This window comes from Bolinopsis microptera, chromosome 10, assembly GCF_026151205.1.
Source record: "Bolinopsis microptera isolate Bmic1 chromosome 10, MBARI_Bmic_1.0, whole genome shotgun sequence".
Classification (NCBI taxonomy): Eukaryota; Metazoa; Ctenophora; class Tentaculata; order Lobata; family Bolinopsidae; genus Bolinopsis; species Bolinopsis microptera.
This window is the reverse complement of record NC_087081.1, coordinates 12842904-12914212: the sequence shown is the minus strand read 5'-3', so window position 1 is coordinate 12914212 and position 71309 is coordinate 12842904. Positions and strand designations below refer to the sequence as shown.

General features: G+C 37.7%; 6 protein-coding genes across 18 annotated transcripts in view; 3 read left to right on the top strand and 3 right to left on the bottom strand.

Moving 5' to 3' along the window:
• The window catches only part of LOC134821793 (innexin inx2-like), a 14935-nt gene extending 2302 nt beyond the window's left edge, over positions 1-12633 (bottom strand). The window contains exons 1-11 of the mRNA XM_063832568.1: positions 12408-12633; positions 11993-12063; positions 11010-11101; positions 10729-10807; positions 10463-10556; positions 8026-8164; positions 7518-7593; positions 7262-7334; positions 6369-6458; positions 5903-6034; positions 90-164 (exon numbers count right to left, since the gene is read on the bottom strand). Of these exons, the coding sequence (XP_063688638.1) occupies positions 90-164; positions 5903-6034; positions 6369-6458; positions 7262-7334; positions 7518-7593; positions 8026-8164; positions 10463-10556; positions 10729-10807; positions 11010-11101; positions 11993-12063; positions 12408-12564 (1078 nt within the window). The 5' untranslated portion in view covers positions 12565-12633. The remainder of the gene's footprint in view (positions 1-89; positions 165-5902; positions 6035-6368; positions 6459-7261; positions 7335-7517; positions 7594-8025; positions 8165-10462; positions 10557-10728; positions 10808-11009; positions 11102-11992; positions 12064-12407) is intronic.
• A 4195-nt stretch (positions 12634-16828) lies between these two features.
• LOC134821992 (uncharacterized) lies at positions 16829-21161 on the bottom strand. The gene is made up of 8 exons (XM_063832823.1): positions 21089-21161; positions 20495-20920; positions 20055-20257; positions 19745-19869; positions 19358-19530; positions 19055-19192; positions 17318-17626; positions 16829-17166 (listed from the first exon to the last, which is right to left on the bottom strand). Exons 1-8 carry the CDS (start codon positions 21159-21161, stop codon positions 16904-16906), a joined length of 1710 nt encoding a protein of 569 aa, XP_063688893.1. The 3' UTR covers positions 16829-16903.
• A 5639-nt stretch (positions 21162-26800) lies between these two features.
• LOC134821723 (serine/threonine-protein kinase 32A-like) lies at positions 26801-35191 on the top strand. Of its 12 annotated transcripts, XM_063832461.1 has the most exons (18): positions 27611-27771; positions 27992-28123; positions 28264-28366; positions 28947-29078; positions 29314-29501; positions 29680-29808; positions 29955-30121; positions 30556-30677; positions 30921-31045; positions 31229-31356; positions 31585-31632; positions 31753-31860; positions 32033-32136; positions 32293-32422; positions 32552-32621; positions 32788-32881; positions 33333-33507; positions 34417-34541. In XM_063832461.1, exons 1-18 carry the CDS (start codon positions 27623-27625, stop codon positions 34437-34439), a joined length of 2127 nt encoding a protein of 708 aa, XP_063688531.1. In that variant the 5' UTR covers positions 27611-27622; the 3' UTR covers positions 34440-34541. The 12 variants fall into 12 exon arrangements, with proteins under 12 accessions (XP_063688533.1, XP_063688534.1, XP_063688531.1 ...); XM_063832463.1 differs by lacking the exon at positions 33333-33507 and having other exon boundaries at positions 26801-27771; positions 28935-29078; positions 34417-35191; XM_063832464.1 differs by lacking the exon at positions 33333-33507 and having other exon boundaries at positions 27604-27771; positions 34417-35191.
• A 2193-nt stretch (positions 35192-37384) lies between these two features.
• LOC134821725 (uncharacterized) lies at positions 37385-57332 on the bottom strand. 2 transcript variants are annotated; one of them, XM_063832467.1, is made up of 17 exons: positions 57141-57332; positions 56531-56680; positions 48980-49102; positions 47135-47222; positions 46669-46795; positions 44556-44712; positions 44182-44251; positions 43689-43805; positions 43344-43444; positions 43104-43155; positions 42824-42953; positions 41966-42088; positions 40353-40487; positions 38894-38989; positions 38502-38619; positions 38241-38388; positions 37385-38122 (listed from the first exon to the last, which is right to left on the bottom strand). In XM_063832467.1, the coding sequence occupies exons 1-17, from the start codon at positions 57305-57307 to the stop codon at positions 37640-37642; spliced, it is 2385 nt and encodes a 794-aa protein (XP_063688537.1). In that variant the 5' UTR covers positions 57308-57332; the 3' UTR covers positions 37385-37639. The 2 variants fall into 2 exon arrangements, with proteins under 2 accessions (XP_063688537.1, XP_063688538.1); XM_063832468.1 differs by lacking the exon at positions 48980-49102.
• On the top strand, positions 45382-46379 carry LOC134821726 (serine/threonine-protein kinase pim-2-like). The gene has a single exon (XM_063832469.1). The coding sequence runs from the start codon at positions 45453-45455 to the stop codon at positions 46281-46283; it is 831 nt and encodes a 276-aa protein (XP_063688539.1). The 5' UTR covers positions 45382-45452; the 3' UTR covers positions 46284-46379.
• A 4747-nt stretch (positions 57333-62079) lies between the features above and the next one.
• Positions 62080-70304, top strand: LOC134821938 (uncharacterized). Its single transcript, XM_063832768.1, has 10 exons — positions 62080-63470; positions 63623-63771; positions 63986-64055; positions 64182-65173; positions 65372-65453; positions 65627-65758; positions 67421-67516; positions 68718-68797; positions 69003-69107; positions 69272-70304. The coding sequence occupies exons 2-7, from the start codon at positions 63763-63765 to the stop codon at positions 67435-67437; spliced, it is 1302 nt and encodes a 433-aa protein (XP_063688838.1). The 5' UTR covers positions 62080-63470; positions 63623-63762; the 3' UTR covers positions 67438-67516; positions 68718-68797; positions 69003-69107; positions 69272-70304.
• The last annotated feature ends 1005 nt before the right edge of the window (positions 70305-71309 follow it).

Below are 71309 nucleotides of genomic sequence, written 5' to 3'. Positions count from 1 at the left end.
TTGACCGTGTAATGAATTGGTGATAAATAATAAAATTGTCTTTTCTCAACAAAAATTGTCTTTTCTCAAGTAAAATTAAAATAAAATACCTGAGTTCATGAAGAGCCATTTCCCCTCATTAGTTGTGACCATAAACGTTGAGGTTACAAATGCTCTCCATCGTGCTGGGGAGCGATAAGACGTATTATTACTCGAGTACTCGAGATTGATTGAATGATAATCAGTGGCACGATTTCTTATTTCTAATTTCTTAATTTGAAGTATTAGTTTTGCCATCGTGGCTTCCAGATATAGAAAACCGAGTTTCTGGTATTTAGTGTATGCTAGTCAAAGCTCTAGTCACGTAACACGACTCGCTCAGGGCTGCTTTACGCCTTTAGTGACGGAAACTTAGAAACTTTCGTATTTAGTTTGACTTCTTTGGTTGCTTGTCAAGGGCGATTTAGAGATTCAAATACATCTCTATCTAATGATGAAGACTCAAAACCAAAGACTTTTCAACTTGGTGCGAAAAGGAAGTATTGGAAAGTTTTGAAAGATTTGTGGAAGTCAATTTTAGTTTTAATTCATAATTTTAGTATTTTGAGGATTTAAATTTAATGCACAGGGTTAGGGCCGTGTATTATATTTTGTCTTTGAGGCTTGACTATTTTTAAGTTTTGGACTTTTGATGCGTGGAAGCATTGAAATTTAAATTTTGAAAAGGGCGATTATTTTATTGTTTTAAAATATTCGAAAAATTTTTGGGTAGAGATGTTGTAATATGGTATTTAGAGATATCTTTTAGGATATCTTAGTTTACTATAACTATAACGTGCACACCGAGATAGGGAAAAAATTTTAACATTTTTGTTTTTCAACTCAATCTGATAGTCAAGCGAATATATTAACTTCCGCAAAATTTAGGGACACACAAGTTAGGGTGTCGTCCTCTAAATTGGCCACCAAAATTAGGGTCGCTCGAGAGATGCAGCGTACTATCACTCTCTCTCTTTACTCTCCTCTCACTATTACGTTGTTTACATTTGCAATGCCACGTTTGTCTCTTACACGCAATCATGACACATTCGTTTTAACCGGTAATACTGAGCACTAGTAGTTTGTTATTGTTAACACGATTAGTTATTTAACTTTGCCATCTCTTATCACTAGTTACAAGTTATAATATCACGAGTTATTTTAGTGTTCTTAGTCACATTCTTCAATACATTCTTCAATACTCGAACGATGTTACAGAAATAAAGTAGCTGAATGGCTGAACAACCACCTTCGAAGAAGCGGAAACCAGGAGGATCATTTTGTGCTGTGGGTGCTTGCTCGAATCGTAGTAGCCGAAAGAAAGTAAGTGATCACAGTGGAAGAGGATTTCTAAGATACATCAGACTACCCACAAATCAAGCTTTAAAGCAAAAATGGGTTGTGAGGATGAATAGAGATTCACGATCATGGCAACCCAGCCTTAGTACAAGAGTTTGTACTGATCACTTTTTCCTGGATGACTTTCAAGAGGGTGATTTGGAACGATATCATGCTCGAGCCAATCCTGAAACTCGCACATTGATTCGCTTGAAAGTCGATAGTGTACCAAATACAGATCGAAGAACTGGTAGTTTCGCCAACCCCCTAGTCAAAACAATGTCAAAACGACCACCCCCTAAAGAAAGATTAGTTGAAATGCAACCGGCAGGGTCAACTGATGGCATAGATATTGCGCAGGATACAACCAACGAATCCTGTTCTAACATTGAACCTGATTCTTTTTGGGAGATCGACGAGCTTTACTTCTCAGAAACTGACAGTGAAGATAGCCAACCTACTGATGAAGATGATGATGATGACTTTGACACGGGTTTACATAATGAAGATATCAACTCTTCATTTTCCGAAGAAGGTGACTTTATAGAGCTGGATGATCTTGAACTGGATGACCTCACGGACGATGATGAGCCAGTTATTGATGAAAGCGTAGAATCATTCACAACAAACGCTTGTTGGGCCATTATAAGCGTGCCCTAACTACTATCCCTATTTAAATTCTGTCCCGAATGCGGAGCCCGGTCAGTCATCAAGAGGATAAACTGTGCTGGATTTGGCATAGTGGTCAATTACAGGTGTTATGGTATTCTGCCTCACGAAGGAGTCTGGAGAAGCTCACGCCTGAGACAGAAAAAGTATGAGTGCAACCTTGTAGTTTCTGCTGCAGCTTTTTTGTGCGGGATGAGTTATAGTGTTTTAGAATCGTTCATGACTTGTTTATCTGTTCCATACATAACATGCTCAAGTTTCTATAAAAACAACACGACCAATCTATACCCTATAATCGTCGACCAATGGACGTCTATGAGGACAGCTTTGCTAGAGAGTCGCAGTGGGTTGGAACACGTTGACATCGCAGGAGATGGGCACTTCGACTCGCCCGGTTGGTGTGCGAAGTTTTGCACTTATAGCATTCTAGATATCAAGACAGGTGCAATTCTTGACCTTTTCGTCGCCCAAAAGGGAATGTACAGAGGCGACCTGGAAACGTTTGCGTGCAAGGAAGTCCTACTCAACCTTGTTAGCCAAGGGCTGAAAGTCCGACACTTCGTGACCGATGAGAATACGAGGATTGCAAAGCTGATGAGGACCTTCTTTACCAGTATTACTCACAACTATGATATTTGGCACAAAGCGAGGCTGGTGAAAAGAAAGCTCATGGAAATGTCTAAAAAACTACCGAAGCTGTCGGAGTTTGTTGCCCCTATCGTCAATCATTTCTGGTATAGCTGTAAGAAATGTGCAGGGGACCCGAAAGAGTTAGTGGAAAGGGTTCATTCGACTTTACTGCACATAACCATCACGCCTGGACAGCCGATCCCTTCGAGCCTCTAAAACTACAACTGCAGAAAGAACGGAATGAAAAAAGAAAGAAGCAAATTGTTTTGACCTCTGAAAAGCTATATCCTTACTTTCATAAAGTGAAGCACTGCGATCACTCTTCAAGGGTAAAACACAGGACGCTAAAGGGGCTAAAGTGGTTTGAAATAGAAAGTGAAGGATTCACCTCTTTATTCAAGTACTTCACCAGCACCCGCTTCATAAGTTCCATCCAGTTGTGTTGTAACTTTCTACACACAGGGGCTTTGGAAGTTTATCACAATGTGAGACTAAAGCTCTTGCCTAAACGGACTCCCTATTCCCTAAACAGAATAGTAGTGGGCTCTATGGTTATTGCTATAGAAATCAATAAGAACTTAACCAGCAACAGAAAAGAATTTTGGTCCTATTCTAAGAGCCAAAAGAAATATGTAAGCAAAAGCAGAGTCATCAACAAGGACTACTCTTACAGAAAGGATATCTTGCAAGGAATGTGGGACTATGTTGGAGAGGGAAAAGAGCCCCGCAGTATAGCCACCATGCTCAAGGAAAGTCAGTACGTGAAAAGAACAATTCCTAAGAATATCACGGGACTAAAAATTCCAAAAAAGTCAACCTTGCTTGACCGATCTAGATTTTGATTGGAATAGTTTTGTTTTATTTGTTAGAGTGACCTCTAGTGGAAAATACGCTGGATTTAGTAATTCAATGGATAATATATAATGATTTTACAGTCAGGGTAGTTTTGCACATAAAACGCGTAGAATTTGTGTACAAATTTATTCCATCTATTAAAATATCGAAGAAACACAGCCTTTGTTTTGGCCGATAAGATCGGAAACCAGCAGGTCACAAAACAATTCAGAAAATTAGCAATGTTCAAGCCACAATCCACACTGTTTACATTCCTTGATTTCCTAAGACGCTGCATCTCTCTAGGAAGCGAAAACTTTGATCGCTAATTTGAGGGTGATGTAATTAGACCAACGCTGCGAAACAAATCACAATGTTTCTGTTTCACGCCCTATTACTATTTTAGCCAAAGTTGCAAAATTCGCGGTGTGCACCTTTAGTCCTTTAAGGGACATAGAATTTAGTATGTGTTTCCGACGAGAGTTACAATCTTTTATTCTCAGTTACAATCTTTTATTCTAGCTATTGCAACACTTTAATTGCTCTGTTATCGGTAGTGTTATCTCAACTTGCTGTTACACCGACACGTCGTGCTGTACGCCTTACCTTTTGTAAAATGGATTTTTCCGTCGAACATCTGAACAGATTTGAAAATGAGTTATCGTCAGCGATGAATGAGATTTTGAAGATGTCAAAAGCACAAAGCGTTACAGAACTGAACCATTCGAGATTAATGGCCGTAAATAAAGATCCGTTGGCTACTGCAGTTGAGAATCTTTCTAAGCTGATGATTAGTAATCTTGAATTATGTAAAAGTACGGCCAGTACGATAGACAAACTTAAATCAGATCAGCTTAACTATTAGAAAGACCAGATCAAACAGCAACAGGAGCAACTCGACTCTTTTAAAACAACTGTTCATACCGAGATGAAAACAGCGTGGAGCGACATCGTGAAGAAGAACTGCGAGACATCTACAAGTACTCCGTCGATCAACAGTATAAAGACAGCTGTAAGATGTCATCCGTAGTAAGAATTTCATTATCTACGGTGTATAACCGGAGAATTACTCCCCTGATACACACTTAGTGGCAGAAGAAGTGATTGAATTGATTTGGGAATTATCAGGATGTGATCCTAAAGTTGTGGCAGCAAATTCGATCGGGACTAAAAAAACTTCAGGCAGTGGTAAACCGAGACCGATAAAAGTGACATTGGCTTGTGCGGAATCAGTAAAAATGGTTCTTGGTCGAGCAAGAAATCTGAAGAAATCTAAATGTACAGCGTACCACACATGGTACATCACACCTGACAGAAACAAGGAGGAGAGAGCAGCTCATCAGAAACTTGTTGTCAAAGTAAAGGAAATGATCATTGCTCAGCCAACAAAGTATCATTATATTAGAGACGGCAAGATTTTCAGTGCAGATAAGATTAAGGTGTAACATCCAGTGTTTTTTATATCTATATAATTACTTTGATTTAAATGTGTGTATGGATCATATTTATAGCTGATGCGTGTATTTGTTGATTTCGGCCGATAACGAGGAAATTTTAATTGTGAGTTATAAAACTGCAACCGTGATTGTAACTCAGGTATGTGTTGACTTGTGGAGCACACATCGCTGAATAGCAATCGCGAAGCAGGCCTCATCAAGGCTAGGTAAATATAGGGTTTTCTTTTTCTGAGGACGCTTTACCAGTAGTTTTACTTTTTGTGTTGTGTGCTACGGTACAGCGTTTCAATTTTTGGAAATAGTGGTATGTTCTATTACAGATATCTATAGCCAAGCCTGTGGTTGGTCCTCGCGGCCGCAGGGTGACTGCTAGTGGAGTGCACATTGGCGAGACAGCGTGTCACGTGGTGCAAGCAGATGCGTTGTGCCGTCACGCAGTATGGCGTGAGGAGTTTTGAGAGTATACCCGGAGAGCCGGAAGTGGAGAGCTCACTTCTATGTTGCCCCTTAATCATTTTAAGGGATTCGAATTGACGATAGCCAGTCTGACTGAGCACTATCTTTTGTGATTAGACACGTCGAGTGATCTATATTCACGTCAATCGTTTGGATTAGAAGCTTTATATGTTGACGTTCACTTTGTATTACTTATCTTTTTAATTATTTCTCCATTTCAATTTATTCGTTTCATTTCTACCATACGGTACGCCCTGCCGTTCGTGTTACCTGACTAGAGCTTGACTAGCATACACTAAATACCAGAAACTCGGTTTTCTATATCTGGAGACCACGGTGACAATCATATCGTTACCGGGGTGCAGATAGATTACAGTTTTGGGGAAAATATTATCGGCGAATTCGTTCAACAAAGAAATTGTTTGGACAAACCAATAGATCATCACCAAACATTTGCTTTGTGACCATAACAATTAAAAATATAGCTGATTTTCACAGACCGGCAGTAAAGAAGTAAGTGGAGGTAGAGAAAAAGAGGGATACAGCGTTTCCAATGAGGGAGATGTAGAGGAGGAACCAGAATATCAGAAAGAAGTAGGAGATTATTACATTCGGGGCCAGCACACACATCCCTGGTATAGTGAGTATGTTTAAACACAAGGATATATTTTGTATTGAGTAATGATTGATTTTTCTCTGCCTAAATACATACAATCAGGACTCGATTTCATGTATTGTCTCCGCTTACTACTAAAAGTAAACCTGATTCGTATTCTTGTGTAAATTTGTATTGATACCGTTTGATTCGACAAGGAAAAATGCTCTTATCAGGAAAGGAATTACTCAACGTTTCCTGATAAGAGCATTTTTCCTTACCGCATCAAACGGGATCAATACAAATTTACACAAGAATATATTGTAACCATGCGACTCATAAACAATATTCCAATCCGGATTTACGTAAACCTGCTTCGTTGACAATGCCAGTAGTTCCCCAGACCTCCACCTCGCAGGACGCCATTTTAGGAAACAGCTTATCTTGCGGACTATCCACACCTGTGTTATATATATTATATGGATAAACTAGTTTTAAAGCTTTGATTCAGAAAGATTTGAGCAACTTTGGGTTAAGTTTTGAACCACCCTATAAGTTGTTTATTTAAATTAACTTTAGAAGTATTACCATACGAAGTGCAATTATGCATTATTTCTCATTGCTGCCATATCTCTGGTCGCATCGTGGTGACATTGTCTATCATTATATTATTTATTTTGACAATTCTATTTTTGTGTGTTCTAGATTAATTTTGTGTGTTTAGATGGAGGTGGTGTTAGTGAGTCTGGGGGTAGAAATATTACCTGTAATACGTATATCCCCAGAACTTGTACCACTTACCCATGCTTTTAGTATTTCTACAATATGGTCTACGACTTTTACACAGCATAATACCCCATGACGTCGTTTATTTTAAATTCTCTTTGCTGTATTGTATATGTACTATTTGTAAAAGTTTTAAATCAAATCAAAATCAAGTAGATCAAATTATGAACACCTTATTGGACTTTATTTGAACGGACATTAATTGGACGCTGGAGGCCCTAGCGTTCATTTTAATGTCCGTTCAAATAAAGTCCGACAAGGCAGTTAAATTAAATATATTAAATGAATGCCTTTGAGTGTTCATTATAATGTCCGTTCAAAATTATGTCCGTTCACAAAATGTCCGGTCAAATAACGTCCGATAAGGTTTATAGTAGATCGAAGCTCTTACGGGCATTTTCAGGATAGCCTGGCACCCAAAATGCAAGGATAATAAGGTGAAAATAGGTTTAAAAAGATACCAATAATATATCCTGACCTGTGTTATCAGTTGATGACATGTACCTTATCCAGTCAACCCCGTATGAAGCAAAGGAGGACACCTGGAATATCTGAGAGAGAAATAGATTTTATATAATTATAGGTGTGTTTGCGTGCATGTGTGAGGAAACAATATAAAATGAGGTAAAGATAATAATATAAAGATATGATTACTTAATTATGATAATCACGATCGACGAAATGTGATGATTAATTGATATATATCAACTTAGAAATTATTATTTTCTGAAAACCTTGTTTGTTCCGTACAGGACCAGAATGACTACCACCAAGTTTAAGACTTTGTTAAACACCACCTCAGCAAACATCCTGGACATTTTAACTGCTGTTAGATTGAATGAATCAATTTGTTATCGATCTTCAACATACCTTATCGGACGTTATTTTACCGGACATTGCGTGAACGGAAATGGTTTTGAGCGGATATTTGAATAATCGCTCGAAGGCATTCTATTCATTCAATATGTTTAATTTAACTACCTTGTCAGACTTTATTTAAACGGACATTACAATGCCAGCGTCCAATTAATCATAATGTCCGTTCAAATAAAGTCCGATAAGGTATAGGTAGTCTCCGATCATTATACATGTCATCCAATCATCCAGTTTCCATACTGAAATTTTTTCGGCCACCTTATCTTTTTATTGTTTCAATACCACGTCTGCTGGAATTCGGGAGAGGAAAAACATCAAAGGAAACATTATATTCGGCGATCTTGAAAGTGTGAGGGCGATTTATACCTGTGTTTCACGAATAAAAACTCTATAGGACCTTTAGCTTTGATATATCCCGTCATCCTCTTTGAAAGCCACAAACTAGCTCTGTCAATTTTTATCTTCTCTTCCTCATCATCATCCATGGAGCTTGCTAATAATTTACCTGAATTATTATAATTAATTATTATAATAATTAATATCTCGTAATACATAAATCGATTAGTTCAAGGGGGCTATATTTATGAGTCGCATTTGAACTTGATTTCTCTTGGAGAATTTCTCTTTAGACTCTTAACTTGCGAACAAATTGAAGCAGCAAACTTTAGGCTAGAAACTTTATTGAATTGAAATAATCATTAATCATTCCACGTAACAACGTCTTCTTCAGTTCTGTAATAAAATTGTTAAACATGTGTAAAAATTAACGACGGAAAGAAATTTAAAATAACATTAAAACAAAAACAGAGAAATAAAATTTACGAAATATGACCCAAAAATGTAATTGCAAAAAATGTCAAAACAACAAAAAATACGACAAGAAGGCTACCAGAGAGTGAACTTAAAGGTTTACAGTTCTTTACAGCGGATGTATCAGCTTTGTATACGAATTTGAATATCAATGAGTGTATTGAGACAGTTATTGAATTTGCAGAAGAACATTGGAGTAAGTTAAGTACGTATTGTTTAAGTTTATCAGAAATTAGAGGTATCTTTACAGTAGTTTTGACGAATTCTTATTTTACATTTAATGGGAGACTTTATAAACAACTTTTAGGTTTATTCATGGGTTGTAGACCATCCCCTCCTGTAGCGATTATTAGAATGTGGAAATTCGAGCGTAATAGTATATATTTAGACAGTTATTACATCAGTAACCCTGTTCGGTTCTTATACAAACGGTATGTAGATGATGCTGGTTCCTTAGCCAAATCCAGAGAAGAAGCACTGGATATGTTACAACGCATAGCCGACCAGGATCCCGATAACAGAATCAAGTGGGAGATCGAGTTCCCGTCTACCCCTGCGGATTTTGTCCCGTTCCTGAGTACGGAAATCCGGATCGATGAGGAAGGAAAAGTGCACCACAGATTCTACAGGAAAACCCAGAACAAGGGGATAACATTACACCAGAAGTCACACCACCCGGACTCAGTGAAGGAGGAGTGTAAGAAGAACTTCTACCGTAATGCCACCATTGCTTCCTCAGGACCCCAGGAACTCGATCATTCAGTTAAGATCATCGATGATCTCTTAAAGAAACATGGACACCAACCTCTGAGTCATAACGCAAGGAACAGGAGGACTAGGAGAAGACGTCAAACCACACCTGACTCTGTCCCACTCACCTTACCATTCATCTCTGGAACAGTTTGTAATAAGATTCGCAACTACATCAAATCTAACAAACTCCCCATCAGAGTTATTTTTACACCTGGTAAGAAGTTACAGGACATCTTCTGCCGCTCTCGTCCACTGGATAAGAAGACTTGTGACCTTGGTAACCCTAACAATTGTGAGATCTGCCCTAGACTCACAGGAACAACATGCTCAACAAAAGGAGCTATTTACTTAGTTACTTGCGAGTTATGTGGTAAGAGACACTGTGGGGAAACTGAGAGAAGCCTCCATGCTCGTCTGATGGAGCACAGACAGGCTGCTAGGAATCCTAGAGCACATCCAGAGAATGGGGTTGGACAGCACTACGCATCTCTACATCCTAACCGAACCCCAGTTTTATCTTTTAAGTTACTTGATTTACAGAGTAAAACTGTTCGTAGAAAGATTGTAGAAGCGATGTATATATTGAGATTAAGTCCTGAAATGAATGATCGTTCTGAGTTGAGTTATTTGTACAAATATTTAGTCGATGTTTAACTAGTAAATAATGTATTGATAGGATCTTGGATAGTAACCATGACAACCGAGTTATCGTTGCTTAAGTGCTGATTTTATCATTAGTTTTTACACATGAACTGTGAATTCTGAACAACCAGTTTTACGTTTACTAATTAGTTTAGTAACATGAGTAGTACAGTATTTAGTTATATTAGCTTACATTTCTTCTTGTCGTATTTTTTGTTGTTTTGACATTTTTTGCAATTACATTTTTGGGTCATATTTCGTAAATTTTATTTCTCTGTTTTTGTTTTAATGTTATTTTAAATTTCTTTCCGTCGTTAATTTTTACACATGTTTAACAATTTTGTTACAGAACTGAAGAAGACGTTGTTACGTGGAATGATTATTTCAATTCAATAAAGTTTCTAGCCTGAAGTTTGCTGCTTCAATTTGTTCGCAAGTTAAGAGTCTAAAGAGAAATTCTCCAAGAGAAATCACATAAATCGATTGTTTGCTACAATCACCTGCTCACCTGTACTCCATCAATTTGAATTAAAAATGCAGAGTTTACGTTAAATTTTGAAACTATAACTCGATAAATGTAATACAATAGGTTGCTCACATATCGGTTTGATGGCTCCTATTTCAGATTGTTGGTAGATGATGTAAGGTAGAACAAACACGGCTGCGCACAAGAAGAAGTAGAGGGGGATCCACTGAAAGATTATGGTAAGGTAAAAATATGGGGCAGCATCAGGAAAATAATAAACCGATTATTTCATATTGTAGTATTGTTTTACAGAAAAACAGACAAATCAACAAACAAACAAGTAGACAACGAAAATGACAAAGATACAAGCAAACAAACAAACAAACAAACTCACAAACCTGGTACCAGAGCAACTTAACCTTGGTTAAAGGTTTAGATCCCCCCTCTGGACATTTGTACGCAGTATTGTCCGTTCTTCTGGGGGAGTGATGATTTTATTGGAGGATAACTTGGTTACTTAGTGGTGTACTGTTACTCAGTCTTCTTTACTGTTATTTAGTCTCATTTGATAATTCTTTCAAGAACATTTTATTCTGAATACACTTAATCCAAACGTGAACTCATGAATTATCAAACAACAAATCACGCATATGGACATTTTAAACTTGAACAAACTCACAAGAAATCAAGACAAGGGAGGTTCTCTGGTACAACCCCAGGATACGGTATATCTTGAGGGAGATCAAACGCTTCCTTTATCACGTACATACCCTGAAATTATTGACTAAGTTATCCTTTATCACGTACATACCCTGAAATTATTGACTAAGTTACCCCGGCTTCCTTTATCACGTACATACCCTGAAATTATTGACTAAGTTACCCCGGCTTTCTTTATCACGTACATACCCTGAAATTATTGACTAAGTTACCCCGGCTTCCTTTATCACGTACATACCCTGAAATTATTGACTAAGTTACCCCGGCTTCCTTTATCACGTACATACCCTGAAATTATTGACTAAGTTACCCCGGCTTCCTTTATCACGTACATACCCTGAAATTATTGACTAAGTTACCCCGGCATTCTTTATCACGTACATACCCTGAAATTATTGACTAAGTTACCCCGGCTTTCTTTATCACGTACATACCCTGAAATTATTGACTAAGTTACCCCGGCTTTCTTTATCACGTACATACCCTGAAATTATTGACTAAGTTACCCCGGCTTCCTTTATCACGTACATACCCTGAAATTATTGACTAAGTTACCCCGGCTTCCTTTATCACGTACATACCCTGAAATTATTGACTAAGTTACCCCGGCTTCCTTTATCACGTACATACCCTGAAATTATTGACTAAGTTACCCCGGCTTCCTTTATCACGTACATACCCTGAAATTATTGACTAAGTTACCCCGGCTTCCTTTATCACGTACATACCCTGAAATTATTGACTAAGTTACCCCGGCATTCTTTATCACGTACATACCCTGAAATTATTGACTAAGTTACCCCGGCTGAAATCACGAAAACCCGATTTTCGGTCCAAAAAAATCAATATTTTGCTATTATTTCAGGATTTCCCCGGTCAAAAATCTAATCGAATGGCGATAAATATAATATATAGTGGTTTCGATATAAAACGTGTGATTACCTGTACCCAGCAGTACTCGTCAGCAAAGTTCTCTGGGAAGATTTGAAAACCGTGGCACTTTACCTTGTGACCTGCGGGTAGGTTATATCAATGATTCAGTAGCTATTACTATTAAACTGTTAGTGTATATTTTACTGGCTGAGTTATACTTTATATCGGACTTTATTTGCGAAAGAACATTGATTGAACGCTGGAGGCCCTAACGTTTATCTTAATGTCCGTTCAAATAAAGTCTGGTCCATCCAAGTTAAGTCCGTTATTCCACTGCCGAATTACAATTACAGTTATAATTGGTGTATTTACTTAAGTAATATACAACTATATCACAAATACTACCAAGTTATTTGCAGGTATTAAATAGTTGTGTACGTCATGGTGCTATGTGTCATTGCTTCAAAGAGACAAATGAACAAACCTGAATAATCAGCAAGGTTGATGAACGCACCAGCAAGAAGGCAGATGAAAAACAAATAAATTCGATTAAACCTTGAAAACCCGTCGTCTAGAACCACGGATTTGAAAGGGTTGATTAGCTTGGTCGGAAAATTTTGGATTGCGGATAAAGCGAGCATTATTATAAGCAAACTTAAACTTACTTAAACTTGTAAGTTTCACTAAAGCTCACTTGTACAGCTCAATAGAAAGTATGTTTGTTTTGAGAAACATTTTCAGCTGTAAATTGAGGCCATTACAGCAATGTTCTTACTACTATATTTCATAACATTACTTATTCTCCTTGCTGTGTCAGTGTTGAATTGGTGTTATCGAGCTAAAGACTGGTAATTAAGGGAAAACATTGCTATTATCTGGCTGTCAACCCATTATTAGCCGGTTATAAACCTAAAATTCACCCCTAACCACCACTGCAGTAAACTGGTAAGACCTCTCTAAAGACGCATAAATTGAGCAGTAGCCTGTCAGAGACAATATTACCGTTTAAGAGGGAGCATCATGGATAATAATTAATATAGCATTTTTAGCTGACAGTCCCTATAATTGGTGAAATTATACTCGTAGTACGTTAGTACCTTCAAACCTGGGTTTCTCTTAGTGGATTAACATGGTTATCACTTATTATACCTTGCAGCACATAATACTTTACAGCTTTCATCGAGTCCAACATTCAGTTACGTATTCGCCCTCTAACAACAAAACAACTATATAGTATATAGTTGCAATGTCATTATACACCTTGAAAAGTACTCGCACACACAAAGATTTTCTCCTTCCCCCTTTTAATCACATAATCCTCCATAAAACAATGGGTAAACAACAAGCGCTACAAGGAAAGGAATACAAATAGAACAGCAGCAATTCGGTAAATCTCGTGAGCAAGGCTCTCCCAGTTCCATTCCATACTTTTACTATTGTCACTGTCTCACTTAATATACCAGTTCGTGTGCTTTTTTGTTTATCAGAGAGAAATGAAAATACTACTTGTAGGTCAACATTATAATGGCTTATAGTGGCGCAGTTCGTTAGTCGACCTGCCTTACTCGTGATATGCTGCTCAATCACGAGGTTGCGGGTTCGTTCCTCGCCTGTGTCACTAGCCATGGGGTGAGCGGCTTTCCCGTTCTGCTTAGGGTTCCGATTGAACTATGCAGCCCCCCGGTCTACTCAGCCGAATGCTCGAGAAATCGTGTGTGAGGGTTAAATGAGGAGAGCTGTACATGATCAATACAGCGGAGCCACGGGCGAAGAAAGTGTGGTATAATACCTTAACCGTTGCTGGCCTTAGTTATCGATCCTTCGGTTTCCTGTAAGTGCTGGTGCCGGCCATGGTTGTCCGAAGTTAAAGAAAAAGGGTGGTTTTCATAGATGACCCTGCTGCCTTGCAGCTAAACAACGTAAAGTAAAGTAAGTAAAGTATTTCTTTCAGCACCCATTGAGGACGGTTTCAGCTGTCATTAAATGTTTTATAATATACAATTAATAAAAAGGCTCATGGACCATTGTCATTGGTCACAGGGAGGAAGATAATAATGATTTTTTGAGTTTTTGATGGTCAGTTTTTATGATCGCATCAAAAAATATTTATCAACAAAATCGATCAAAATGACGTTCCAAGTCCATATAAGGAGGTGGCTTTAATTAGGCCATTGGGGAATGCGGTCTCTAGGACTCCTGTTAATTAAAGTGTCTGGGAATCATTTGGGTGGAAGTTCCACTTCCACTTCGACGGTCAGGGGCGGATCAGGATTTGTCAATATGAGGAGATACAAGGTATAGGCCATCTTCACAGCTATCAACTTTTTTGGTGGTCTCGCCATATAAGACTAAGAGTGGTGTAGGGGTCTAATCTTAGTGAAATTTTAATAGGGTTGCTTGCCAGCCATTGTTTGGATTAGTGATAATAAAATGATATTTGTAAGGGTAGATATGGTCTCTTAACATAAAGAAGGGGGTTTAAACCTTTACCTGTTAAATGTTCCTGCCAAATTCCACTCTTTTGATTTAAAATGGATTAGATAATCACCATATAAAATAAAATTTATTTTATTTTATATGGTTATTATCTAATCCACAGTTCTTTTATAAAAGAACTGTAAGCTTTTTCGTTGAAACTTCATTCTTATCGAAACACGTAATTCAAATTATAATGACTGCATAATGAGCAACTTCGATATAATTATATGGTAAAACTTAGCTTAGACTGACGTAAAGTAGACACTACACAATGAAAACTTAGTAAGCTTTGTATAAGGAGCTCAGTTATAAACAAATATGATTAAATTTGATAACAATTGTAAAGTGCTCGGTACATATATCAAGGTCTGTCTGAGCCATTGTAATATCCAATTAATAAATAATAAATGTAAACCTTTGTCAATGATCAAGAAAAAAGGGGCTCATGTTCTCAGTTTTAGATAAATTTTACGCAATTTGTTTTGCGTTATAAATTGTACGAATTTAGCTTTCATTTTAGACTTCACGTCTCCCGAAATAAAACTGCGAACAAAGTGAAACAAGGAACTAAGTAAACTGTAAAACCAAATTTTCGTCACGCATTGGACTTTATCAAGGTTACACTGAAAAGGGGAGGTTTGATCTCTGAACCAGAGAGTGTGGTAATTGGGTTAGGAAAGTAAACATACATGCGACAAAGATCAGGGTTACCATTTTCAGCAAAATTTATAGAAAAGAGTGTACACATACATGCGAGAGAAATCGGGTTACCAATAAGAAAAATCACAATGTAGAAAAGTTTACAACCCTCAGATCAGCGTAGTAAAAGTGTACTAGAAATTAGTCTGTAAAACCGTTTCCGCACATGTTATTGATTTTCGGTTTAGTGCGTTCTATTGCTAAGCCTTCTCTTATAAAGGTATCTAGGGTATCCTTACATTGTTCTGATATGCTAAATTCGAATAGTTCAGGCGCATACGCAGAAATCATCGTCGACTACACCTACAATATAGCAGCAGAAAAGAGTTCCCACAAACCGGAGTGCCTTTCCACGTACGTTGACGACGCCTGGTTACTCTGGAAGTCAAGCGCCGAAAACTTCGAGGAATTCAAAGCCAATCTGAACTCTGTTTGGGCCTATGTAAACTTCACCAGCGAACTTCAAGAAGATAGAAAGCTCATTTTCCTTGATCTCACCATTGAGCTAAAAGAGAACAATGAAATATCCTTCACTCACTACCAAAAACCTACGGCTTCTGGAAGATATTTGCATTACGACTCACACTGTAGTCTAGTCACCAAAACAAACATCATCAGGTCGGAGACTAGGCGGATAGTTCACAACTGCAAATACAAGGATGACAGCTGGGCATACCTCGAAAAACTGAAAACTCACCTGATCGTAAACTCCGGATACCCCAAAGAAGTCGTGACAAAACACATGTTACAAGCTCTAGAGAGACTAGAAGTACTAACAAGCTCGACCCCACGAGAACCCCGGCCAGAACCCGACCTTATCCTGAAGATACCGTACATTAACGAGAGCTTTACCAGGAGAGTCAACTCATCGATCAAGCAACTGGGAATAAACGCCAGAGTAGTGACACAGGCGGGGAAAGCTGTCAGGAGCATCATCAGCACACCATCTAAAGACGAGATATGCGAGTGCGAACTCTGCAAGGCAGATCTCAACTGTACCACCCGACACTACGTGTACAAAGCAAAATGTAAGAAATGCGGAGATCTGTACATAGGAGCTTCAAGACGACCTATTAGAGGTCGAATCTACGAACACGAGTCTAGCTTCCGACTCAACAACAGCAGGACCACACTAGGATACCACGCTGCTGAACACCGCAGAGCAGACGACCCACACTACACTCCCATATCGGGAAAAAGAGACTTAGCAAAATTCTTCGAAAACTTCGAATTTAGCATATCAGAACAATGTAAGGATACCCTAGATACCTTTATAAGAGAAGGCTTAGCAATAGAACGCACTAAACCGAAAATCAATAACATGTGCGGAAACGGTTTTACAGACTAATTTCTAGTACACTTTTACTACGCTGATCTGAGGGTTGTAAACTTTTCTACATTGTGATTTTTCTTATTGGTAACCCGATTTCTCTCGCATGTATGTGTACACTCTTTTCTATAAATTTTGCTGAAAATGGTAACCCTGATCTTTGTCGCATGTATGTTTACTTTCCTAACCCAATTACCACACTCTCTGGTTCAGAGATCAAACCTCCCCTTTTCAGTGTAACCTTGATAAAGTCCAATGCGTGACGAAAATTTGGTTTTACAGTTTACTTAGTTCCTTGTTTCACTTTGTTCGCAGTTTTATTTCGGGAGACGTGAAGTCTAAAATGAAAGCTAAATTCGTCTCAAACTCACGCTCAGCCTTAAGATCTATTTGTTATAAATTGTAAAAATACAGCCTTAAACTCAGAGTGTAATAGAGTCTGTTTCACCACAAGTTTCACTTCAAAAGCAGCTTCACATCCAGTCTGTTTTAACCACTTCACCCTCAACAACCCCAATAATCTTACAACATCTCAGTCCCCAAAATTTTGAATTTCTCCAGATTGACGTAGCGGCGTACCCTAGTCGACACTGTGCTGTCAACTTAAAGCTGCTCTTTGCATAACAATGTCCTAACTTAAGATAGCAGGAATTTGTTCCTGCTTCACAGCTCCCTGGGAGTCCTGGTGTTCCGTCCGTTCCTGGCATTCCTGGGTCTCCAGGGTCCCCCATGGCACCTGCACAGATATTAACATTCATATTTACAAACTCAATTTTATTGCAATCTTTTATAATTCCATACACGTATGTTGTATATTGATAAATTAGCTGTATATTTGCTTACGTAGATTAAACTGAACTAATCAAATCACTTATTCACTAATTCACCTTCAGGTCCATTTTCCCCGTCATTTCCTGGAAAACCATCATCCCCTTTTAATCCCGGAGGTCCCATATCCCCTTCCTCTCCCTGTGCTCCATCAGATCCTGGCTCTCCTCTTTCTCCGGCTTCTCCTTCAAAACAGTATTCATCGCAATACATTCCGTCACCTTGATCTCCACGGTTTCCCTTCGTTCCTTGGTCTCCAGGAGCTCCCGGCTCACCCACCTCTCCCGGCTCACCCGACTCACCCGGCTTTTCTTGCTGTCTAAACTTTCGTCCGTTCTTCAGTTGTGTGGGCTCTTCAGTTGTGTGGGCTGAAATGGTAACTCATGATAACAAAATGTCCCTTTTATCTCAGAGATAACTGTGTGTGTGATCACACATGTTTAAGAACAAAGAACCCCTTAAAGGATGAGGGGACCTTAGAATTTACTTCCAAATATTCGCGTTTAAGTCCTGTGAAAGTGTGTAGAATCAAAAAATACGCCGGACTGTGAAATCGATAATTCGTGCAATATCACGCCGCGCTCCTATTGGCTGGTAGCAATTTTGGGCTGTGACGTCACTTATGTGTTAAGACCAACGTGCGCGCGCACCTTTTGCTCGTGTCAACAAACATTTTGTTCTGTTCTGTTTTAATTACGTCGTGTTACCTTTGGCGTTTGCGAGAGCGGTATCTTTGGTTGCACTGAATTAGTCTAAGTTACGAATAATTCTCTTTAATAATAATAGTTAAATGTAACTCAGAAAGGCTTTCTTGTAGTTGTAGTAGGTATTTCTATTTATAAATAGCAAAGATAAGTAGCATCCGCTAACTAAACCACAAACTGCTATTTTGTTTTGACTTGTTTGAAACCCGATATGGACACAATTAAAAAGAATGTATGATGTAGTAGAAGACATTTTACTAGCTGGCCCTTGGCGCCTCTAGTCCTATCTGAGTACACACGTGCGGTTTGACACTGCGCATGTACCGGCCTTTAGTTGTACACTCATTTATAATTTACCGTTTTAGTTTGCTGTGACTTGAGTGTAAAGCGTAACGAATGTGGATGTGTTCGTCTGCTATGCTTGGTATAATATTGCTTGGTGTAATAGTTGCAAATCTTGCTTACGTTATAAGTAGTGTCACATAGTGAGTTAGAACTTAAAAGCTTGGTGCTTGGTGCTTGTCCAACTGGAATGAAGACATGCATTTCATACCTACCCGATCCATTTTTATTAGGACCGTGTTGTGTTGATATGACATGTTGATATATCAACTGTGGTACGAAACAGGGAGTTGCTAGGTGTTACGTCGCGTTAGGAGCTATAAATATACATAATTTACATGCCTTTCTGTGTGACTTCAATCTTATTCCAGGTGTATCTCGGCTCATGGTTATCGTAGGGTGATAATTCTTTTTTCAACCGGTCATATAAAGTCTCCTCTCCATTGGTTATAGGCTCGTTAGTATCGTAGATTGTTAATTTATTCTTAATTAGTAATTTAGTCGGCCCGCACGCTCATTTTACCTGTATTTCTATATGCGCGGATCAGAGCAACTCACATAATTGACGTCACAGGTTCAAATTGTTTTGGCTGGATATCTCGGCGCGCGAATGAAATACAACTTTGCGGATTTTACTAAAGTGGTTTATACGATTAATGTAATAAAAGGATTTGCACGAGAAAAAAACTTTTTCTAAGGTCCCCTCATCCTTTAAAAATGGAACATCAAACAATTAAAAAAGATACCAACATGGTGATGTATGTGTAGTTTGTGGTGGCAGTGTTGTCGTTTTTGACAGTGTCGTTGTTGCAGGTTCAGTTGTCGGTTTAGCAGTTTCAGTTGGCGGATTAGCAGTTTCAGTTGTTTGGACTGGGAGAGTGTTATATCCTGAAAGTTTTGAAAGCTGTTTAAAAATATCCGTAACACCGACTCCCTCTTCTCCCTAACGCCCCTACCCCTCCTTGCCCTCCTACCCCTCTCTGCCCCTCCCTGCCCCTCATTGCACCCTACCCCTTCCTGCCGCCTCCAGAATCCAGATGTCCTAAAACTTACGTGGAGAAGAAGTGTCGGGTAATCCAAGGTCCAGCCATCCTTCGTAGTTGAAAACTTGTGTTTTTACAATTTTTGTAGGTGCTCGACAGTTCGCGTCGTTGTCAGTGAAAGCTTGGTGGTACAAAACCTGTCCCTTGCTCTTGATGGTAACTCTGTCAACTGACTTCTCCACCCTGAGAATATCGCGACATATTTATAATCATACTGTTTGTCGGTGATTATTTAATGATACGGAAAGTAAACGAAACATGTACATATTTACTAAATGAAATGTTTTATAAAGTGTTAAAATCATTTATGTTCATTCCTGAATTCCTCTTGGAGTTAGATCAACAATGGAAATTTAAAATGTACATTACTGATTGGTTAGAGTGGTTTTTTACTCACAAAAGGATTATGTGGGTTTCAGTAGAATCACATTTCATAGCACGTTGGTCGATATAGAACTCATTGATCTCACCTCCCCACCAACTCATATCCCCAGCACCGTTACAGTAAATGTTTCCTTCCACCTTGCAGAGAAGTAAGGTTTGTAAAAGCAGAAGATTGCAACTAATCTTACCCATTTACTAGCACTCTTGGAAAATGATCCAAATTAGAGCCAAACCAATGTTGAAAAAACAAACACAGCTGGCTAAACGAAACTTAATAAAATCAATGTTATCAACAGAAATAATGAACAACGAGTTGGTAAAACCTTGCTTTTTATCTCAACGTGGGAATTTTGACCATCGTCACTATTAAGGAAGAGTTTAAACCAAACAGATTCCTCACAAGGGAGCCTGACGTAGAACTGCTCCACGTCTTTGCTGGAGAAGTCAGTGGAGACCATAGCTTGGTTCTTAGCAGTGAACGGAATCCATTTAATACTACTGGGCACTGTCGGCACAGAATCTCTAACTGTTGGTTCAGTTTGGTATCAAATGAGAATGAATCAACATTTTTTAGCAGCTTAAAGATAAAGGTGTACATTAAAAGCTCTAATATGATATGCCAGTACAATTGGCTTACAGTAGGATGTCATGCAACTGAATATCACCCTTATCAGTTCCACCCTGTCAGGTAGCCAGAGGTAAGAAATCTCTAAGAGCAAAAATTGAGTGCACTTTAAAATTTATATCATTAAGTTTTCCTCACCTTCATATCTAATAACAGCAATCTCTTCAGCTTCTAAATTAAAATATGCTTCGTCAATACTTTCCACCTTAAGAGTGTCCCCGTATGTACAATTGCGCTCAGTTTGGTCGTCTGGATTCACATTTCTCTCAAAAATCACAGAAAACTGGTACTCATCGCAGATACGTTTATTGGTATCACATTGACATAAAGTTGAATCAGCTGGACAACTTAAGATCACATTTGCTTTTCCATCCCAATACACGTATATATTTTGCACACAAGACACCTCTTCAAAATACAGCTTCAGCCATAGTTCTCCGTATGTATCACGGTACGTTACAGTTGTAGTGTTGAAGTTCATATCAATAGCTGCCTCGGCGTTGTCACTCTTGGATCCAACAGCATCAGTTAATATTATCTCTCCATCAAGTCTTTCTCTGAACGCTGTAATTCAAGACAGCATTATTTTCTGGTTCTTGCATGTTCCTGTACTTGTTACTGTTCGTTAGTTTTTGCGTCAGAAAAGGCTCCTCCCTGACAATCGAATTTATCAATGAAGACAATATCAATAATCATTTCAATCAATCGAAAATAATTAACAATGATACCAACCCGACTGAGATTGAGACACATTAAAGCAGAGCGCCATGAGAAGTAATTGTAACAAGGTTATAGAGTTTTTCATCCTGAAGATGATCGGTAGATTACTACTAAAGTTAGTCTACCTCTAATTTAGCAAAATCCGAAGGTGTTTATTTCTTAGATTTGGACGATTTTGCGATAACACATTTTACATTATACGATGTAAACAACTTGAAATAATTCAAATTGTTAAAATTTTGTGTTATTAATTTTATCACACACTGGAAATAAAACACAAAACACACAAAATCAAATGTTAGGTGATACACCGCATCAGCAGAAAAAAACTAGACTAGCAATTTTACCAATAATTGGGTTCGTTGTCTAGGACTCCAGACAGTGTGATGAAAACAGTGTAATGAAACACCGCAATGCTAATGTCGCAAAGAGAACAATTATTAACTAATTGATATTTTAAAATTGATAATATTAAAATTAAAACGTTGGTCATTATTATTGCGAAAGCTTATTTTAGAATCCAGGAGAGATTAGATGAATATAACAAAACGCTCAGCCATCAATATTTATTCCTAAAGACATAAAAACCGATCTATTAAGTCTCAATCTTGGATCTAATTACAGTAAAATTTCTTATCATTTTTATTACCCTCCATTTAACATGATGTGATATAAAACGCATCGATGTGAATCTGCATTCTGCACAAATAAAGATAATTTAATTATAAATCGGTACCCTTTTAAAGTGAAGTCAGTCGAAGGTCATATTGAAGGCTCGGTAATAATCCAGCTAAATTTTGGTCACGACCTAGAGTCACGACCTAGACTTAGAGTCACGACCTAGAGTCACGACCTAAAGTCACGCACTAGAGTCATGACCTAGAGTCACGACCTAGAGTCATGACCTCAAGTCACGACCTCAAGTCACGACCTAGAGTTACGATCTAAAGTCACGACCTAGAGTCACGATCTAGAGTCACGACCTAAAGTTACAACCTAGAGTTACAACCTAAAGTCACAATCTAGAGTCACGACCTAGAGCTTCACCCAGCAAACCCTATCGGCTGGGGTAGTGGGGTATATCTCCAAAAGTAAAATAAAGAGAACCTTCCGGTTTTCAACAATATTTTCGTCTCGTAAATCTCAAGTTAGTTCCCCAGGAGCAAAATTTGGGACAACCTAGATTCAGAATTAAACCGAAAAATATTATTTTGTGCCAAATAAAAGATCGCAGCTTTTTAACTTTGCAAATTAATGTGGTCGACATGACTACTAGTAGTACTAGTAGGCAGTCCAAGTGCGCCATCGCGATCGACCGTAAGAGGCGCGCGCTGACCATTGAATGGTTTTTTAGCTTTTATTTCGGCCAGCACATTATTTCGTAAACATTCAAAAAGTTATAATACTTCCCATATAACAATTTTGTTGAAATTTTGTCAGCGTACGTAAACACTTATGTTCTACTGAACTTAAATTAGGGGGTGCACGATAAAAATAAACTTGCTCGGATTTTCAAAATTTTTGTACCATTATTTTTTAGAGACTTTAAGTTTAACGGGTGATAAGCTTGTAAAATGTTTGTTCCAGGACCGCGTCGACGAGTCCAACTCGGCGCGCGTCCTGGTAGGTTGTAAACCTACAATAGAGACTGTGAGGATTTTCACAGTACCAAATTTGTCATATTTTTTGGGATGATCAGTGAGTTTCAACTAGGTGCCATATTTGATGGTGCGCGGCTTTTGGAGCAAAATTAGTTGTAAAAGTTGCGTAATTTGACCAAATTCGTTGATTTTTGTCGTATTATTTGGATATATCTTCGGTTCTTTGAATGAGATCATTCTGAAAATTGGCGACGACCTTCTAATAGGGCTTTCACAACTGTCCGAAAAATTTGGTGGATATCGGAGTTGATATAGTGATCAAAATGGGGCAAAATACGTTGCTTTTAGCCGTAACATAATGTTTGATGGTTGGATATGCTTTAAATTTTTCGGACACTTTTTTTGTAATGTGTAAGTCTTAAGTCTATGAGTAAGCTTACCAATTTTTGTTACTGGGCCGCGCTCAGCCTGTCATTCCGCCTAATCTCTTGCTCTAACCAGAGCCCTCTCGCTTGCAGTAGCGCGCGACCGCCGTAGGCGGCAAAAGATATATATTCAACTTGTGAAACAAGCGCGTCACGCAGTACGCGTATACACATGGCTATGTGAACCTAATCTCTATTCGTTTATGAACATGATAGCCGGAGTTCCCCAGGTAACAATTTTTGTTGCAATCGGAGGTTGGGAAGGATACTCAATATCTATGATCTATTTGTTTGGAGAAAATTTTGCTGGCCGAAATAAGCGCTAAAAACCATCCTAGTAGTCGGCACGCGCGGCTCACTGTCGATGGCGCAATACCTACCTAATATATATTAGTTTGAGCAATTTCGATGGTCAGAATTTGAGTTATCAACGAATTTATACATATTTTGTCATTTTTAGACCTTTTAATCAAAGCCAATCTCTCAAAACTAAATTAGGCTCGGTAGTTAAGTATGATTGGAAGTTTATTTTACCGTGCACGGCCCCCTACTACTATATACTAGGCTCAATCAAGCGTGCAAAAAGCGAACTTGACGTCACGCGCGAGGACAAACGTGCTGTTGAAAAATGATCACCTCAGGCGGTAAGGTTTTCTGGGCACGACCTAAAGTTACGACCTTCACCTAACCATGTGCTTTCGCGCCACTTCGGGCGCGCTCGTTTCACAAGTCAAGAAAAGCACCTATCCACGAACCCCGATGGGAAGGTTCGTGCGCACGTGCGCAGTGCTGACAACAGCGTCTATGTAGCGCATGTCTGGGAAACGGAGGACAAGGTCTGGTGACGTCATAGTCACGTGACCTCATAGGCTCATATAATAATCACGTGACCTCAGACCCAATCAATGATCAATTAGGTTTGGGCATGGTCGACACCTCGTTCACGCAATCAATGTCTGAAAGGCTACACACGTCGCATATGAGGACAAAAGCGCGGGTAATTTTGGCACCACTGTAGAGTGGTGCCAAAATCGTTGGGTGGGTTCATGTCTAGAGCCATTTTTACCGCCGTGAGGCGGGCGCGCGCTACTGCAAGCGCAAGGGCTCTGGATAGAGCAAGTTACGACCTAAAGTCACAACTTAAAGTCACGACCGACCTAATCTTATTCAGTCACGACCTTGATCCAATTAGACTTTAGAAACTTGGAAAAAACTTTGTGGATATCGTTAACGGGTGATACTCGTAAAACATTTGTTCCATATATTAGGACCGTCGACAAGTCCATCTCGGCGCGCGTCCTGGTAGGTTGTAAACTTAAACCTACAAGGATATCGGAGTTGATTTAGTAATGAAAAAGGGTATACAATGTGTGCGTGTGTCAAGCTAGTTGACTCATATCGTTGGCTGAGCTCGCGTCGACGTGAAAAATCAGTGCGCAGCTGTATCGTGGCTTTCGCTCCGATACTGAATGAAATGACGCCGGACGCGATATAAGTAATGAAAGTCACGATGTCTTAAAGGCGACGTGAGATAAATTATGTTTTATAATTCTAGGTTGTAGCGCGATGTATGCACTACTGGGCCGTTTATGGGTCCAAGTTACTGCGGACATAGTTCACTATGTGTTTACCGTGTTTGGCATTTGGGTGCCCATCATATTTTACAGATGGGGGCGATATTTTGAACGATTCTATTTTATATTCATCTATTGCTGTACTCTGTAAAATTTGAAAAGTATTTAATTTTAAAAAAAACTGCCATGCTCACTGCTGCTCACTGCTGCTCACTGCTACTCACTGCTGCTCCAAACCTACAAGTAGCAGTGAGCACTGAGCAGCAGTGATTAGCAGTGAGCAGCAGTGAGCATGGCAGTTAGCAACAGTTTCTTTGCACTTAGCCCCTTTTGTGACTAGACTAGGCCTCGCCAAGCTGCAAAGGATTGACATCGTGAATTAAAGTAGTGCGCACTCTAGGTAGTGCGCCATCGACAGTGAGCCGCGCGTGCCGACTGTAGGATGGTTTTTTAGCGCTAATTTCGGCCAGTACAAAATTCTTGGAACAAAAACGAATTAAGTAACCTTCCCTTCATGATCCAATTTTAACAAAAATTGGTCAGCGTCAGCTTACTCATAGACTTACAAATTAGAAGCTGTCCGACAAATTTAAAGTATATCCGCCAACCATCAAACATTGTGTTACAGCTAAAAGCAGCGTATTTTGCCTCATTTTCATCAGGCTACACACTACATCAACTTTGATATCCACCAAATTTTTCGGACAGTTGTAGAAGCCTTATTTGTTATTGGAAGGTGTTTACAAATTTTCAGAATGATCTCATTTATGATTTAAGAAACCGAAGATATGACAGAATAATACAACAAAAATCAACGAATTTCGTCAAATTACGCGACTTTTACACCTACTTTTGCTCCAAAAGCCGCGCACAATCAAATATGGCACCTAGGCAAAACTCACTGATCATTCTAAAAAGGTATAACAAACTTGGTACTGTGAAAATTCTCACAGTCTTTAGAAAACAATATGGTACAAAAATTTTGTTGTAGGTTTACAACCTACCAGAACGCGCGCCGAGTTAAAATCAAAAACAACCCCTAAGCCATATAATAATAATAATAATATTGCTGAGTAGGCACGTTGGAAATTGTTGTATCACGTCGTGACCCCCACGGTCGTTTCACTATCATGCTTACGATACAGGGGAGCCGCACACTCGTACGCGGCGGGTCATACAACGTATGACAAGGAGATTGTGTTAATTGACGATGTCAACCCTTCCCAATCATATTAGTCAAAGTAAGCATCCAAACTATAGAACTTTGTCTTATAATATATTTCTTAGATTGATGTGTCCTTGTGATATGAGTACCAAGGAGCTATATTGTTAACGGGTGATACTCGTAAAATATCTGTTCCATATACAGGACCGTCGACGAGTCCAACTCGGCGCGCGTCCTGGTAGGTTATAAACCTACAACTATATTGTTGTGGAACTTACTCAAAAGAAAGGTTATTCGTATATTATAAACTTAATTCAGAACATAACAGCTAGAAAATGGAGCTAATTGTAGTAATAATAATATAAGGCATAGTTACTGAAGTGTGTTGCCAAAGTTATCGAAGAATTAGAAGTTTGGGAAAGTATTTGTGATTTGGCTTTAACAATTTAATCCTGCCAAGTGCAAAGTAGTGCATATTAATTTTTAAAACAATCCTAATTTAAATTATAAGGTAAAAGGTGTAAAACTTGAAGTATCTGCAAATGAAAAAGATTTGCGGGTTATTACCCATAGCTCCCTGCTTTGGAATGAACATATCAAAGCATGTATCTCTATAAGGCAAATTGCATGATTTGTTGGATTGTAAGGAATTTAGTTATTAGAGAAAAAGTTGTTATGATTACTATAATATATAAAGCTTTAATAAGACCTCATTTTGAGTATTGTGTCCAATTGTGGAATCCACCTGCAGCTCATGGAGGTTTGGGGATTGTTTTGGAGAGTGTCCATAGGCGGTTTACCAGTTTAATTGATGAGGTGGGTAAATTAGAAGGATTTAAAAAAGACGTGATTACTTAAAATATTACAAAATACAAATGATTGCTTTTTTTTGGAATGTTTCAAATGAAGTTTTAGTAAAATTTGAGGGAGCCAGTTATGTCAGTAATGAAGATAAACATAACGATTATCTCTGGTTTCATCCTTATGTGGCAAAGAAGCGTTTTATAAATCTTTATTCCACTGTGAAGTTTGGTAACATTTTAAAATAGGATAATTTAATTGATAAATTTTTTGAGTATTTGATAAAAAATTGATGTTGGTGGGGAAACATGTATTATATATTTTTTCACATAGTGCGATGATATTTTGTAGACATGTGTGATGATGTGGTGTCGTAATTTTTACTTTACTCTACCTTACTTCAGGTTCACATATTCTACCTTCTGCACAGAAGGTTCAGGGTTTGAACCCCAGTGTCACAAAGTCTAGGGAGTAGCTAAGGGTCCATTGTATTGGATCTATGTGATCTCCTCGGTCGACTCAGTCGAATGATAGGAAACTTAATTGAGGGTTAAATGAGGAGGGGTACCTGTTAAAAGTTCTAGAAACTTCCTAGGATACCCCTTCAGTGCATACTGTAAACATAGTACTATTAACTATTATTAACTATTATTAACTATTATTAACTATTAATGTATCCTCTTTCTGCAAATAGCTTGAATATTCTTTTCTGCAACTACCACAATAGACTGGGTTATAATAGCACAATTGAACCTAATGATTTAAGTGGGCAGGGGGTCTTCATGGAAATTTTCTGCCGGTCAAAGGTCAGCATGTGTTAGAAGGCCAGGAAACTTAAAATGTAAATATGTGAAAATACACTAAAATCCTGTAAAACTTATGATTTTATTGTGTTTTTATTATGAATTTTATGCACATGAAAATGATCACTCCCACTATCATATTTCTCATTCACATAACTCAGATGTTTGATAAGTGGAATGGTTATTGCTAACAATCTGAGAGAGTCAAATGATGTACATGAGAAGCGTGACATAGAACTACGGATATTGAGTGCTGCTCGAGCTGGTGACTTTGCACTTGAAAGAGTACTTGGTAACGGAGATAATGGTGTCGTTGTTTCGGCTAAGTAAGTGACTGATGAGATTAGTTGTAATTTTCTGTTTAATTGGAAGTTAATTAGACAAGCTTCTCAGTAGCTATGATGGTTAACCATGCTGTTTCTATTTTCTGTTCATGAGTAACCTTAATTAATACTTTTCATGTGCACTGTATTCAAAAATTAATTTTAGATTTTTTACTCTAATCATGATAGAATTGTTGGTTAAATTTACAAATATTTACTTCAGGTGCACTCGCCGAGGATTACCCTTTTCAAATAAACTGTATGCTGTGAAAATTTTGTTTAATGATAACGCTTTGCGCACACGAGATATCCGGGATGCTTTTGAAAATGAATGGGAAATCCTCTCAAGAATAAGGTTATTTCAAACACGGATCAATTTCTTGCTTTCATTATTATATGACAATTATTAATTGCAAATGAATTATGCCTGACAGTAAAAATTATTGTTTGATATTGAGCTGGCTAATATAAATAAATGAATATATTCCACTTCAGAACACACCCACACATAATACGATATTGGTCCCAGTTTGTAGATGTTGTACCTGAAGTCATTGCCAGACAGTGCAAACATCCAACTCCTAACATGCAATCACAGGTAATGTGCATTGTGCAGCCACATGTCGTTTATAGTGACTATGATTGTGTTATATTTGATTCATTTATAACATTGATATGATCTCTCTAGAGGGATAAAATGCTGTATCTAATATTATTTCCATTGTTGTATGTTCTTACTATCACTTTGCCGATTGCCATGGCATGGCAATATAATGCTGGGACATGCCTGAACAATTATTGAGATGAGTTGTATCATAATGAATGTCTAGGTTGTGGTTCGTTTCAGCACATTTCAACTCACTCAAGATTGTTTCCACCACTTGGACGAAATCAACAAAACATTACACCTGTTCTAAATCACAATTCCTCACTCACCTATCACAGTCAAGTTAAATATTCAAATAATCTACATGATTATCGTATTTATTACTGTTGGTTTATTTCACAGTCCCTCATTTTACTTTCACAAATCGGTTGTATAATGTATATAATGGACACAAAGGGAAATACACAATATGAGCCTGAAGAACACTCTATCAAGCAAAATTCTTATAATTATAAAGCATTTTCTATCCCCAGTTAAAAAACTAACTTTAATCGTTTAGTACTCATCGCAGTTCGTGATAATGGATTTCCATCACAACAACTTTGGAGGGAAGCGTGCCACTTTGCCCACCCCGTTACCTGTAAATACGGGAATGAAGTATTGTGTACAGTTAGCTGATGGACTTGTCTTCTTAAAATCACAGGTATGTGGCTACGTAAGGCCGCGTAAGGGATTGCTTTAGAATGATCATCAGAAAAAAAGGAAAGACAATAATTAATCCACAGTATGGGACATTAAGCTATTATTTTAATTGTTACCTTCTCTAAAAAGGTTCTTAGTTTTTCTCACAAATGTGAGAAAACAACCTTTGAAAATTACGCATCGAGGAAGTAGAGAAGTAGACCTGTAGAGATTCAGAGAACCTCCAAAAATTTCAGGGTGTGCTTCACCTGGACCTGAAACCAGACAACATCCTTCTCTCTGACACAGATAACATTATCATCTGTGACTTTGGGTGCGCGCTGCAGTTTGACACAGAGTCCATGAGGAAGACTTTAATGAGAGGAGAACCTCCCGGTGGGAACCCGGCTCATCTCTCACCAGAGGTTCTCAACGAATTCTTCAGGTGAGACAAGTGGAGGAATTTTTTAAATCGGGTAAAATTCAGCAATACTTAGGTATTAATTGTACACTTCCAATTCAACTTGATCAACCAAATAACTAAATAAACTAAATAAGACTATCATTTTATCCTCGGTAACCAATAAAATATTTAGATAACTAAAACTACGCCTGTTTCTCAGAGCACAAAGGGGAGGACCTAGCGCGGAAGCAGCAACTGTGAGCTACTTCCGACAGACAGAGTGGGCGTACGCCTGCATGGTCCACGAGATGATACGCAACGTTCACCCCTTCCCTGAATACCCAGTCAGGTGCCTTGGGGAATCTAATTTGCTGATTGATTACTTCATTCAATTTTAAATTTTATTTGGTGATTAAATGTTAAATGTTATTGGGTTATTTAATTTTAAATAAGCAACAGTAAGTTTGTTTTATTTTTAACCTATTTCCCCTGCAGGTACGGCCGTCCTATCCAGTATTATGACAGACAGATCCCCTCTCTCCCCACCAGCTATCCACAAGAGTTCCAGTTTATAGTTCGACAACTGCTGAGTTACGAGCCAACCACCAGACCCAGCATTAAGGAGGCTTTTAACATCCTTACCTCCTGTCATCAAGGAGAAGGTCACATCAGTCTAGTTAATTATTCTAAGTAGTTAGGAAGTTAATCGTTCTGATTAATTAATTAAGACAACTGCTGAGTTACGAGCCAACCACCAGACCCAGCATTAAGGAGGCTTTTAACATCCTTACTTCTTGTCATCAAGGAGAAGGTCACATCAGTCTAGCTATAAATTCTAAGTAGTTAGAAATTTAATCGTTCTGATTAATTGATTAATCAAATGGATTATCACAGTTTGTTTGTTTACAAAACGTATGGTGACAGAATGGAAAAAGTTGCATTGTCGTGTTTGGTGATTTCTCAGTTCTCACCCAGTTCAGATTACATCATTTGCCATTTATATACAGAGGATTTTATAAATATATCGATAGCTTCACTAGCTGAACTATAATAAAAAAAGTGAGTGCACAGTGTAACACAATAACATTCCCAGCAGAGTACAACGTCCAAGAGCTTCAGAACAAGATATCCATGTTGACAGACAGGTGCCAGTCTGCCGAGCGCGAACGCAAGGAGGCGCGCCGTGAACGGGACGAAACTGTCAAACAACTCCAAGAGGTAAAATACAAATGCAGATTTTTGAAAGTTTAAGATGTTATGTTAAATTTTATACCTTTATCGTTATAGTATATCCCGTCCTAGAAAAACTGGGCGTTAGATCTAGAAATTTCCGGCGACTGAATTCTTCAAATCAGGTGGCAATATATAATACTAGATAATTTCAGCTGGGGTACAATGTCAGTGAGAATTTTTGGAATATTTACCAGTCAAAAGAAGTTTAAAATATGTATCTATTTACAGCTGATTGCGGAGCTGAAGACAATGCGTGGAGAACGTGAACAGGTCAATACCTCTCTGGCACGTTTAAAGAGAGAGAATGACCTTGCCAACAAGAATGTGTCCCAACTCAGACTTGAACAAGAGAGGTAACAAAATAAAATAATCATAAATTAATCATAATTTAGTGAACCAGAATAAAGTAATTACTGTGTAATGTATTAAACTGAAATTTTCCAGTACTTGACACAGTTTAACTTCGAACTAACATTTTTACGCATGTAAAATTATCCATTAAATATCTGAAATCTGACATAAATGCCATTTCCCAGGGACAGAAGAGAGCTGACGGCACTGCGCAGGGAGCGGGACGTTGCGCAGACGATGATAAATCAGCTCCGCGCATCACGTGACAGTCCCACATTGTTTGTGGGTAATCAGTCTGCAGTTGTGAACAAATGTTAGTCTTATTCTCAAGTATTTTATTATCCTTGAGCGAGGAGACTGTGAGTAGTAACCTTTGGTGTGTACTGTGTAATGTGTGTCCTAAGGAGTTGCAATTTGCATACTAAATGGCAAACTTTTTAACATTTAAGAAGTCTTAATACTCATCTAATTCTAGTCTGCGAACTAATATTACGATTATATTATCAATTAAAACTTATATTATATATGTTTACAACTATAGGGACGTCTAAAGAGGGAGGAGCGGGGCCTCCGGATAAACCAGGTTTAGGTATGTTAAACACTACAATGCGTCATATGTAATAAATTGGTTGTCAATAAGTTAATTTAATGGTTCGCTAATTAGTTTGATTGTCTCATAAGATTGTCTCACTGGTTATAATGCTGCTAGGTAAATCCAACACAGCAGTCCCTGGTAGAAGAGGGGAACCGGAGCAAAGTGCCACTACTCCCAGGAAAAACAAAACCGCTGCTGGTGGCACGGGCGGTCAGGAGTCAGGTAATAATATGAACAATTAATTAACACTTATTCGTTAATTAGTTGAAAAATTGGGGTGAAATATAATAATATGTAAAATGTGGAAAATCATAAAATGAGATGGAATATAAGATGCGAAATATTTAATTTGGATTAGACATATAAAATGTGAAATGTGAAATGTTGTCGGCAGGTTACGTGTCCGCTAATTTCGGGGTAGTTTCCCCCAGCACGCCCAACACTGGAGGAAGATCCAGGAGAAGATGGGGTAAAGCTCAGGTTCCTGGAAACCTATCGGTAAGTTGAGTAATCAATTTTTATCTTTATCTGTCATTGTACTTGTATTGTACTTGTATTTTTTATGGCAAGACCGTATTCATATTGTTGAATCGTTAAATATATAGATAGAATGGACCTGGTGTAATTCTGAATTCTAAAGTAAAGTTATTTCAGAGTAATGCTGGCACTGCAGACGAGGAGTTACCATCAGATTCAATATTCCAGCAACCTCCATCTCCTAAACTAAAGAGAGATGCTCTCTTCCCTAACGTTGGAGAGGGACCACCTCAACCTCCCTTATCTGGTTTGTTTTCTTTACAGCTGTTCCTCTATATCAATCTCTCTAAAACTTAAATCGAATCATTTTAAATCTCTTTATATTCATGTGTAAAACTCCCAAATCCCTCCAAAATCTACTTATCTTCCTTTTCAGGCGGATCAGGAAGCGGACTTCCTCCAACCACTCCAAGACGGTCTTCTAACGCGATTGTGAAATGTCGCAGGTAAATATCAGTATTAAGTTTACTACCAGTAGTACTTTAAACGTAACTCGTCAAATCTACACGAACATTTTTAAGACAATTTGACTATGAACAGCCCGATCAATTCATTAAATATGTAAACAACAGCTAAACAGGCTGAACTCTGATCACCCAATGTCTGACTCAGGTGTAGCGAGCAGTACAAGGAGAGCGAGAACCATGTTGGAGCCTGTAGGTGGCATCCTGGAAAAGTTACCGTTATTGACTGGGGCTGGATGAAGGTGAGTGGGGTGAACTGTGGAATGTGCATGTGGAATGTAAAATATGTTGTTTGGTTATAGGTGTGACGTGACTGCGTCGTATAAACATTTCAACGGTTCTACCTAAACTGTGTTGAATAAGTCAGCGATCGATTGCAAGATCAGGGTGATGCCATAACGATTAAAATGCCCGGGTTTTAGCTTTGTAAACAAGTTTGAAGACCGGTAAATTCCTTTAATTCGTGGTGATGATAGTATTAGATGATTAATTTTTGTTGGGAATTTATTCGAAGCCTCTCATTTTGTTAAAACTTTTTAGGGTCTCTTATCAGCCCACTTGAGATTAGTAACCCTCGAAATAGTACAACTTTTTAATGGTTCGTACAGTGGTAGCAAGTGGAGTGGTATGGTAGTATCCCATGATACACGGAATGTAATTAAAAACCATCACATAGGTATGTCACAACCCTAGGTAAAAGCGTGGGACTGTTGCGGAGCAACGCACGACCTCTCGCGCCAAAGCAGTCAAGGAGCGCGCATCACCGCCGGCTGCAAGTTTACAATACACACAGCAGTGATAACACCTGGTTGTAAAGTGCCCGACGACGAGGAGAATGATGATGAGAATGATAAAGACTCACTAAATCGTAAGATCAGCCCATCTTACATAGAAATTGGGGTGGACAAATCTTTGGACAAGAAGAAACCCTTTTTACGGAAAAGGTCTGGCGATAAAACAAATCTAAATTTTAAAACTGAGGCAAAACCAAGGAGGAAAGTAAATCTAGCGAAAATTGACGAAGGAAAAAGCCAGGGAAATCTAAAAACTGCGCCAGAACGAGACAATATCAGTGTCAGTACGTTTATCATAGAACATGAAAAAGCAAACTCAAGCCTGTTCTCCAAAACGTGCTCTGTCATGTGAATTTTACTAAAACTGGAGTCTGACCTATAAAATGTAATGCTGGATATTTGACCCAATTCTTTTTTTCAGATTGAATGATATTTGTGTAAAATTGTATAAAATTTACAACAGAACGTAGTATAAATTTTTCTAACTTTGCAGTTGTAATTGTAGTTATGTGTAATTGTCGGCAAGGAAATGTTTTGTCTTTTTGTTTATGTGACTTCTCTCGTGAGATATACGTCACAACTTTATCGGTGTAATGCTTGTGATCATGCTTGCTGATTTAACTGATATGTGTTTAAAATGTGCTCAACTTTTACTCGACTTTATACATTGCTACACGTACTACTTATTTCCACAAAATGTTGTTCGTGAACACATTGGAGGAAGTTCATTTGAATTCAAGGTTTTTAAGATATTTAACTTGATCCATCATAAAGATATTAAGTTAGATTTTTGTTAGCTAACTCAAACAATTTTCACCCGTTAACAGGTAATTATTCTCCCATGAAGCAATAAGGGCCATAATAATGCCAAAGAAGAATCTGTGCGGTTCAATGTATAATATAGTGTAATATATTAAATAAAATATATAGAATAAAGCATGTTAAATAAACTCTGTCATTCACAAATAATGTTTCTTGTACAGGTAAACGTATGGGACTGCTGTAACGAGACTGAAGGAGCGGGAGTGTCAGGGTGTAGAGGACGTGCGCACATGGCAGCAATAGAAGGACGAGGTGGAGGTGCACCTAACACTGGAACTAAAACACTTGCTGTGCACACTTGATGTGCACACACTGTGCACATTGTCCGCACTTGATGTGTTATGTGGAATGTACTCTGAATACATTTAGCGATTACTTATTGTGTTAACTTATTGATGTTTGGATAAAGAGATGATTGTTGAAGTAAGAGGCGACTGTAGGGAGTGTAGTGTGAGTAGATTAGGATATCTGGTTTTAGGGGGTTTAGGGGCCGGGCCCCTGACCACTATAAAGGCCATATGGTTTAGAAATAGATTAGAAAAATTAGTTTTAGCGAAGTTTTCTTTCAGCGTTGGTTAGCAATTATGGTAATTGAAACTTCTAAAAGTTGTTGTTAATCGTGTTTTTAGTAGTTCACAGTTTTTATGGATATTGCTTGATGTTTAGCCTCTGAAAATCAACCTTTTAGTGATTTTCTGTCTGTGGAAACTGGAATGTCTTAATTTTAAAGCCTAACCAGTCGCCTCTGGTTGAATGTATTTATAAATATTTAACGATTGGAATTTTACTTACCTTAATAGTTCCATTTGTAAAATAATGACTCAGAATCACAAATCAAGTTGGAGTTAAAAATTGGCTATCTAAAATTATGTTTTTGTTCATTTGACTCAGTTTATTTTTTGTAAAAACTTTTATACATGTTTATTAACGTGATCGTGATTTATTTATCGTACATGTATTTGATTTGTATAAAGTTAGTTCTTTAAAGATTCGGCTATTTAAGAGATGAGACTTTCCTTTCAACAATACATTACAGTACTCCAACAAAAACACTTAAAGCTAATGTAAAATTGCTTGTTCAACCTATCGGCAGAACAACTCATATTTTAAATGAAAGCTGGTCACTCACTAAATGGTCAAAGCGTCAATAAAATTGCGATAACATTGTAAAGCTTGAAGTTTATTGGCCGGCTTTATTGTTGTGGTCTACAGTAAGTCCTTCTGCAGTCACAAGGAGGAGGTGTTCTAGCAAAATTGTAAACGAAATTGTAAAAATGTCGCTTTATGTCGCGCGAGGTTTATTTCTCAGAATTGTAAAAATGTCGCTATTATTTGGATCCATAAATAACGAAAAGTTACGTGCGTGCGCGTATTTTTATGAACGCTAAATTGTTACATATTGTAAATCTGCTGAGCCATTCGTAGCTCGGCGATTAAGTCTCCGATTCCAAGAAGCATACCCCGGATCGATCCTCGGCGGAGGTCATTTTTTTGGCATTTATTAATTGCTTTACTACAATTATCAGCAGAGCACCTTAGTAATACACTTCATCAGATAAATTATACTGTTCGAACTTCAGCTAGAGAAGGATTGCCTTCAAGGATTTGTCCGGGGAAGGCCTCGTTCACACTGGAACATGTCAAATGGTAAACGGAGTTATCTGGTAATGTTTGTTTTGTTTATGGCTAGAATTTAGAATGGAATCAATGTGATCAGGATCCAGAGTTAATTACCTGCTAGGATTAATAAGTCACTTTCTACAGTTGAAGAGGTCACTTTTTCAAACTTTAAATGAAGAAATTGGCTCGGAAGTCGGAACTTCATTCCTTATAGATTCATCACTTTCAGTTAATAACGACGGTGTACCATGAAACCAGTTAAATAACTGTATAGAAAGACCAATCCACCGGAAATAAATGAACCAGATTTCACAGAACTATATACCGACTCAATAAAATTAAAACCATTTGATAAGGTTTGAGTCGAACTTTTTTGTGTCTGCTAAAATACATACAAGGAATACAAGGAATAAAGGAATATAAATTTCAAATCTCAAGTTACATTGCAACAGCAACTGACTAGCATCGATAGCCTGAACCCAGACACACAGGATATCAGGAAAACTCTGGAATCACTCCATGGGACGACGTACCTGCAATGGATTCCCGGCCACTCCAACATTCCTGGGAACGAATACGCTGACCAAGCAGCAAAGGAAGCAGCACAACTCCCGGACCTGGGCCAAGGACAGTCTACAATCTCATACGGAGTAGCCAGAGCAGTAGCGAAGGCTCACATCAAGGATAGCGACCCCCAACACCACCTGGTCTCCCAGACTTACAAGGGATACAACAGAAAAAGAGCGGACAGCAAAATAGAGAGCAGGAAAGACGGAGCGCTGCTAGCACAATACAACTCAGAGCAGGCCATTGCCTTCACCTGTCCCACTACAAAAATAGGATCGACTCTACAAAGAGTGCAACTTGCCCCCGTTGCGGAGAAGAAGAAGAAACAGTACCACACTGGATTCGGTGCCCTGCAACGATCAGGACGAGAGAAGAAATCTTCGGAAAATCTGACTTAAACTTAGACATACTAACCACCAACCCGATAGAAATCCTGGCGTTTGCTAAGAAGACCTTGCTTGAGGGACCCTTAGACGCCTAGCCCATCACCACCACCACAGCAACTGTCAAGATAATAAAAATAATAATAAAATAACTCGCCCCTGTCCATAATAATAATCGACATCTTGATTGACTTCACTACTCCAGACAGTATTGATTATCTATGTAAACTCGCGCACGCACCTACCTTTTTGCAATATTTAGAATCAAATTTGTCCGCATAATCATAGTTTTGAAAAGCGACATTTTTACAGTTTTGAGAAGAAAACATCTACTGGTCACAAGCGCTCTCGTTGATTTACGTAGGGCGCTAAAACAGAGTTGTATTAATAGGTCTTCAGTTCAACGCGCGCACTGACCATATTTGGTCACGTTGCCATCCCAACCAGATATTCTAAACTTCTTAATATGACCGCAGTGGCTATTTCATTAAGTGATTAGGCATAACATGTGTAATGGATCTTACTCGATACACATGTTTGAATAGCAAGTTAAACAGCCTTTCAGAAAATGTTACTTATGTACGTATGTATTTACAATGTATTAACCCTTTAATTATAGAAACCATTTCTGTGATCGAAACACCAACTAGATTGTTAAAGATTTATGATTAATCATTTTAAAATCTATTCTCGATCGGTCCATTCACAAATATCAAATACACTGACACAAATTTCAATCAAAGCTGAACACCGATCGTTGATACTGTAGGATGAATCTACGACAGCCCACGGCGGGCGCAGATACACTATCATTCTACTTGAACGGATGGGGATGCTCTATTATTTGTTTATAAATGGGTGTAGGCTTGAATTTCTCCCTTTTCCGACTTTCCATCGCTTTAGTAATAACAGCGCTGACTTTAGGAAGAACTGGTTCGGGCTCTTTCTTGGGTTTCACGTGTTTCATCTTCGTCATCTTAGCTCTACTTCCAGGACCCATGATCATCTCATAGCTCTGAATAAACTCTTTTTTAAACGATTGAATAGAAGGCTGTTTCTCAACAAGAGCCAGCTTGCTAAGGTCACCTGTTAGTAACACCATATTGTCGTCCCCCATTCCCATGGAAATAACTTTAGCGTGTCCCTTTTTCTTCCGCTTGATGTTTGTGGTTTGCAGTGACGTTTGCGAGATTGATTCTCTGGAATTGAGTGTTATGCTAGGGTTGTTCGCTCTGATGGATGTGGTTGAAGCTGATTCCTCTGTGTGGTTGTGCGATGGTTTGGGGTCTTCGGGCATCTGAAAACGGAAATTAATTTAAAATAAATCATAACATGTTGAGCTTTTTAGTAGAGTAGTTTTGTAGTCAGATAATGGTTTGCAACCGTACCAGGAGATTGAAAAAGTGCCACATTACCTTCCTGTAAAGAACAGTGAGAAAGCCACCCGCATATCCAGCATCCGGCTCGATGAATTTATAGAACTCTTTTGGAGAGGGTTTTTCTGCTGTCGGGTCACTGAGCACATTATGTCGCACCGTTGGTAACACAGGTATAGGGTTAAATCTGAGGGGTAAACTTGATTAAGATCATGTTGATGTTTGTACTGGAAAGTTTTAAAATATGTCAAACAGACAAACGGTTAGCTGCAATTTTCTAAGTTTTGCTACAGATCAAACCTGTGAGCTGGATTTTCGCATTTTTCGTTGAACTCCTCCAAACAGTTCCTAACGACACCCTCATTTTCTTGGAAGTTTGATGATAGGGTAAAGTAAATAACAGTCGTTACTTTTGGATCTGGAATGAAGGATACCTTTTATTGTCGGTATTGATGATTTGAAAAGGTCAAAGGAACTCATATCAGCTCAACCAGTTGAAACGGAAAAACTAAAATCGGCGAAATGTGGGTCTGTGAAACTCATTTCAAGCAATGCGCGTTGAAATCACGCGCGCTGCGCTGTTGATTTCTGCTACAGTAAGTTATAAAACGCTTTAACTTTTATATACAAATGTTTTCCCGCGCAACAAAAAATAAACTTTCAATGTGCGACTGAAATTTCTGAAAACTTACATGAAAGCGCCTGCCTCAGAGTTTTTGTTTGATGAACGACATACTGCCTCAGCGAAGTCTGATTTTTGTTGACTTTTTCCCCAGCCACGCTGTAATCTGAATAATAAATATTTCACTAAGCTAGGTCAGTGGAGCCACTGCACCTCCCGACCAATATCCAGCTTAAAAATATATAAATATTTGACCATACACAAGAAGCATTTGCTCTATTCTAAAACAATACAGCTCATAACCAATGAATTACTGGTAAATTTGGCATGTGAGAACAACAATATGACTTGTTTTCACAGACCACAATTACATCCAGTATTTTACTAGGAAATTTTATAAACTTAAAACTCCTATTATAGCAAGATTATATAGCTGCCCTCTACGACATATTACGAAATATTTTAACCCACTCCCTCATTAATTTACTGATAAATAAAGGCTCCTGAGCACCCACAATAATTAAGCAGATCTCTTTGCAGATTCGCCTATGCTATAACATAAGCTAAGAACGAAACGCAACACAGTATTACTTCAAAAGTCTTCCTGCAATCTTAACGATGCTGACATTGATATTATTTTCACATATGCAGATTATCATGCCCAATCCATAATTCTTTCAATGGAATTTTCTTAACATCCAAATTATGCTGAGTGCAAATTGGTATATCAAATTATTGCATAACCTAGCAACTAAAACTTTACAATTATCACCTCGAGCAATCTAGCTGTGAATCTGTGTGTCGTCTCCCTTCTTTAAAATCATAACGAATTTCACACACACACACACACACACACACACACACTTATTAAAACACCTTCACACGAGTGAACATTGTTGGACACATTTCTCAGACACACGTACTTGCTGTCGTGTTATGGCGCCTAATTTCAGGTCTGATATTGAAAGGAGGCTGGGGGAACATTTCCATTTTCGACAACCATGTTTCGGGGAATCTCGAATAATTAGCGAAAACATAAAAACCGCCAAAGTTTCTACCACTCCCGGTCATAAAATTTCTGTGATAAATTACAAATGGCGATGATCCCCCAGAAACTTGAATACTCAGTACTGAAGAAACATTTGTAGATGAAACCTGCTCATAAAGCAAGCAAGCAGTGCCGCTCACATGGTGCCACCCACACCAGTGTACTTACTTAGTGTATAAATTAATTAATCAGTGTCCATCTTGAGGGATGACCTTTCACTCTATCAGAGACACAGTTATGTTCATCTATGAATTCTGTAGAATAAACTACAAACAACTCTCTGACTAGAAAACTTACTAGTTTGTAGTGTGTTGGTTTACTGAGGATTTAACCCAAACCTAAACCTGTACCTTAACCGTTCCACAAACAAATTGAATAGCCAAAAAATATTTGCTAAAACAAAGGTTCCTAATTAATTTTAATCAATTCGTTTAACTGATATTAACTATTTAATTATCTAATTAATTAATTGATAACTCACCTCCCTCATAGAGCGCATATCTAAAAGGCTCCCTAATAGCACTCATAGTATTAGGAGGAGTACACACTATAGCCTGAACAGCTGGTTTCTCAGGAATTTGATAGCTCAGGAATGGGGCTGACAGTAACTCAGTATCTGAGAGAGGGGTTCGTTACAAGTGAGGTAAACGAGGTAAAGTGAGGTAAATGAGATAGTTTGAGGTAAATGAGATAGGGGGGGCAGGGGGGGGTTTAATTTTGAAAATCTTGGACCTCGTTTTTTGACGATTTTTCCAGGTCCAGGATTTTCAAAATTAAATAAAAAATTTTCTAAGGCCTATCTCAAAATTCTGATCGACCAGAAGTTTCTAAATGGTCCTTAAAACGTATCCTGAAAGTTTCAAGGTGATTGCTCAAAAAATGTAGGAGAAGATAGATTTTTAGACTCGATTTTCAGGGCGCGCGATTGAAAATCGCTCGCGCAATACAATTACACATGAGCGCTGACCTATGACTGGCAATAACTTCGGCTAGGAACAATATTTTTCCATGGGACTAAAAGCAGCAGACAGATATCACTCCCTTCTATCAGAAACAACTATAAAATCAATTTCGAGAGAAATTTCATAAAGACCCCCTCTGCCCCCTTAAGGCAAATAGGGTAGTTTGAGGAAAATGAGTTATGTAGTTTGTGGTAAATGGGGTAGTTTGAGGTTAATATGCACATGAATTAATGATTATCTTATATTAGTAGTATATTCGCACTACACTGTAAACATCCTCATAAGTTAACTCTAAATAGATTATTATGACTAAGTAACTTATTTTCTCTCTATTCCAAATTTTACATTTCAATCCAAATTAACTACTTAACTAAGTCTGTATTTCCTATCACTTCGCCAGGTTGATAATTTATTTAATATACCGGCCACTATCAGTTCCACCTTTACACCTTAACTCCACCTTTTTTTTTTCCTTTTTTTGTTGTTGTTGATATATAGCTGCTTGCCACTTAGGTCAGGATCATTATAATACATAACGCCGGACTTCTAGGCATGGTGCTTGGTTGTGGGACACACTCAACTAAGTAAGGTTGGGATACCTGAAAACTCCCTAAAGAGATATCAACAGAGTGTGAGCCACTACCTTTACTCCAGGCAGTTTATAACAGCCCGCTCTGTAGAGACAGCTTCATATACACCGTACATGTAATTAAACAAGTGCAGAGAGCAGTGTCGTGAATAGTGTGTGCTTTATTACTACCAGGTGAGTGGACAGTTGTCATGGTAACGAATCATGGTGACGTTTATTGACAGGTCAATGTGGTCAGAGAGGTGGGGCCAGGATATTTAACAACTAGAAATAGGCGGTTGACTAACATGATTCAAATTTATAATAGTATTAACTATTAAGACCTTGTCAGGATTTAACACGTTCTTCTGTTTATTTCTCCTTATCAACTCCAGTAAATCAATCACGTTTAGAATTTAAAGAAATAAGGTGGATAATTAAAAAGGAGAAGACATGTTTAACAAAATCATATTTGGTTTCACAGAAAACTATAAAACTGTACAGTAAATAATAATAAACTTAATAAACTTAATAGATATGTGTTAAGATTTTTAAATAACTTACTTCTAATCCCTTGTCTGGAAACATTCCTCTGTAAATGAGGAATGTCTCCAGGACTACAGCCACAGACTCGTAATTTACACTTGTTACCATCAACCACTGAGGCTAGGTAGCTGGATAGGGAACCTGGGGATTAATTAATTAATTGTTGTAATTACATAATTATTTGACAATAATAACACCTCATTTATAACTTAATAATTTCCGTAGACCTGTTGTATGATTTAAATTTTAGCACAGCATACCACACGCATGGATGCCACGCGTCAAAAATACCAATAAAATACCAATATAAGTGTCGCATCAATTGGCTGCAAGCCAACTCTTTGAACTTAGAGTCAAATTATCAATTGCCTGATATTTGAAGGCTTATTGAAGTAAAGCAGTAACTTAATTAAAGAAGAGAATGATCATCAATTTTAATCAATTAGTCCTTGAGGTGAAACTGTTGAAGATAAGCCTGTTAAACAATGAGAAGTTGTCGTAAACTAGGCTTACAAATATTCATATCCGTACAAAAACAATACCATTTCCCAAAAACGATTTACCGTTTCCCACCCAAATTATGTGAATTTGGCTCTCTAAAGTATTAAGGGAAATTAGGATCACCAATTCAAAACTAGACCGAGTTTTGTAAAGACAGCTTAGTGACTGTACAAAAAATAGACTACAGAGAGCTAGAGACGATTTAAGGAATCACCCTGTAACCAAGCTACCATTGTGGCGTTGTAAGATATGTTCATTGTTCACTGACTCACTGACATCTCACGGTGAATCTTACTCGAATAAATTAGGTCAAAAATTAGTTTTGGGACAAGTTCTCAGGTATATGAAATTTAACAAATGCACAGCTTGTAGTACCTGATCCAGCATGAGTCTGAATGATATCGTATCCACGAATTATCAGTCCTTGTAAAGATGATATGACGTACGACAGTACACGTTCTTGTAGTACCAGCGATGATTCTTTAACAATCGCCAATGAAGTCAACTGAAATGGTTAATTGGAGGTCCAATCAAAACTAAAACCTTGGAATGTGATGGTTTTCAGAAAATTGGGAAAAATAATTTCCGTTCTATTAAGACGTTCTGCTGGAGATATCTTGATTATTTAAATGTTGATAATACATTCTGTGCATACCTCCTCCCGTAGGGTGTGGGAAAATACCAGGAGATCTTTAAACTCGTTATCCCTGTTGAATAGTGGAATGTAAATGGTTATTACATAACAAAACACATATAACATATCATTACATTGTACATGCAGAATCTGCAGATGCCAAAATAAAGTAAGTTGTTTGATGCATGCAATTTTTCCGGCTTAACATTGTTGAAGAATCTTCGGTATGCAACCTAGTCAGGTCTTAGTTCAGTATAATACCTGAAAAATCCGGGGTTTTTATTAAGAGTGATGTTGTCAGGAGTTGAGGGATAATACTTGAAGTGCTGTTGAAGTGATCCTATGACGTCATCTGCAGAATTCTGAGGAATGTCGCTGTTAATTAATAAGTAAAACGAATGATAGAAAATATGTTAAGAATAGTTATAAAAATAGTCTGATATTCGTCCTATTTTAACAGCCAGTTTCTCAAGATTTAAATAGATGTTCATTTCATCACATATTTTCACGATACAACATGGATCACAATTTTTCAATCTGGTATACAACACACATTATTTACTTTTTTATGGAGTTTCTAAAAATCACATGACTATACCGACTTGCCTTAACTCTGTTGATTCTTGAATAATAAGGAGGCGCATTTTCATCTATCTGTGTACTTTTCTCATACTCTTCCCTGTCTTCTTCAGGTAATAAGTGTATTACAGTAGCAGCATTTAGCTGAAACACAAGGATAATTCTTTAAAAGGACGTTATGGTATACTAGTTTTTACATAATCGCAGTATGACCTGAATTTTATTTACAAATTTGTCGTTATGGTAATTCTGTGATAATCACCGTTCCGCAGCCATGGATCAGACTGCAGCTACTTATTCCAAAATATTTCCACTCCTAGTTTAATTACTTCTTGTCCTAGCTTATCCGGTTCGAACCCAACACTAAAACACTGAATAACAGTCACGGGATTAAACAGTCACGCAGCTCAGGCTAGGACTAAACAGTCACGCAGGAGTTCCCAGAATTAAAGGGTGCCAGGGTAACTGCGTTTAAAGTCTAGGCAGTAATAGAGGTGTCGGTTTTCTGGGCCTTCCTCACCTTGATACGTGATCGTGCAAATGAGGCGTCAATGTGAATCTTGTGCATAAACAGAGCCCTTAGGATCGTCCTGAAATATTTGATGTATTTTTAATATCAGCCGAAATATTTGAGGTATTTTTAATATCAGTTGATTTATGTCAGCTGAGAAGTGAATGTCTTCGGACAGAGAGTGAAAATGAGTATAAAAACAGTTTGATCAAATTAGAATTGTTGGTGACGTCAGACGTACGTACTAGCATTCATAAGCTTATTTCTCAGATTTCGTGAAAGACTCCAACCATCCAATTAACTTGAAGATCTTTAATTATCTCTAATTATCTCTAATTATCTCTAATTATCTCTAATTATTTCATCTAAATTCTATATCCCACCTTATCTCGTTGTGATAGACGTTGTCTTTAGGTAAAGGCTGCTCAATAATATACTGGATGAAGGTGAGGATGGTAACCAGCTGATGAATATCTTGTAGTTTAGGGAATGTAGCGTAGAAATGGGATTCGTTCAGAACGTCCACTATCACTGTGCGATCTGGAGACATATTAGATAATTAACTGATTGAATGGTTAGCTTTCAATTAGCAATCTAAAGTTACCGAAGCATAAGTCGTGCCCACTTTTTTCGTAAATGATAAATTAGCCCATTAGTAGATTACAAAATCCAATAAGATTTTGTAGGTTGAGATATTTTTAACAGATTTTCCTTGAGAACTGTCACAACTTGCAAATGTTATTGTTTAAGTGCGTATTCTCTATTTAAAATAACTCCGCTTTAATTTAAATATGTTTAGCCGTCTTTTGTCATATTTTACACTGCAGAATCTTATTACAGTTAAATTGAGGACTGCATAACATATTATTGTAGCTCTGGTCAACATTTCCTCAGATTTGATAGTGCTATAACGATTGAGCAGAACCAATCAACAGACCATACTGTTCTCTGTGGGATAGGTCGCATGTTGAATGTTGATCACCTGATCCTACCTTGGCTTAATGGTATTATAAAGTTTGTAAATATTTGTGGTATCCAATCACACAACCATCTAATCAACACACGTGCTCCAGCCAGTGAGCATGTGATACAGTCAGTGAACATGTGATCTAGTCAGTGAGCATGTGATCCAGTCAGTGAATAAGGTTTGAAATCTGATCTGAGAAATAGATAGGTGTTCAAACTTACCATTGTCAAGTCAACTATAAATACTACATCTGTCTGCTAGTTCTCCATCGAACATTTCACTTCTTCAACTTCTCCTACTCCTCTGTTCAACGATGAACTGTACTAAAACTTACCCTATAACTTTCATGAAAACCTACCAATTCATCAAAGTTCTTGGAAAAGGCGGATTTGGAACTGTGTGGCTGGTCGAGCGTATCTTCGATGGAACCCTCCACGCTGCTAAGATAATACACGACAATAATTGCAAGAGGAAGACCTGGTGTGAAGACAGATCAGCTATGATACCTGACGAAATCCTCTTGACGGAGTCGCTGGACCACCCTAACCTAATAAAAAACTACGAGATATACTTCGAGAGGAACTCGTGGATCATTGTGATGGAGTATATACCTGACTATGTAGACCTAGACCTATGTGACTACATCTCTCAGAACGGATCTCTGACGGTGGAGGATGCTAGGGAAGTGCTGACACAGCTCCTTGACGCCTGCTCCTATCTTATATCACTCGGAATAGACCACAGAGACCTTAAGAACGAGAATATTCTTTATAATCCCACTACTCGCCAGATTAAATTGATAGACTTTGGTTCAGCCTCCATCATCCCTGATACCCCCTATTCTCACTATCAAGGAACTGAAGTCTTCCTCCCACCAGAGTGCTTCAAGTTTGGATCCTATTCAGCCCTCCCTGCCATGACTTGGAGTATTGGGTGTTTAGCTTATGTCCTCCTGAATGGCGGGTGTCCGTTCTCGACGAAACAGGAAGTGGCAGAACACGAACATCTGAAGTTTATTAACTGTCGGCTTGATGTGGAGAGTCGGGAGTTCTTGTGTGATCTGCTGATTGTTGATGAGGATGATAGGATGACTCCTGGGGAGCTTATATTCCATCCTTGGATGGGTTGGGTTTCTGTGGAATGATCCGTTCAGATTTTATTTAATGTGTTAGAAATTTTCTTTGCTATCTATAATAGCGTTGTTTTATTTACATCGTTATATTTATATCTTTAATTACCCTCAACGGAAAGAAAATCAATCGCTTCTTTTTTTGTTTACATCATAATAAAAAGATTTCGTTTAAAAAGTGGCTGTATATAATATATATAATATAATAGCATTAGAACATCTCGCAAAGATCTAGGGATGAGGTTATAAAGAGTGTTAGACTGCAGAGTTATAAGACGTTGCAATGTTTCTCTACAGTCCACAGCTTTAAAAGATAGAATAAATTAGTTTTCACCAGATTTTGGGCAGCATAGCTGCACAGCTATAGAAAATATGGCGGTAGCAAACGATTTAAACTCACATTTGAGAACGTTGAAAGCTATTTCGTAGCAGATCTGCTTGACACTCAAATCATCATTTGGTGCTTGGACTTTACCTCTATTACCCATGAGATGTTGTAAACAGTGCAGTACGCAGATCACTAAATCCTGAATAATGTTGCATATATCACAGATCGCTAAATCCAGAATATATAGATAATAAGTACAAACAACGGGTTAGCAAACGATAATAAGACATAAGTACATAAATATAATATTTGAATATCAATAACAATCTGCCAGCCACATAACCACATAGCACTGTAATCAGTGGAATGTTTCTAGTTTCTACTCAAAGATTGGTCAAAGATTGTTGATATGGGTGGCGTACAAATATTCTTCTTTATTTAATTTCACATATTTCACATATTATTTCAAATTAAAAACAAATTATTTACATCATTAATAGATGATACTATCTACTTCAATAAAAAATACACTATTTACCTGAAAGGATACTCTGCTGGAGGATATCATACCACTAGCTGTCTGAATGAACGGAGGAGATATCTTCGTCTTGCTTACACTAATCCGCCTGAAACAATTAACAGTATTTTAAGAGTTGTCCTCATTATAGCTGACGTTCCTCGAATAAACAGCGAGTGCCGATTTCACGACCCTGAAACTAACAAGAATTGCGCCCGTTGTTTCGTTTTGGCGGACGCTAGATTTCCATTTCACATTTACTATAAATTTAAGTATAAGCTCCAATCAGCTCACTTCAATCTTCATGATAATAATATTGATAAATTATGCATTAAGTACAGGAAACACTTGAAATTCAGTTCAATTGCCAAAGAACTTAACTTGTAAAGCAAATAACTTAAATTGTAAGCAAAGGTAAACTATACTCGTGTACACATCAATACACTACGCGTGCCACGTACAAATTGGGCTTATAACCTAATATTATACATTACATCGTTTACATTAAAACACAGTTGCGCCGCGCATTCATAGATCACAGGCTATCTATACATCACATCTCCGCAAGCAATCCTCTCGCATGCGCGCGGCTTTTCCGTTGACATGGTTACTAACGGAAGTAAGGAAGGACTGACGACATATTCAGACCCACCTACGGCAATCTCCAAAATCCACGTTTTTCTGCAAAAACCTCCATTCGTAACCTTTCACTATTGCCTTTTTTCAAAAGGGTGAAAAGGAAAAAATTATGTTCCAGCCAGAGCTATCATGTGATGTATGTTATGAACAAGAACAGATATTGATAAATAATTACAATTCATTGATATATCTAACTTTCTAATTTCAGTTTAATCATCTGATAAATCGTATAATTTGTGTAACATGCAACACCATCTCCGGTGAAAATAGCAAAATATATGATTCTAATTTAGGTGAAAAAGACATGAAGTTTTATTTCAGATCTCCAATATTAGAATACTGTTATTGATGGAAATGTAGTTGGATGGCACTGGATTATTTATCTGCACTTTATGGACTGCACTTTGATGAACTTTGCTTGATTCCGCAAACGTTCATTAATAAAGGAGGCTAATTACTCGAACTCTAGCTCTATTTGTCGCAGTTTTTAACTTTGTGATTTCGTGCTTTAAAAATAATCAATAAGTTGCTGGAGCTAGTTCAGTGTGATTTGCGAGTGGAATAATTGATTTGTAAAATTCTTTAAAAGAAAGTTAAAATATTTTATGAAATACAATTGGCTGCCGGTCATTTTATTTATTTCAAAATTCAAATAAACTTTACATCAATGTATTACAGTTATATTCAGTAGAAAAGACCAAAATATCTCCTGTGAGGCAAAAACATGGAAAAAGAGAGCTAGAAAAATATCATATCATCATAAAACTTTTGCAATTGTTGTAATACTTTTGATTTAAGAATATTAAATTATTATTAGTTAAATTTATAATGAGAACGAAAAAACTATTGATGCTTGATCGACCAAAAATGATATCGTCGTAGAAATCAATCGAAAGCAACTTATGCACTCATCAATCTTTTAATAACTTTCTGCAGGTTTACGGCAAGTTCATATTTGCCCAATTTTGGTCCAATTCTTTTTGTCCGAACATTCAAGAAAGGATGGAGAAAAATGTCAAAAATGTCAAAAATTCGTCAATACAATTTGCAAATGTATGTAGCTCAACATTACATCAGCAATCATTTCACAAGATCAAACATAACTGGAGGCAGTAATCAGCATGTAGCCACAAGGGATTATTCATCCGGGATATATGTCAAAATCACGTGACACATAGCATGGAATCACATGACAATAAGCCTGGAATTTTCACCATTTAACCTTACTCTTTATTAGGAGTTGGAGCATAACCAGATTTTAGTCTCAGCCCTGGACCACTGATCAATCCTCTTCTGTCTGGCTCACATAACTGTGTTCCTATTACTGACAACCCTGACGTCATGTCGAAGCTGTAAAGTCGGGGATTGTGGGGAATATTGTGGGGGATATTGTGGGGACATTAAATTGTGGGTGATATTGTGGGGGATATTGTGGGGGATATTGTGGGGGATATTGTGGGGGATACTGTGGGGGATATTGTGGGGGATATTGTGGGGATATTGTGGGGATATTGTGGGGGACATTGTGGGGGATATATTGACAAATATCTTGTGTTGATCACAAAAGCTCACAGAATCTGAGGCAGATTCAGAACAATAAACGAACATTGGTGGTCTTAGGACTTGACCAAATTGCTAATAGTTAAGCTGAGAGCTAGAAAAAAGGAAAGGACACAAATTTGGAAGCTAGATTTAAAAGTAAACAATATCAAGTTGTGATACAAAAGATAACTATGGTAGACTCGTTACCAACATGACTGTAGCCTGGAACACAATAACAGCTCGATAAACACTGGGACACTAATGAGACACTAATGAGACACTAATTAGACACTAATGAGACACTAATGAGACACTAATGAGACACTAACAACCCTCTAATAGCCATTGTACCTACTTCATACTAAAATAAAGACGTATTGAGTACTTAACAAACAGAAACAAAAAAACAACAATGTGAACATTCCCCTGAAAACAGCACTTTACTAAACCTTCCCCGCAACAGAAAGGTGGAGTGACTAAAGACACCAGGACGGTTAAATGATATCACCTCTAGAGTGCAGATCACATGTCACATGTCACATGTCACACATGAAGTTTATAAGAATGAGATAACGTCCTCAGCGTATAACAATAGTCTGTATCTTAGGGCTGTGCTTCTTGCTTACCATGACTACATGTCGCGGAGAGCAGGTCATGCTTCAAATATAACGTGGTGACATATTGTCTGTACTACTTGACTAGAGGACGGGACTCGTCACGCCTTAATACTGGATAATTGAGTCAGGCTGTGTTTTAAGTAAGTTTTTTTCTTCTGACAATCAATTTTAAACCTCAGTTAAGTATTGGTTTCCTTAAGACTGTTAGGAAAGGTTTAATAGTTGCTGTTTAATCCCCCAAACTCGGCCAGCTATTGATTATTAGCCACCTATAAACTAGATGATTCGCTCAGACAAGGCACCAGATACTGTTTAAAAATATAAAAGAATTTGTTAAAAATCAAAAGGATTGACGTAAGCAAAACAATCAAGATATCATAACAAATACCTTCACAGAACAATTCTACAGTCTACGACTCTACAGATACCTATAAAGCAAACACCACTACTGACTACAGGTATGGACCTCTACAAATACCATTACTTAACCAACGGTTCAGATAAGTAACAACCTGCAACCTTCAGATTATTAACAACCTGCAACCTTCAGAGTTCAGATAAGTAACAACCTGCAACCTTCAGATAAGTAACAACCTGCAACCGTCAGATAAGTAACAACCTGCAACCTTCAGATAACTAACAACCTGCAACCTTCAGATAAGTAACAACCTGCAACCTTCAGATAACTAATAACCTGCAACCTTCAGATAGGTAACAACATGCAACCTTTAGATAAGTAACAACCTGCAACCTTCAGATAAGTAACAACCTGCAACCGTCAGATAAGTAACAACCTGCAACCTTCAGATAACTAACAACCTGCAACCTTCAGATAACTAACAACCTGCAACCTTCAGATAAGTAACAACCTGCAACCTTCAGATAACTAATAACCTGCAACCTTCAGATAGGTAACAACATGCAACCTTTAGATAAGTAACAACCTGCAACCTTCAGATAAGTAACAACCTGCAACCTTCAGATAAGTAACAACCTGCAACCTTCAGATAACTAACAACCTGCAACCTTCAGATAAGTAACAACCTGCAACCTTCAGATAACTAACAACCTGCAACCTTCAGATAAGTAATAACCTGCAACCTTCAGATAACTAACAACCTGCAACCTTCAGATAACTAACAACCTGCAACCTTCAGATAAGTAACAACCTGCAACCTTCAGATAAGTAACAACCTGCAACCTTAAGATAAACTGCACAAAAATCCTGCTAAAAGATACAACAGCGTTTATAATCTATATCAACTAAAAAACAAAATATCCTACCTAATCAACAGCACGGAGAGACTATACACACTACACAGCAACACGATATATAGCAGTATCCTTGCTACAATCTGCCGACAATACTCCAATAAGTCCACCTTGGTTTTTACTGTACTACTAAGAAGCATGTGTACATAGTAATGGCACGTTATTTGAACTTTATTTGGATGATTAGAGCTTGAACTGATGCGGTGGACATCACGCTCGAGCACGATCTTGGCGTGTTAAAGGCCATGTTGAGAGAGCCGGTCATGTTGAGAGGGCCGCGGCCATGTTGAGGCTGTACGTATATATATATTTAGACTGGATTGCAGCTATTTATTACTAGAATATATCATACAAATCTTTATGATATCGTATCATCACCGATACTAATCTAGTCAGTTGATTTTTATTGGATAAAAGTTTCAGCCAAAATTAGGTATGAGATATAGATCTTCCAAATTCTGAATGTGCCCAGAATGCTCAATTCTTCAAAACGAGCATCCTTGACAATAGTTCCATTTTACTATTTTACTTCAGATATAACTGAAAATAGAAAGATCTTCATAGGAAAATCACCCTGAGAAACACCCTACTTAATCTTACATAGCTGTACTCACATGTAATCTAGACTCTCCACTTTGGTCGAGATGTCTTGAATCATTCTCTTCTCCATGGAATCTGAGCACACTATAAGATGTGTCAACAATGGAGATCTAGTTAAAATCAAGCGTTGGACTGAAACATTTCTTAGACAAAATAAATTGTCCCGACCAGCCAGCCTTCGGAAAATGCAAACGTTTTGTACAGAAATATCAAATTAAGCAACGAACTAAGATGCGCAGTCTCAATTTGTGCTGATCCCAGGAGACACCAACACAACGTGAAATGGAGGCATGTAGCAGCGAGGATTAAGTATAATTTTATAATCCTAAATTCATTCTTCTCAGTCTGATGTTGAGAGGTACAGACTACACAAAATACTGCGGTGATAACGCAGACAAGAGAGAATGGACACTACTGATGCTGAGCTTTCAAGGCTGCTGCTGATTAATCAACAGACGTGATATTCAGGAAAATGACCTGGATGTACATAATACTTGGCAGACTCACAGAGTATTCTTTGACATTTATGTCGGTGTTTAATTGAACTTCAGTGGCGTTTTGTATCGGAAATTAAAAATTCAGTGCGTATATTTGGATATTAATTATTGATTTGACAAGGAACTGAGGTATGCTTGGTAGGGGGTGACTTACCTACTGCTGTATTGTGTGCGGGGTAGACGCACAGCTGCATTTGATCGATACAATTGAAACCATTCGTGCTAAATCAAGGTGGATTTACTGAATATTTTACTTAGCGCATAATCCAAAAGTTGGCAGGGTTCTGGGGTTCAAGATAAAGGAACCTAATTATTTAGCCGGACGATTCTTACCTTAGAAAACTTGACTGGACTGAAATTTCGTTACATCTTACATAAAGTAAAAGTTCGGTTAACCAGGCTTCTAAGGGAAGGTAAATTTTATTTACCGGGCACAGTCAATCAGAGTATTTTTCCAAAGATTGTTGCTCAACTTGATAAGGGATAAGTTTGACTCTACGACTGTACGTAATATCACAAGGGAGAGACAGAAAACTAATCTAACAAACTAGAACGATAGAGAACCACACGGACGTTGAGTTTTACATTTACTTGATATGCTCTTAAACCAGCTTAAATGCCCCGTGACTCCCTCCCCAATCTTGATTGGCTATCCCTTTTTCTCCTTGACCATGACTGGTGGATAAGCACGATTTTCAATGTTTAGTTCACAATAAGAACTAATGGTTATTGCATGTTGGATATGCAGGTTTGAAAGAATATATATGTACTTTTAATCAATCAACCGTTACATTGTATTTGACGTATGTACCTGTCTCACTTGGGTGTGTACTAAGTGTAACTGTTCTTATTAAATATAAAATAAGTTATACTTATTACCTATATTACTTTTCTTTAGGATAACCTGGTGCCATCTTAAGTTATCTCGAGTTGAACTTATTTGAACGCGTACCTGAATTGACCTGAACTGGAGTGAACTTATTTGAACTAATCTGACCTCGTTTGAACTTTCCTGAAACTATCTTCGATCATTGTAACTTACTTGGATTAAGACTTGGTTTGAGAGACAGGATGAGTAACTAAATCCTACATAAAAAGAAAAAAGAACTAATTACTTAATGAATTTGTTTTGTTGTCTAATTCTGATAAACACTTGTATACAAGTTCAGGAGAACACTAGCTATAATGAAGTAAGATAAAAACAAATCTGGGTTTTGGTCATGTTGAGGTGATTTGGCATGATTGGACCAAAAATGGACAAAATATGGGCATAGCTACACCGCGAGCACCGGTGGGCGGGAGTCCTAGTTTGTTGGTGAACTACGATATCGGAAACAAGATTCACATAAAATTTAGGGTAAAGATATGTAGGCTCGAGAGGTAAGTTGACAACATTAATTTTATCTCTGAACTTACAACCCCATAAAAAGTAAAAGATCATAATGTCTAGTACTGTCACCAGGGGTAACTAAGGGGCAGGGCTGGATAAGATATATGTATTTATGTAAACTTAGACAAGATAAATGACTTGATAATTGTAAACTTTCCGATTATAGTCCCGCTTGTTGTTGTTGTTGTTCCAACTATTGACAGATGAAATAAAGACAATTTTACCAACTTAGACATTTAGATTTCAGTAGTTTTCTTCAAAGTCAATGTAACTTAACCAAACATATTGCAGATTACAACTAACGATTAACGAATCAATAGCAATTTTATAGCCGTTAAATAGCCGGTGGCTTCCAAAAAGTCGAATTTTGAAAAAAATGGGGTTCACTAAAGAAAGAAAATTCGATATTGTAAATCACGTATTGGATTTGTGGTTCAGCGGCCAGCAGTACGACAAGTGCGAGGCGTCTGTTACAGAAGAAGGACAATAAATTCAGTAAACTTGATGATAGGACAATTAAATGTCCTGGAAAAACTAAAGAAGTTGGAAACTAATTGTACCCTGGTAAAGAACACTAGGTCAAAATCTCAATAGTAAGGTCTAGACTAACCCAGTCCCTAGGACAACCGAAGAACTTAAGCAGAGTATATCAGAAGAGAGGCATTATAACCTGAATTTAAAAAGTTATTTTGTTCAAGTACCAAATTTGACAATTAATAAAAACAGGACAAGATGTATCAAGGTTAAAAATCTCAACGAAACAACCTGCACTGTCAATATAATAACGACTCCCGAAAGTTATATGATCTGGCATTGTTTATGTTTAACACTGACACAATACTTACCGGTTATTATCTAGCTGAAAAACCAGTAGATAGCCATTGAAAGTAGATATCTCAATGGCAAAAAATCTTTGGTTTGGCCGTTTTCTTTGCCTTAGAAGTAAATAAAACTAGTAAATAAATGAAGAGGATTAGAGTGAGTATTTAACAGTTTAACTGCAGACACAGTCAGTGAACGTCAACAAAGTACCACTAAATGACCCCTAATAACATGGTTAATTGTTATGTCATTAAACAAGATAATATGTAGTTCTTCAAATTAGACTACAACAAGATATACAGTTCAGTCACTCAGACTGAAACATAGAGATCCTATCAATTATTAAATCTTACCATAAAGAGTTATATTTAGATATGGGTTCTAAAATGGTCTATACCGACTATGGATCCTTCGTATTTCGTTCATTAACTAGCGGTATGTGCTTGGGTTCAATAAGCTTTAAAAACAGTTCACAACAAATACAATCATGTGAACCCAAGAGTAGGCTTATCTCTATCTTTATGTGATAGCCTATAACTTTATCACATACTTGGTACCAACCTCACGTGAAACAAGCAAGTACAGAAGTCAAATATGAGCAATCTGTTGGCTGGTACAAAACTGATAAAACTCATGATTTTACTCAAGAATAAAGAATTTTAAATGCGCGTCTAAAAATACCACCCGAATACTTAGAAGCTATGGCTATGCGGATAAAGAAAGGAAGTTGGCTGGAATTAGAAACATGATATCAGAGAAATTATCAAGTACAAGTATCAAACCTTATCTAACATTCACAAGTTCACAGTATGAAACCAGGATAACGAATATTTAATTACCATCTTCCGATTTAGCACCTGCATAAATCTACAATGCCAAACCAGCTGTCAGAGTGTCAGAAGTAACGGTTATTACGTTAAACAAAGAATTCAATACATGTTACGCAACGCTTAAAACTTCAAAGATTCCTGACATAACTTGACCAGTACAGGGGGCCATATTTACACACAACAATTAACCGACACGCCAACCAACCAAGCAGACATATTAGGCATTCCATTAACACTAATTTACGTGACATTTTCAAGTTAACGTTGTAGTACTTAACGGAGTTCTATAAATTTGAACTATATCAAAACAATAAGTGGTAATTTAACCCTACCTCCCAACAGGGGGGCCTATATAGTACCCCTGTGACGTCAGCAGATAATCAAATAAGTGTTATCGAGCATATATATGTGGCACTTGTTGTGGGGGCCGCATGCTCACATGTAGGTTAAATTATACCCGTTAAAAGAGACCCGTTACTAAGTGACGGGAGGCAGATGGCAGTGCTGATTGAATACGTTTGTTACGGTTCGGGTCAGACCGATAAATTGCCAAACTGAGACAAAGTCTACCAATGAGTGGATTTGTTTAGTCTTAGACTAAGAGTGGTTAGTTTTTGTCACGTGGCTAGAATACAGCTCTCTGATTGGTCAAATAGTGAGAACACTGCAAAACACAGGTTTGTTGAAAGTGAACCGGGAGGACAGAGGTCCCTTTAATCGAGTTAATCAGGGCAGCATGTGTTACTTTAATTGTTTGGGATACGCTGAACTGTTAATCACTTTTAATACTATGCTTTCTGTCATTCAATTTCAGCTGATAACTAAATTTAATCCACGGAAATATCCTCGAACTAAACAATTTCTAGAAAATGGCTAAGGACACAACCAATGATTCCGTAAGTATTCGTACCAGTTAAGTTGCAAACTGCACCTGTGCTAGGCATCGAACATAGTTTGATGGATGAACAAAAAGTCACATACAGATACTCTTAGAGACCACTGATATTTGCACTGGTATATTATTCTTATATACCAATACATGTTGCTATTACGAAGGAGGCGATGCACATAGTCACTCACTATTTATATTAAAAGAGGACAAATAAATGATTGCCCCATAAAAGTTGCCCACGTTTCATGATAACATGTCACGTGTCACAACAGTGCATCACCTCCTCACAAACAGAAACAAGATTTAAACAACAAACCTTATGCCGAGGTTATCCTTGAGGTAGGGTGGTAAGATGGGAGATAGTATCTGTCTGCCATTCTGATTGATAGTATCATTCTGTAGCAATGTGGACGTCAACTCCCTGTTCAAAGATGCGGATACTAGGTTCGTCTCGGAGAGAGTTTGTCTGAAAATTCTTTGAATTGAAATTCTAATTATCGTGATTAATCAGAGATGGGGGTTTTTTAAAGCTTCTGTTGACAATTTGATCGATTTCGAGTAAAGGAAGAGAGAGAAAGAAAAAGGACTATGACGTGAAAAAAACTAAGGGAAAATTAATAATGAGAAGCCAGGGGACTTATAAATAAGAGAGCCTATAATTAAAATTTGAATACCAGCTGTTATATTTTGCTTTTTTAAATAAAGACAGTTGGGTTGCAAAATTTGTTCAAACAACTTTTTCAAGATGTTTGGTTTAATGTGGTACAAATCACTCTTGCATTCTATAATTAAGAAAAAGCAAGCATTAATCGTGTTAATTATACCTTTGTTTAAAGAGACTAAAATAAGGTCATATTTAGCTAGATACATAGTATATTCTCAATTGACCTTTCATCTGCAACAAAACTTAACTTGATGTTTTTTACCTTGGTTCTTCAACTTCTAAAAGCGATTGCTTAAAAGACCTCTGTTTCTTGATGGTGAGATCAGTGGCATAGCTCTTTCTTCTCCTCAATGGTTGCAGAACTAAGGGACTGGAAACATTACTGTTAATACTGGGCTTGCCAAGGGATTTTCCACCCTGAATGTACATCAGTGCTCATTTCATCTTATTAGCTGTAAACAGAAATGAAATTTAAGAATATGGTAGAGATTAGATTAATGATTAACGGGTGATGACAAAAAAATTGAGCTTTTTTCAAATCCTTTTATCAGGTCGATCAATTCGTTTGTGGTCAAAATCAATGAAACAGTGTTAAAATTTGGACAATTTTGAACAAAAATTGCCTATGGCAAGCACTCAGAAGCCTCTTGCGGTAGGCACAGAGTAATCTCTTTCTTACAGCCACTAAAGCGGCTTGTACAGTTTGCTTGGGAATCTTCTTGATGCAAAATCTTATTCTGCAATTCAGAGCTTCTGCATCTCATGCAATCCAGCTCCCGGCATAGACATGTGTAGCCAGCTCCAGCACTTGATTAACCACCAATATTTCCCCACCAACATTAATTATTTGATGAATAATTAATGTTGGTGGGGAAATATTTATTATATACTTTTTCACATAGTGGGATGATATTTTGTAGACATGTGTAATGATGTGATGTCATACATTTTACTTTACTTTACTTTAGAAAAATAAATCCCAAATACGTTAACACTCAAATTAATACAAATTAACACAAAAACCTAATAAGCTAATAGTAGTATACAGTTTGTACGTTTATAACCTACCAAGACGCGCGCCGAGTTGAAACAAATATTTTACGAGTATCACCCGTTAATATATAGTAAAAAGAGTATTTTACATAGCATATCTAATTTTCATGAGTTTATTATTGGATGTTCAAGTTTAACTATGTTTATTATGATATTATTATTCATTGTAATATGGCAATAAAATTTTGTTTTACTTAATATCCACGAAAGTTAGTTGTATCACAGGAGTAGGATTCTGTGTCATTAAATGATCACAGGAATATCACAGAGTCAGCTACCAACGTAGCACACTGGCCTACCGCAGTAGGCCAGCATCTGTTGACCGAAACCGAGAGAGAGAGACCTGATAATCAACTGAATATATAGAGACTGGCCACAAAGCTAAGGTGCAGTGTCATTATTGAGATTAAAAGATTTCAAGCCTCATGTTGTGCTTCTCTTCATTTTCGATACATGCCTACAAAGGCATTGTAAAGGGTAAGCCTGCCTTATGAAATAGCATCACAAAGGGGAAGGTCAATTCAAAGATCTTATCTCCACAGATCAGTACGGAAAAACTATTTTCAGCTGCACCTTGGTTAAGCTAGTGCACTGACTGTTAGTTTTAAGGTTGTGGATTGTTCTAGGTGGACAAGCATACTCGTTTCTATTCTTTAATGGTAATTACATGTGCTTAACTGTTACAGTACTAGAGATTTTATTGATATTACTGATTATCCATCATATTCAGTATTAATATTGTCCATTATTTATTTATTGACATCCTTCAGTCTCCAAAACAAGGTATGAAGGTAAATTAACTTTGAGCCTTGTTTTGGCGACTGCTTAATCGATGGGCAAGTAGGTATTTGTTTTTTAGCAGTGTTGAACATTGAAACAATTATAAAATGTTTATTTTTATCTTATATAACGTACAATATGAATGACATATGCTATAGTGACGTAACATATATAATGCAACGAATTAGTAACTTGCTAGATGTGATTTAAGTGCAATTGTAAATTGCAAAATGTTATAACGTCGATTATTACTAACATTTATCTGAATTTAATACAATTACATTGTACATGTCACATATATAATGCAAAGAATTAGTAACTTGCTAGATGTGATTTAAGTGCAATTGTAAATTGCAAAATGTTATAACGTCGATTATTACTGACATTTATCTGAATTTAATACAATTACATTGTACATGTCACATATAAATTGGGTAGCTGAATGAAACTAGTGCCACAGAATTTTCCGTTATTAGTATTGCAGTGTCCACGCCCTGTATTGCGTTAACGACCGAAATTTTCCCAATATGCAATGATTATTTTGCTTCTAAAATTCTCTGATAATTAATAATATGGAGTGGAATATGACTTAGGATCAGTTTGGTCCGTTTCATGGCAAAAACATTTATTGATTTTGTATTAACCCTTCGGGGCTTGCGTGACCCTTATCATAGAACTGGTTTTCAGGACTGGCAGTCTGACCTATTGCCTTGCCAGCATAGGTGCACTTATATAGTTTTGCATGGTTCAGTTGCATAGTAGTGTCCGAATTGCACTGATTCTAGCCCGAGTAGTGTTCAAAAGGGCGCCCTGTTTTGACATACCTCCTGAGCCGGTACTCATTTCCTCTCTGAGCTAGCTAGTGTATATTAGTTTCTTGTTGGTGTTTTGTCTGTGTTTGTTTGTCCGTAGTAGGAATTTACTGTAACTTTGGAGACTGGGCGCAGTAATGTCCCAGAGGGTTTGTAACATCATGGATGCTGACTAAGCTTACCTGATCCTCTCCAACTTGTATTAGTACACTACTTCATCTACACCAGTCATTTCACTACATTAAACTGATTGAGGTTATGCCGTTTGTACATGCTGAAGCAATATGCTATGATGAGTGAAATATGAGTTAGGATCAGTTTGGTCCATTTCATGGCAAAAACATTTATTGATTAATAATATATCGTGACATGTAATTGTAAGATAACAAACCTCGGGCGCGCGGCGCTTACATCTGCACCTGAGAATCTCTCAGCAATGTGTGCAGTGTGGCTGTCTGCGCGGCGGGCTGTGTATTGAGTACATAGCTGAATTTAGATTTATATTTATTTATAAATGTATAATAATATTAAATAAGTATTGATTGTTTTTAGTAGAGGCTCTTACGGGCTTTATTTGTGGTAAATAAAAATTTTGTTTTACTTTTAAAATTTTGTTTCTACTAACTGCCGCTAACTGCTGCAAATGGCGCGCGCGACAGCAGCAGTTAGCAGCAGTCAGCAGCAGTTGGCAGCAGTTAGTAGCAGTTTTTTGCACTTTAGTCTCCCTGTGTACGTTATGTGTGTTATATATCTTTTAGCCATATCTAATAAAAACGGACTTTTCAGTTCGATCATTAGTGCAGATTAATATGACGATGGAATTAAATCGAAACATCAAGTCTATTTGAATTAAGTCAAAATATGGTATAATTTCAAAGGATTGAAGAGAACAGACATTTAATTATCATAAATAGTATTAGGTCCATTAAATAATTGATATATAATCTGGCGCCCTTGTAATAAATCACTTAGTGATAAATTAGAAAGTCTCCAAAAGAGAGCTATTAAATGCATTCTGTCTGAAGAGGGCCGCAGTTATCCACCTGAGCAATATGTCAAAAAGTGCAAGCTTGTCGACATTCTCCCTTTGTCTCAAAAGTTTGACTTGAATGATCTTATTTTTTTCCACAAACTTCTGAACAATTTAATTCCTGTATCGCTGCCTTTGTATCACGTTGTGACACCCACGGTCGTTTCACTTTATCGTCCTGACGATACAGGGGGAGCCGCGCACTTCGTGCGTGGCGGGTCATACAACGTATGACAACGCTGCCTCACTATCTCTCTTTATATCAGGGCACTTCTCGACTAAGACGTTGCCACCTCGACAGTCTGTCTATTTTGTCATCAATTTAACCTAAGTTAAGTCAGAATTCACACACCATATGTGGACTCCCTTTACAGGTAAGACAGATTATGTCTACTAGTCTTTTCGAAGCTGAGGTCACTAAGCATCTATGGAAATGTTTATTGGATAGTGAATAGAACGGTCTAGCCTAGTCTCTTTGCTCCCCATATTATTATTTTTTGTTTAATTAATTTTGTATCTACCTTCCTATACTTTCAACATCATATCACACTTCACCCGCACACCTTCTCACACATTAATGACCATATCAGACCTGTATCTAATGTATCTGGAATTTGACGTATTGAAATACCAATTTTGGCTCTATATCCACAGTTATTCACCATGGATTTGTTTGTTATTAAATAGTTTTTCATAAACTTTTGGATTTAGATTAATTCGATTTAATGGGTCCAAGTTACTGCGGACATAGTTCACTATGTGTTTACCTTGTTTGGGTGCCCATCATATTTTACAGATGTGGGCGATATTTTGAACGATTCTATTTTATATTCATCTATTGCTGTACTCTGTAAAATTTGAAAAGTATTTAATTTTAAAAATAGGTAATTTGAGTTGTTTATGTTCATTTTATGTTCATTTTATGTTACAAAACTAGAAAGCCCGTGGTCACAGCTAATAGTATTCTTTGGTAGTCAGTTTTTATCGCATCAAAAATATCAGTCACAACCGAAGATACAGCTGATTAAAATGTAGCTCGCACTGAACACAATGTTATCACCACAAAACCCATCAAAATGTCGCAAATATTTGCACGTACACGTAAGTGCGCTTTTGAACACCGTTATCATGGTTATTATGCAACTTTTATTTGTTTACCTAATTTGCACGTGGGCGGTCGTACAGCAGAAATAATTCTTTGAATTATAGTAATGATATGACAATATTATCTGCCATTGAATCTATAATGAATACATGTACAATCTGAAAGAAATTAAAAGCAAACATAAAATCTTTTTTCTCATACAAAATATAATAATCCACATTGTATTTTTGAAGACCTGCATGATAAATGAGTTCACACTTATACATACATGTAGTTAAAATTAATTTAATGTAGCTAAAATTAAGTAATACATGGATTAATGTATTGGGATCTAGCCTAAACAGTTGCGCAACAGCCATAGATTTTTACCACCTTGTTTCTTTATTGATAAATCTGTATATATTTATAAACTTTTATTAATAGGTGAATGAACTGAAAAAAGATAAGCTTCTCAGCTTGTTCTAATGAGACATTTTTAATCAACACTGTCCATAATATACCTCAAATATCATGACAAATGATGGGAATCCAGTCAATAAAAACACACGACTTCATGATCTGATGAAAGATCCGGTCGACAATGAAGATGACATCATTAGGTTATTAGGTAAAGATCCACCTGTTGATGTTAATATTCAAAATGATTTTGGGCAGACAGCAATGATGATTGGAGTGATAAGTCAATATTTAGATTTGTTAAATGTTTCAACTATTCAGACAATCTTGAAATGTACAGATTTCAATTTAACGGACAAATTGGGCAACACACTTCTTCATCATTTTGCTAGACATGGTGTTGAGACATGTTTTGAAGAGTTATTAGGCAAGTGCAATGTGCTTGCTCAGAACAACAAGGGAGAAACGGCTTTGCACCATGTTCAAAAGGTTTCAACCGTGAAAATTCTTTTAAAATGGTATGCTAAGCAAGATTTTGGTACTGAAGCAAAGAATTGGCCTGCTAATTCTTTGGGTAAAAGCGAACTGTTGACAAATCTTGAAGATTATTTGGAAAATCCAGATAAACGACCTGGTATAAAAGATATCATCGAATTATTATGCCAAGATACAAGCTATCCAGTTCCAGGTGATATGAGTTCTGTTATCATAAAAACCCTGCAATCATCATCTGAGACAGTGTGGGATAACCTTGTCTGTATTTTAGATTTTGGGGCAGAATCAGTTGGTGAAATCCACATCAAGGAGGCCATAAAAAGTGATGATATGAAAAAGTTTCGCCGGACAGTAGAACATTGTAATGAAAACAAAATTGAAACGATTATTTGCTCAACAGATGTTCTGTTGGCGTGTCTGAAACCCAAACCTAAAAGAAACGGAGACAAATTTTATGAAATATTGGTAAAATATTTGAATAACAAAGAATCTCAATTGATAGATATTAAAGACAGCTACGGATGTAATATTGCTCATTATTTTTGTAAGTACGAGAAATATGATTTGCTGCAGGATCTACTCGATCAGGAAAAATATCTGGTTAAAGCTCTGTTTAGAGCAACCGATAGTTCAAACTTGTACCCACTTGCTTTAGTCAAAGATCCAGAACCAAAATTTTTCGAGCTCTTCAAAGATTATTTCGATTCTTCAGAAAAAGGTTTTGACAAAGTTAAGCTTGCCTCTCCAACGGTAGATTTACTACATTATGCTATCGAGAAAAAGAAGAAGTATGTCAATAAATTGCTGGATGTTGGTTTTCCTCTAAGCAGCGATGTCAATGGGAAAACACCTCTCCACAAAATTGTGCGTTATAATGGGCAGGCTTCCTTACTGGAGAAAGCACTTTCTTGCCAAACAGAGGTTTGTAGCATGACTTACTATGTAATAAACCACTTTAATGTGTATAATAAGAGCTTAAAGATGTGACTTTTAGAGATTTCGATTTAGAATGTTTATTGTAATCGATTCAAAAATATTCTGCTATTATTAGTGACGGTAATAAAACATCCCAGGGAGATGATGTCGACTACATAAATAAAAAGATGTGTTTGGCTTCACAGCTTTGGACTACACTATCTTGTACAAAAAGGAGGAGCAGTTCAAATTTCTTAGACAGCGCAGAGCATGCATTGATAAAATTCAAGTTGAGAAGATGATGAATGTTAGTGCTTTTCTACATTCATTCAGGAACATAGGGATACTTTGTTAATAGGAACTTAGAAGTTTTAAAATGGATCATGTATTTCCACATCACCAGAATGTCATAATTCCTGACCTTGACCGCACCGGTACTTGAGCTCCAAAATCCTTGGCCTGGGCTGATAAATATACTTTAGTTTTTGTCTGCTAAAACTATGATCTCCCTTTTCTTTCAGTATTTAGCGTTTGAGAAACATTGGAATGCAGCAGAATTGAATTTCATCCTAGAGGACCTTGGAATCTCTCGTAAGTTAAATACTAACAGCAACAGCTGTAATAAATATGGATTTTGACACTATTTTAATTTACAAATTCACTCTCATGAAAACCATTGAAGATTTAGTTGTAAAACCATAATTTCAATTTATCTAGATCCAACCGAAGAAAACAAGGAGTTTGTACGTGAAATAAAGATTGGACTTACAAAATCTGAAAAAACTCAAGCTCCCCAAGGCAAACAACTTTCTTCCCAGAGTAAAAAGGACCCTGTATTGTTCAACATTCTTGTTGCTCATTCAGCAGCAACACCACTTTTGCCTGAAACCGGACAAAAACAAAATGACAACGAAACTGTTGTATTTTGTCACAGTCTTCCGTATGAGATGCTCAGTATTGAACACCTAAATAACTTCAAAAACCTTGTAAACAAACAGTTGTATGTTGTTCAAGATGCAAAAGACCCCGCACTGCTGGACCTGCTATCTAAACTCCTTGGTGTTGAAGCAAGTCACGAGAAGAGTGTGCCAGACATCTTTAATCTCAAGAGAGGAGATGCTAAACAGCTCCAAATATCCCCACCGAGCACTGACCTCCTGAATTATTGTCCTGAGCAAGAGTTAAAACTATTCGACGAAAGATTTAGAGAAGATTTGGAGAATCATCTTGGTAAATCAGGGTATTTCTTTGTCAGCAAGTGCAATGGCTTCTTTTCTAAGAACTTTTATAATATGTCTCTAGACGTCTCTGAGATTGAAATGAAAGAAGCACTAGTAAGTTTCAAACTACTCGACCCATTTTACACGGAGTCGGGAACCAAAGATTTCAGTAAACGTATTAGCTCCTCATGGAACACTAATGTCAATGAATCTTCTGCCAATCATGTTGAATTCAGGGTGATGTACCACGAAACGCTGAATGTATCAAGATTCGCAACACCTCTTATCTGCTCCCTTCTTATCTCCAGATTTATGCTTATTCCCCGAGATGGCAAGCTACTGATCGTGTCTCCAGATTTGCTCCTGGCTTTCCACGTTAATACTCAGGAGGGATTCGACTTTGTTAGAGTGGAGATTTGTAGTGAATCAGATCAGATAATTACCAAGGAAATTCGGCAGTATTTCTCTAGTCTGTTGCGCAGCCGTGAGGTATTTTTTATAAAATTTATAATTTACACATTATATATATATTGTATATATATACACTATACAGGGTATACAGGTTGATATAAGCTTTTCTAAGTTACTGTACCCTGTGCTTGTATTATGAATCCGCATGATATTTTAGCTGGACTGAATTTTTTAATTTAACAAAATGTATTTTACTCAATACGTATTCTCGGACAGGTACAAATAGATCTGAAAAAGCTTGATATGGAGATTCTGGAAGTAAATGAGACTGTGAAATCTAACGATATCGAGTTAGCTGGTTAGTATTGAAATTATTCTAGTGCACCATATTTAGTTGACTCTCCCTTTCTCCTTGCTGGGTTTTTATCTTCTTATCTTCAGATCCTAAGGAACTGTTTAGTAAGCAATGCCTGCTTTTAACTGGTAAACAAAGAAGAAATTTAAATAAAATTAACTCTTTGTTACTTACAGATTTAGAGTCAGCTCAGTTCATGGCACCAGAGAAGGAGACCCTGGAAGGGGGGTATCACTTACGTAGGTGTAATTTGTCAGATTTAGCTGCTACATTCTGGAAGGGGGAAATCAAGCTACCCGTACCACTTGGTCTAACCACTTGGTCTAACCACTTGGTCTAACAACTTGGTCTAACAACTTGGTCTAACCACTTGGTCTAACTACTTGGTCTAACCACTTGGTCTAACTACTTGGTCTAACCACTTGGTCTAACTACTTGGTCTAACCACTTGGTCTAACCACTTGGTCTAACCACTTGGTCTAACCACTGTCCAGTGTAACCGCTGGGTGGCTACGTGATGCTGGAACCGTGCACTCTTACGCCATTTTATTTCTTGGTGTAACCACTTGGATGATTTGGTGTAACCACTTGGATGATTTGGTCTAACCACTTGGTCTAACCACTTGGTCTAACCACTTGGTCTAACAACTTGGTCTAACTACTTGGTCTAACCACTTGGTCTAACTACTTGGTCTAACCACTTGGTCTAACTACTTGGTCTAACCACTTGGTCTAACCACTTGGTCTAACCACTTGGTCTAACCACTTGGTCTAACCACTGTCCAGTGTAACCGCTGGGTGGCTACGTGATGCTGGAACCGTGCACTCTTATGCCATTTTATTTCTTGCCTACAAATGTATGATCGGTGTGATTTAAATATTATGAGCAGTGCACCAAAACACCTACTTACATAGAAAGTACGATTTTCTCTGCCAGGTTCGTTAAGATTCACTCTGAATACAAAAATTGCTATGTCACTCTCCTGACATCTTGTAAACCTTGTTGAAAGTATAAAAAGTTCTAACTAACCTATCAGTGTACAATGTTTGTTCTCGTTGGTAGCCGATGAAAGCTACATCTAGATGCTACTGGACATGGAGTGCTATTGATGTGTGTCTAACTCAGTTTGGGGATCTGACATCGAATTAAAATTAATAGCTGTTGAAGTTATTATGTATATATAATACATAGTTGATGTTATTATATAATGTACATTGTACATTGTACATTGTACATAGCTTTGTAGTTTGAGGTTGCGAACGTATGGACCATTACATTCATGTAAAATATGTAATTCGGAAGTTACATGAAATTGGACATTATGTTTCTGTATAAGAGACTAGCGTAACTATTTGAGAGGGAATGGATTTCAAATGGTTTTAAATTGTTGTAGAAATTAATGTAGAGATAGAAATTTAAGAACTGGTTGACTTTTACTAGCTGTACAAGGAATGTGCTCCAATCTTACTTTGGTACCTTGTAGTACATTAGTCAATTGTCCTAGTCGTATTGTTATTAGTAGCCCATGAGGGCAGTGTGTGTGCTAATTAGTTAATGTAATGATGTTAACTATTTCCTAAGATTTCCTTTGCAACAGCGGCTCGTCCATCAGCGGCTCCTCCATCAGCACTATTATATACTTATATACACTATTATATACTTATTACTGGTACACGTACAATAGTTCGACTCGTACCCGAGTCAGATCACTTATATGGGAGTGCATACTAAGTAAAAGTTAGAGAATTAAGATTGGCAGAACAGAGTATGCAATACCCAGCGAGATTAGTGTACTGTATAATATGTAATGTATAATGATATTGAAATTGACGTAGCTTTTAAACATCCGAAATGGTCACCAAAGATTATCGTGTACTTGGTTAATTAATTAATTCTTACTTTTAAACCTACAAAATATGTTATATCGTGAAACAGTTCCCAGTTTTAAATCTCAAGCTGACAATTGCAGGTATTTTGGTGAACTAGACCAGAGCTGTGAAATGTTACGAGAAAATGCCGGAGAGAGGAATCCCAAGAAACTTCTTCACAGACTTATCTTAACAAAGTGAGTTATTTAACATATTCAGCATTTTATTCAACATTCTTGGTTTTCAGTGGTTATAAAATTATCTGTGATGAGGTCACTTCCTCAAACAAATCAAGTCAGATTATTTCAGAAACTTCAGATATTTAATTAATCACTCGACATGGCACACTATACTGAGAAAATGTAACTTTCTTTCAAGACTTGATTTATATCCTACGCTCTAACGTCCAACAATATTTTTGGCAATAAACAGTAGTTCAGCAGGTTATCCTAATATACTATTATAATATCACCAATAATTAAGCTCCTAACCTTGTTAACAACCCAAAGAAGCCCTATGTAGCACTGCCAGTTGACAATGCCCTATAACTTGTCACTTTTTACCCCTCTCTTTTTTCTTCTCTAATTACTCCTTCAACTCCCTGGGGAACACAACCTATGGCTCTATGGGTCAACTTACTGCATAAAATAGATGTTTTACATATTTTACTCTGTACAAAATACAGATTTTATTTAGGAAAGTCCCTTTTTGTGCAGGGAGAAGAAATTTCGAAACTGATTTACGGAGGAAATTAAGAATATAATTGTAATAATTCAGACTTGATCGTCGCTTCTTAATATCAAATAATTATTAATTAACTTGTCCTCAATTCAGTGATCGACCGGGATTTGTGTTTTTTCCCCGGCCCCGGCCCCGTCAAAATAATTTTCAAAATCCCGGCCCCGGCCAGAGGCCCCCAATCCCGGCCCCGGCCCCGGCTGTTTTTGTCAATTTTTGCCGGGATTTCTCGTATTTTCTGCCTCAATTTAAACCGATAGATTATCAGAATTTATCTTGATTTTTAGACTTAAATTAAACACAAAATTTTCGGTAACATGAGATCGAGTGAAAAATATAAATACGAGGACTTGACATCATTCCAGTTTGATATTCAGAAAATTTCAACTTTGAATTTACAAAGAATGTAAAATATTAATGTTGATTAGATTAAAATTAGATTTAAAAAATTAGATTAAAAAAATCCCTGCCCTGGCCCCAGCCCCGGCATATTTTCTAGCCAATCCCGGCCCCGGCTTTGGCAACATTTCAAAATCCCGGTTAATCCCGGCCCCGGCTGATTCAACTTGGTCCCGGCCCCGGCCCCGGCTAAATTTCGTCCCCGGTCGATCCCTGCCTCAATTTGTCCTCAATTTGTCCTCAATTTGAAGTACCTCTCAGGAAAGACTACACAATAAGAGAGTTTATAAATGATGGTAAATACACTGACAAACAACGGGATGCTATCTGTAAAGGAATCGGTAATAATTCAATGAATTCAATTTTAGATAATTATTCTTTGTTATGCACGATTCGTAACAAATATTTTGGGGTTTTCGCCAATTATGGCGTATTGATTAAATGGAATAGATTGACTTGGAATATGCACACAATTACTCAGTTATACTCTTCAATTAATTAGCTAATTAATTAATTATCATGTAATTAATTAATTAACCTCCCCAGGTATCGACGTTGGGGAGACGTACAGTAAATGTTTTAACTGTTGGAGGTTGAACTGGGCAGACTTTCTTGTCCTGGGTCTAGGTATTGTCATCGTCGTCGGAATTTGTGAGTAAACTCTTTACATTTACCAACTAAACACATATCTACGAGGATTACTGATCTTTACTGTTGGACATTCCATTTATTAACATTATCTTACTTTACATTTCTGGTTCTAAAATACTATGCTGGTCGCTTATAATTATAGACTAACACTGTGTATATTTCAGTGGTTGGGTGCGAGGTGGGCGGAATAGATTTGGACACGTACGGAGTTGCTGGAGTTGCCACTCTTCCTTTTATCCTCTCAGTTCTTAACAGGGTTAGGATGTCGTACAGTCACACTCCTAAATACTCTGAACTGCCTGCTCTTACTGTCGAGTAACAGTCACACTCCTAAATACTCCGAACTGCCTACTCTTACTGTCGAGTAACAGTCACACTCCTAAATACTCTGAACTGCCTGCTCTTACTGTCGAGTAACAGTCACACTCCTAAATACTCTGAACTGCCTGCTCTTACTGTCGAGTAACAGTCACACTCCTAAATACTCCGAACTGCCTGCTCTTACTGTCGAGTAACAGTCACACTCCTAAATACTCCGAACTGCCTGCTCTTACTGTCGAGTAACAGTCACACTCCTAAATACTCTGAACTGCCTGCTCTTACTGTCGAGTAACAGTCACACTCCTAAATACTCTGAACTGCCTGCTCTTACTGTCGAGTAACAGTCACACTCCTAAATACTCTGAACTGCCTGCTCTTACTGTCGAGTAACAGTCACACTCCTAAATACTCCGAACTGCCTGCTCTTACTGTCGAGTAACAGTCACACTCCTAAATACTCCGAACTGCCTGCTCTTACTGTCGAGTAACAGTCACACTCCTAAATACTCTGAACTGCCTGCTCTTACTGTCGAGTAACAGTCACACTCCTAAATACTCTGAACTGCCTACTCTTACTGTCGAGTAGCAGTCACACTCCTAAATACTCCGAACTGCCTGCTCTTACTGTCGAGTAACAGTCACACTCCTAAATACTCTGAACTGCCTACTCTTACTGTCGAGTAACAGTCACACTCCTAAATACTCTGAACTGCCTGCTCTTACTGTCGAGTAACAGTCACACTCCTAAATACTCTGAACTGCCTGCTCTTACTGTCGAGTAACAGTCACACTCCTAAATACTCTGAACTGCCTACTCTTACTGTCGAGTAACAGTCACACTCCTAAATACTCTGAACTGCCTGCTCTTACTGTCGAGTAACAGTCACACTCCTAAATACTCTGAACTGCCTACTCTTACTGTCGAGTAACAGTCACACTCCTAAATACTCTGAACTGCCTGCTCTTACTGTCGAGTAACAGTCACACTCCTAAATACTCTGAACTGCCTGCTCTTACTGTCGAGTAACAGTCACACTCCTAAATACTCTGAACTGCCTGCTCTTACTGTCGAGTAACAGTCACACTCCTAAATACTCTGAACTGCCTGCTCTTACTGTCGAGTAACAGTCACACTCCTAAATACTCTGAACTAAAGTATTTAGGAGTGTGACTGTTACTCGACAGTAAGAATCAGACAACTCACACACATGTGTTATCAAATGTATTACTGTCTCAACAAACTCTACAAGTAACAAGTGTCTCAACAAACTGTGTCTCTAATAGAGACACAGTAAGAGCAGGCAGTTCAGAGTACTTAGGAGTGTGACTGTTACTCCACAGTAAGAGCAGGCAGTTCAGAGTATTTAGGAGTGTGACTGTTACTCGACAGTAAGAGCAGGCAGTTCAGAGTATTTAGGAGTGTGACTGTTACTCGACAGTAAGAGCAGGCAGTTCGGAGTATTTAGGAGTGTGACTGTTACTCCTCAGTAAGAGCAGGCAGTTCAGAGTATTTAGGAGTGTGACTGTTACTCGACAGTAAGAGCAGGCAGTTCAGAGTATTTAGGAGTGTGACTGTTACTCGACAGTAAGAGCAGGCAGTTCGGAGTACTTAGGAGTGTGTCTAAGTGGCCGGTCACTGGCTTGGTGACGTGAAGTGTGGTATTGTAAATGGCCGGTCACTGGCTTGGTGACGTGAAGTGTGGTGTTGTAGATGGCCGGTCACTGGCTTGGTGACGTGAAGTGTGGTGTTGGGGGGGGGGGGGTAATGACTACCAATGTAGTCATTACCCCCCCCCCCCCCCCCCCCCCCCCCCCGTGGTGTTGTAGAGCAATGATTGCTGACAAGACCTGTTGTCACTGAAAAATATTATCGACTATTAT

Bases quoted from the DNA above. Each gene is read 5' to 3' on its own strand.
- LOC134821723 (XM_063832455.1), top strand. From the start codon at position 27,623: ATGGTTATTGCTAACAATCTGAGAGAGTCAAATGATGTACATGAGAAG. The intron at 29,079-29,313 runs GTATGTGGCTAC...CAAAAATTTCAG, and splicing joins TTGTCTTCTTAAAATCACAG to GGTGTGCTTCACCTGGACCT. The intron at 31,046-31,228 runs GTAACAAAATAA...GCCATTTCCCAG, and splicing joins CTCAGACTTGAACAAGAGAG to GGACAGAAGAGAGCTGACGG.
- LOC134821726 (XM_063832469.1), top strand. From the start codon at position 45,453: ATGAACTGTACTAAAACTTACCCTATAACTTTCATGAAAACCTACCAA.
- LOC134821992 (XM_063832823.1), bottom strand. From the start codon at position 21,161: ATGAAAAACTCTATAACCTTGTTACAATTACTTCTCATGGCGCTCTGC. The intron at 20,921-21,088 runs GTTGGTATCATT...CTTGAATTACAG, and splicing joins TGTGTCTCAATCTCAGTCGG to CGTTCAGAGAAAGACTTGAT. The intron at 19,531-19,744 runs GTGAGTAAAAAA...CGATATTCTCAG, and splicing joins GAAACCCACATAATCCTTTT to GGTGGAGAAGTCAGTTGACA.
- LOC134821938 (XM_063832768.1), top strand. The intron at 64,056-64,181 runs GTAAGTTAAATA...CAATTTATCTAG, and splicing joins AGAGGACCTTGGAATCTCTC to ATCCAACCGAAGAAAACAAG. The intron at 65,454-65,626 runs GTTAGTATTGAA...TGTTACTTACAG, and splicing joins TAACGATATCGAGTTAGCTG to ATTTAGAGTCAGCTCAGTTC.
- LOC134821725 (XM_063832467.1), bottom strand. From the start codon at position 57,307: ATGTACATTCAGGGTGGAAAATCCCTTGGCAAGCCCAGTATTAACAGT. The intron at 43,445-43,688 runs GCAAGTCGGTAT...GACATTCCTCAG, and splicing joins CAAGAATCAACAGAGTTAAG to AATTCTGCAGATGACGTCAT. The intron at 38,389-38,501 runs GTTTGATCTGTA...TTTACCCCTCAG, and splicing joins TGCGAAAATCCAGCTCACAG to ATTTAACCCTATACCTGTGT.